This window comes from Panicum virgatum, chromosome 4K (assembly GCF_016808335.1).
Source record: "Panicum virgatum strain AP13 chromosome 4K, P.virgatum_v5, whole genome shotgun sequence".
Lineage (NCBI taxonomy): Eukaryota > Viridiplantae > Streptophyta > Magnoliopsida > Poales > Poaceae > Panicum > Panicum virgatum.
The window spans coordinates 29,600,912-29,671,538 of NC_053139.1; the positions used below are offsets into that span (position 1 = coordinate 29,600,912).

The following is a 70,627-nucleotide window of genomic DNA, read 5'->3' on the forward strand; positions in this document are numbered from 1 at the left end:
CTGGTATGACCACAGCTTCGATTCTTGATCATGACGTAGGCTTGACGCTCGCGGTCGTCTTGCAAGTCGAGGTACGGTGCATCATCTTCATCTATTTCCATGTCCTCGGCTTGTGGTTCTTCAGCTTGCTCCTCGAACTGTTCTTCTTGTTCGTCTTGCTCATAGTCCATCGTGGTCGGCGTTGGTGTAGGTTTGGGGGAATGACGGGAGCTCGACCCACCCCGTGAACGAGATGAGCTTGAGCCTGTCATCTTCTTGATAGCTTCGGAGCATTTCCAACCTACACCCCTCATGCTTGCAAAAAGAATGAACAAGAACGAACGAGAACAACTCGATTCGGGTTATGTTAGTGAAATGAAAATGAAACTCTTACCCGAAAGTTGTTCCTCCAAATATGTGATCAATCTTGCAGCAAAGAAATGAGAGAGAGTGTGTTCTTGCAATCAAACTTGAGTCAAAATCCAAAGGAAACCCGAGCAAAAATGTGAGAGAGGGAGTGAGAGTGGAGAGAGTGAGCATGAGAGCTCATCACCCCTCTCTCGGCCTCTATTTGAAGGAAACTGGGCGAGTGCACCCGAGGGATAGCCAGGCACAACGGTCAGGTAGCCGTTGGAGAAGTTGGAGCCTAGGAGCCATTGGCCCTGGGTCGGCCGACCTGTGGGGTCGGCCGGCCCCACGGTGGACCCCCTGGTGCCCCGCTTTGGCCAGGTGATTCCTCAACGGTCATAAACTTTGAAAATATGGTGCACGACCAAAAGTTTGCTCGAAAATATGTCCAAATTATTTTTCCCAAAGGATTTTTAAACTCAGAAAATATTTTTGGTCTTTTTGTAAAAAAAGGGAAAAATGCTAGAAAAATTCCAGCGTGCAGAAAACAATTTTGAAAATTTCAAACATGTAGTGGAGAAAAACAAATAAGGTGCAAAGAAAAGGTTGAAAAGCAGAATACAAATATGAGATAAATACAAATTTATCTTTAGCAAGGACGCGTCGTTTAAAGTCCGACGTGCACGACTCTTCTCCATCGTTCTTACCATTCGTCGGCTCGTCCTGGAGAACTGGACGAGGCCGAACTCTCGACCTTCCGCCACACCTTCTTTTCCTTCTTCTTTCTTTTAGGTGCGGAGGGTCGTTGTTCTGGCTGGGGTTCTGGTGCACCGCAGAATACTTGCCCTTCACTGTCTTGTTGGATCATGAAGCGCTGCTCTTCCCTGTTCTTAAACCTAAAAAACATGTCCTCCCGTCCGACACAGAAATGGATCTCTCCCTTTCCGACATCGATCCTTGCCTTGGCAGACCTTAGAAAAGGTCGCCCAAGTACGAGGTCGACTCCGAGGTCGCTCTCCATATCCATTACCACAAAGTCGGCAAGGACGAAGGAGTCTCGTACTTGTACGAAAATGTGTTCGGCTATCCCTTCGGGATACCGAATGGTTGAATCTGCAAGCTGTACGAGCATAGTTGTTGGGGAAAGAGTAGGATATTCAAGTGCTTCATATATTACCTTGGGCATTATATTTACGCTTGCCCCCAGATCGCATAGGCATCGCTCGAAGTGTTTGATGTAGATCGAGCAGCTGATCATGGGGGCCCCTGAATCCTCTTGCACCGCTGCCACCATGCCATCCCAAACGTCGTTCCTTGGGGGATAGTACCTACCTGCATGGTTATTGCGTGATGGCCTCCGGGACGTGTTACCCCGTCCGGTAGACACCATGCTGACATTTTCAACAGGAGACTCAGGTTGCCCCGGGATCTTCCCGCTCTCAACAGTAGGTAAAGCAGCAGCAATTTACGCAAGCTGGGTTTCGATCATTTTGTTGAAACTTAATTGGTTTTTAAGAGTTGAAGACAAAGTTTCAAGCTTGACATTTAAACTTTCCAGGGATTTGTCATTGTCCAAGAGCTTTTTATTTATATTTTCCTTGATTTTAACTTGGCCAAGAACAAGTTCTCTCAAGGGAGGTTGGTTCGAATTAACATTCGAATTGAAAGAAGAGTTGTAGTTATTACCTCCCTGAAAAGGTGGACGTGGCTGGTTCCACCCCTGGCCTCCTTGTTTTGGACGGTACCCGTTGTTGTTGTTGTTGAGGCAGGTACAGTCTTCACGGGTTTCGGGGCAATCGTTTCCCGAGTGTCCATCATTACCACAGACTTCGCACGTGAAGTGCGAACCCATGGCGTAAACGGGAGCATGGATCGGTTGTTTGCTCCCTTCCTCCATCTTCTTGATTAGGAGGTCCAGCTTCGCGGCAATCATAACCGTCTCTTTGACGGTATGCATGCCTTTGGTGCGGGGTTGGAGTCATTCATCGCTCCACCCCTGATTGGAGACCATCTTCTCGACCAATGCTTTGGATTTGGCTATGGTCAGGTCGAGGAAGGCTCCTCCAGCAGCGGCATCAATATTGGCTCGAGATGTTGTTGTGAGCCCGTTGTAGAAGCTTTGCAGGATGAGCCACTCATCCATGCCGTGATGTGGACAGGAAAGGATGTATTCTTACAGCCTCTCCCAAGCTTCTGGGATGGATTCCATCCCCGTCTGCTGGAAACTTGAAATTTTCCCGCGCAGGGCATTTGTTTTGCCCAGCGGGAAGAATTTTGCGAGGAACGCCTTGGAGCATTCGGCCCAGGTGTCGATGTCCTTTTCTTTATAAAACCACTATTTCACCTTCCCCAGGAGGGAAAAGGGAAACAAACGAATCTTGACAACGTCGGTGGCGACACCCCGTATGACAACGGTGTCGTAGAGCTCCAGAAAGTTCTGCAAATGTGCATTTGCGTCCTCGTTCGGCTTGCCACAGAATGGGCTAGCCTGCACCATGTTGATGAGGCTTGATTTGAGCTCGAAGTTCACGTCCCCGACATTGATGTTGGGGCCAGTGGCCACATTGTCGGTGGAGGGGACGGAGAACTCGCGGAGAGTCTTTTCAGCCATAGCCTCAAGAACGAGTGGTGCTTCCGGAATGGGTTCCTGTGACGGGAGGATAGCGAGAGGAGGAACGACGCGAGGTCGTGCCCTTCTCACTAGCCTCTCTGGATTGTCTGTGTAGTTTTCCGGCAGGGAGAAACCGGTCATACACTACCCTTGTCTTCTTTCAAATCAAAAATAAAAGAAGACATAAAGTGACATTACCCTGAAAGATTAAAGACTATATCCTGAGTACAAGGTCTAAGTTAATATCAGCACAATATCTTTGTTCACATGCCATCCCCGGCAATGGCGCCAGAAATGCTTGTTGACATTTCTTAGCGCAATCATTAGGAATGGTTAATTCCCAGCAACGACACCAGAAATGCCTGTTGGCGGTCCTTAGTGCAATCACTAGAAATGAGGGCGCCGAACCCATCCTAACAACTGCACCCAAGAGGTGCCACTCTCGTGGTATAATCAATACGATTACAGATGGATCCGCAAGTGCACGGATATACCGTTGTAGCATTTCACCCGGAGAGTAAGGGTATCGTCATTTATTTGTGTCCCAAAGGACGGCAGCGGCAAAGGTATTGTACTTAACATTAACCATGACATTGTGCCTCAAGTAATATGCAATGCTCTAACAGGTAAGCAAGGGTAATGTGACACAACACACATCCACACTCCAAGAGGAAGGAATAAAGAAGAGAAACTATAAAACAAAGAACTACTCTATCCTACGTCAAGTCAGCTGGAGCTTAGGTTAGGTTAGGTGTCCTAGTGCTTCTATCCAAAGCTGGGGTCATGTTAGATCATGGTTAGGACTGCAGGTGCTAGGAAAATGAGATAGTAGAGAGAAGGTCCCGCACTGGAGAACGTCCAGTTCCGTTACCTCTTTGCATGAACTCCTACACCGAACCCGAACGTCGGGGAGTATGCTAAACGCAACACCGCTGTTACGCCGGACGGACAGGGCTGTCACCACCTGCCGTCTACCCCAGTCACACCGTGGAGCACGGTCATATCCGAAGGATCCTGCATACCCGAGCACCACGCCCGTGTATGAAGTCACTACTCTAGTGCCCCCAGGTCTCCCACCCTTCGGATGGATGAGTAAAACACTAGAGCAAGCCCGAAAGCACAACGAACCTCTATCCGTACCCGGATCATCTGGCCTAACCAAGACCGTAGCATAACTTATGAACGATCTAAGCATGGATTGATAAACTATCAAGATAGTAAAACAATCATTGCAAAACTCTATATTATGAATAGAAGTCTGACGAGTCGGATACAAAGCCATACCAGGAGCCGAGAATTGCTCAACGACTCCGACGACGACTTGCTCGCTAAAGAAAACTAGCCTAGCTCCACTATCTAGCTAAGAGAGCAAGAGAGAGGAGAGCCTTCTTGGAGAGAATGGAATGAAGTGTGTGTGTCGAGAGGGGTGAGAGGGGGCCCTATTTATAGCTCTAGAGGTCGGTTTCCCGCCAACGCATATATGGAAGGTGATCAGGTGCCTTGGCAGCCACTCCTCCTCGAAGTGCACCTGGACGGGAACCAGGCCAGGTTCGGCCGACCCAGGGGGTCCGCCGACCCCACTTGGCAGCCTCTCGGCCTGATCTTCTGCTGGATGGTATATTCTTTGATCCTTATCCTTATCCTCTAGTGCATCTTGCGCAGCCTCTCGGCCTGATCTTCTGCTGGATGGTATATTCTTTGATCCTTATCCTTATCCTCTAGTGCATCTTGCGTGGAGGCCCCGTTTCCTCTGACATGTGGTCTCTCTTTGTAAGGGTGTGACGCCGGATGTGATATTCTGTGTAGTTGTATGGCGTCTGCTGCGTGTTTTCGTCTTATTCCGCTCCTGCTCATCTGAAATGTACAAAACTTGAAAACAGCTGTGGAGCGAGGTTAGTGATACAAATATATGAGTAAGGCATGTAGTTTTCCTTTATTATTGAGTATAGTTGACGGGTAAAAATGGCTCTTAAGCACCGTTAATAGATGGTAGTAAAATCTAGTGTTGGGTTTGCTTTTAGTGTAGTTTGCGGTGGGTGTGGTCAAATTCTCCTGGTTTGACGCGGGCCTAGAGTATTTAATACAATTTCAATGACTTGCATGTTTTTGAGCATTGGTTGACCAGTGAATAGGGCGCCATGAGCGTGTCATTTCTTTCCGAATTTGATGTAAATGAGTAGGTGGAGTATAAACTGGAATTTGCGAAAGTAAAATGCTAGGCTACAGTTACGTGGGTCGTGGCATAAAAAAATGTTGTTCCAGTTGTGTGTGTCTTATGGGCTGCTTTGTCCGCATACCGCTGAAGTACAAATTAAAATGTGAAACTAAAAAGTAGTGTTTCGAAGGGCTGGTCTATTTAGCTCGCTACGAGTTAAATAGTATTATATTCAGCGTGCACGGTGGGGTGGTGCCTCCGCTAGAACTCCGACGAGTCATCCCGGCCGTAAATATCAAATGTTTTCATTCCGGCCTGTAAAAATCATCTGCAGACATTATTGTAGATCCGTTTTTAATATTTGATGGTCTCTGCCATCAATTGCCGGATCTTTAATACGCTTAGCATGCGGAATGCACAGAAATTACTAACCAGTGGTGAAAAAACACCGATAGTAATGTTTTGACGTTTGGATGGAAAGGGAATCTTATAGATCTTCCATTAGCAACAGCCCCACACCAAAGTTCTATCTGAGTCAACGGGCTTAGATAGACATCTAGAATCTGCCATGGTGATGTGCCATCGTCTTTTGGGTCGTCGGCCCGTGTATCGTGTCGGAGCCCAATAGGACCAGGTCTAGGTTGTTCTAGGTTGACCATTGGAGTATATATTCCGTAGTCGTCACTATAATAGGGTTTGGGTTTTGTTTAGTTCTAGTTTTCCATTGAGAAACTGAGATTGATTCATTATAACTGTTACTATAAGTCCTTTTACGGTGATCCAAGGCCCCTATTCTTGTACTCCTCGACTGTGTCGATTAGTCCTTTCGAATTGAGAGCTCAAGCCTTTTACTCAGATCCATTTCATACACATATATAATTTCAGATTGTGTGTTTATTCTTTTTTGCTTGTGTTCTTCTATTTTCTTGCAGGAAAAGCCTTCTTCATGAGGTTAATTGAGTTGTGCTTGGTTGATAACCAATGGAGCAGCGGTGTAACGGTTGTAGGGGTCCAAATTGTGTTTGATTAGAAGTCCAGATCGCCAACGTCAAGTTCTCCACCAATCGAATCTTTCATACCTATCGGAAGATCGAGCCAGTGTTATATCACCTACATGCTACAACCTACAACCTCAGGGGTATCCCTCGGAGGACTTGGCAGCTAAACACCCGCATTCAGGCAGCTCCAACTCCACTTGAAGCATGCTCCAACTGTAGTTTAGAGTGGAGTTGAAAAGGAGTTGAAAAGGGGGAACAGGAGCCTTGCCAAATAGACTCTTAGTAGCACGGGCAAGACTGCGCATTAGAGCTCGGATTATGTATGAATGTCGACTACTTATGATTAAGCATCAAGGAGACTGTGGCTCGAGGGCCAGGGTCGCCAGCTATATCGGTGGAACTGGAACCCTAAAACTGCAACAACTAGTATGAAACATCCAGGGCCAGTTGGCCATAGTTGGAGTATCATGCATGATGCATGGTAGCAGGGGCGGAGCTCTCGGTATGGCAAGGTGTGGCCGTTGCCATATCTTGTTTTACCAGGAGTGTCTCTACTTCTTATACAGTGTCTCTACTTCTTATACATGCTTGTATTTTCTAGTAATTTTCTCTACATTGTCACCATAAATGGAGGCTTGGAGCTCTTTCTAGCTTAGCTGCGCCACACCTCAACTTCAATCTGTCCTCCGCCACTGCATGGTAGCTTAAGAATAGTCCCGAATGGGATGTAGAGAGTGGGATGAGCTAGCTTAAATAGATAACTCTAAAAAATGATGCAATATTGGGTTAACCCTTTTCCGTGAATATGTAGTGTAGGTGTAATCCACTCAGCGTCTAGAGTGGGCATTAGCCGTTTTTCTAGGTTGGGTTATATTACATAATATACATGGTTACATTACATGCTGCAAGCGCACATTTATTTTTCTCCAATCAGTCAAATGGGTGCAATGCAGCGTGTGTTTTTAGTTTTTGCTTTGACGTTTTGTTTAATTGTATGAATTGCTCACGCTGAATAACTCAGTCCACACCTAATGAAAATTTGTTTCTCCTTTAATAGGATGCCACATGAGCAAAATAGAGAATATGCAAGTCCTAGAAAATCAAAATAAAAACCATAAATTTAAAAATTATCTTTTAACACATGGCATGATGTTTGCTATCACCTTCAAATTTTGCAGGTAAAATTCCATGTGTTCATGGACAAACAAACATGATAATTTTTTATTAAGGTGTAAGCGGAATGATAGAGCTGAGTGGGTAAATTAAATTAAAAATATCTTATGGGTTATTGGGACTGTGGCCACAGTAGAGAGCAGTAATTTAGACTTTTCTAAATATTCTAGAATCCCTTTACTATAATAGACTCCTGCAAAATCGTTTGGCACAACTTACATCCTAATTTGAGAAAGAGCTGCATAAAGTTGTGCCAAACAACGCCGAACAGAGTCGCCCTCCAAAGCTATATTTCAGCTTTACCAATTCCTTATAATCAGAAATGGATGTTTGTTTCTAAAAAGAACACAGATAAACTTATCTCATGTTTAATCAAATGTCGGCCAAATTCAAATCAATGAGTTTTTCTTGGAACATTCAAATCAGTGAGCGGTTGTTGTTGATATGAAGGTAAAGAATCTTAAAATTTAAGATAGATAATTTAAAGTATCGTATTTCATTTTAAATGAATTTAAATTAAAAATATTTAAAAAATTAAGTTAGATTGTGAACTAAGCATTGGCGCTATTGAAGAGGGAGCTTGTACGTGGACTGCTGGGAGTCAGGGACAGCAGGGTAGTCGAGCAACCACCAACCATCCCCCCGCCGTCAGCGCGGCCGGACGATGCCGCCCTTCGTCCTCTCAAAATCAACAGCCTCGCCGTCTCTCGCCCGCCTCCTCCCCGCCTCTTCCTTCCACACGACCACCCCTCTCCACCTGGCACCCATTGGCGCACCCTCTCCACTTCCACCCCCAGCCCAAAGCCCCTCCTCCCTTTCCCCTTCCCCGTGTCCATCTCCTTCGCACAACCACTACGCCACCATCCTCCGATCCTGCGTCCTCTCAAGAGCCGTACGGCCCGGCCGGCAGCTCCACGCAAGGCTTCTGGTGTCCGGCCTCGGCCTCGACACCGCCCTCGCCATCAGGCTTGTCGACCTATACGCCTCCTGCGGCCATGTGTCCCACGCGCGGCGCCTGTTCGACGGAATGCCTCAGCAGCGGAACGTCTTCCTGTGGAACGTCCTCATCCGCGCCTACACGCGGGACGGGCCCCGCGAGGCGGCCATTGAGATGTACCGCGAAATGTTGGCCTACGGCGGGGTAGAGCCAGACAACTTCACGTACCCGCTGGTGCTCAAGGCATGCGCCGCGCTCCTGGACCTGGGCACCGGGCGGGAGGTGCACGAGCGCGTGGCACGCACGCGGTGGGCCGCAGATGTGTTCGTGCATGCAGGGCTCGTTGACATGTATGCTAAGTGTGGGTGCGTTGACGAGGCTCGCGCAGTGTTCGACAGGACCACGGTGAGGGACGCTGTGCTGTGGAACTCGATGATCGCAGCATGTGGGCAGAACGGTCGACCGGTGGAGGCACTTGCTCTTTGCCGTGATATGGCGGCAGAAGGCATGGGGCCAACGATTGCTACTCTGGTCAGCGCGATATCTGCTGCAGCTGATGTGGCAGCCCTGCCCAGAGGGAGGGAGCTGCATGGGTACGGTTGGAGGAGAGGGTTCGGGTCACAGGACAAGCTGAAGACTTCCCTTCTGGACATGTATGCTAAAGGTGGTTTGGTCAGGGTGGCACGTGTTGTTTTTGAGCAACTTGTGCACAGAGATCTTATTTCCTGGAATTCCATGATCTGTGGATATGGGATGCATGGTCATGCTGATGAAGCACTTGAACTATTTAGCAAGATGAGAAGTGAAGCTCAAGTGATGCCTGACAATATCACATTTGTTGGGGTTCTATCCGCTTGTAACCATGGAGGGATGGTAAAAGAAGCAAAAGAATTGTTCGATCTGATGGTGAATGTATATTCCATCAAGCCGACAGTGCAGCATTACACTTGCCTTGTAGATGGTCTTGGTCACTCTGGTAAATTCAAAGAAGCTTCTGATCTCATCAATGGGATGCTGGTGAAACCAGATTCAGGGATATGGGGTGCACTGCTAAATGGTTGTAAGATCCACAAAAATGTTGAGCTAGCTGAATTAGCCCTGCAGAAATTGATTGAACTGGAGCCTGAAGATGCTGGTAATTATGTACTTCTATCAAATATATATGCGCAGTCTGGGAAATGGGAAGAAGCTGCAAGGATGAGGAAGCTGATGGCTGGTAGAGGCTTGAAGAAGATAATTGCTTGTAGCTGGATCGAATTGAAAGGGAAATCTCACGGGTTTCTTGTTGGTGATGCTTCTCATCCTAGATCAGATGAAATATATGAAGAGTTGGAGAGATTGGAAGGTCTCATGAGTCAAGCTGGCTATGTTCCTGATACCGCACCAGTTTTCCATAATGTGGAAGATGATGAAAAGCGGAACATGGTAAGGGGACACAGCGAGAGGTTGGCTATTGCATTTGGACTCATTAGCACACCCCCTGGGACAATGCTGCTTGTGACAAAAAATCTTCGAGTTTGTGAGGACTGTCATGTTGTCATCAAGTTGATTTCACAAATTGTTCAGCGTGAAATTATCATAAGAGATGTTAACCGCTACCATCACTTTGTAAATGGTGAATGCTCCTGCAAAGACCATTGGTAACTTACACAAGTGAGAGGCTTGTTGAACACAAACAGGAATCGTATCTGACTATCTATCTTCCATGGCAGAAGGTAAAAATGTTAGAAAAGGATAATCCTATTTGAAACAAGACTGGTGAACCATGGTAACTTGAACTTTAATATTCTTGGAACAATGAGGTACAATTTTCATTATGCATGCAAGCAGAGTATTGTGTGGGATACATGGCGGGTTTGCAAACATTCTGCTGCAGTGCTGCTCATTAGATGGCTTGGAGAAAGCTTTAGGCATTTAACCAAGTTATATTCCTTTTCCCATGGAACTTTAAGTCTCAACTTACATACATATAATGAGAGCTGAAGCTCATACTGCCAGAGTAGCACACGCCTCTGCATGCACTGCCTGTTGGCCGAGCAGGTATAGCAGCACGTCATCTCTTGGGAACACTCTACCTCAGTCATGCATTCCAGTCTAGCACCTTTGAAATTTTAGCTGAGTGGTGGGAAGTGGTTCAGCCAGAAATCCCCAAAGAACAGTGCCGGACTTTTAATGTTGTGGCCATATATATATATATATATATATATATATATCATGTGGAAAATTTGGAAAGAATGCAGTAGGTGCATTTTCCAGAATGCTACCCTGACAGCTCTTCAGGTCACCACGCTAGCAAAGGAGGACATCGATCAGAGAAGAGAAGGGCTTTTGCATTGTGAGTTAATTGTGCCATTTGACTCCGTTAGGGCATACTCTCGCTGTATAATCTCACCGTTGTGGTTGCCGCGCGGTGTCCTGCCATTTATACTTTAAGCTGATACATCTTTCCTCTTAATTGTATGGCAGTGCTCCTACCTTTTTCATTCGGAAAAAATGCTGCCAGGCAATGTATTTTTTCATGGATGCACCCCACATTTTTACAAGGTTGAGCAAACCATTTCGTTGCTGGTATTTTTTGTACTTCTTGTAAATATCTTCTAATATAAGCATATATTAAACATAACATTGTTAAAGGTAACTAGGTAAGGTCACCAAAAGGGAGCCAGTAGTCTAGAGAGATGAGAGTATGAGATGCCACTTCCTGACCCCGCCTCCCGGAAGCAAAGGCTTCGTCGGCCACCGCTGCCTCACGACCCCAGAGCCTAGTGACGGACTGAAGAGCCACGACCCCAGAGCCTAGTGACGGACTGAAGAGCCACCACTAGACGTTGGGTACAGGACCGGTTGCATCATCACCACCAGCCGAGGGGGTTGGTACCCTCCTCTTCCTCTTCCGCTGGTGGTCAATCCTCTAACAGCGATCAACGAAGAACCATGGCTCGAGCTGAACGAAGTCGAGCTTTATTGTGTCATGGCTAAAGGTGCGGACTCCACAAAAACTTGGGTCCTGTTTAGTTCCCAAAAAAATTCCTAGAGTACCTGTCACATCGAATCTTTGGACACATACATAGAGCATTAAATGCAGTTGAAAAAATAATTAATTACACAGTATAACTGTTTTCATACAAGATGAATCTTTTAAGCCTAATTAGTCAATAATTAGACATTAATTATCAAATAACAACAAAATGTGTTATAGTACTAAAACTCAGACTTCCGCGAACTAAAGACAGCCTTGGTGGAGAGCCGAGAGCCTGAACCCCCCAATTTATAGCCGCGCCAAGTGGCTTACAGGAGAAGCCAGGACTGCATATCCGGGCATCGATGTCCACACCCCCTCTTTTGCCACACCTGAGGGGCAGGCTGGAGTGGGGCAGCGTGAACGCTACACAACGAATGGGTGTCAGACGGCCTTAGGGTTTAGGGTTTAAGGTTTAGGGGCCCCTAGGGGGGTGTCAGACGGCCCGAGGTAGAGAGGGTGTGGACATAGCACTTCCTAATCGAGATGAAATAGCCTGGCAATGCAAATAAACCCTCTACGTGAATCCCTGATCCTTCTAGAGACTCGGGAGCTACACCACGGGGTGCGCTCAGTGTTCGGACAGGCTCAACAACAGAATGGGCGGACCTCTTGTGGGATCCATCAAGAATCCCAACAAGGGCTCGGGTGCTACTGTCGGGTATTCAATATTAGGGATACCCCAAAGCCAAGAGATCTGCGGATAAGATTCTGCAATTAGGCCAGGAGACAACGATTGGGACCCTCTCACCCGAACCAAGGGAGGGGGTTTCGTCTCGCCCGACGGAAGCAGGAGGGCTCTGCCTCGCCCGGCCCAAGAGGAGGGCTCCGTCTCGCCCGACCTACGATGAGGGCCAGGGGTACATGCGGAAACCTAAGGATATGGGCGGCCGTGCACCGACCCTTAGGATGGGTCCGTGCCCCATGTCATCCGCTGACCAGCGGGGGCGGATGACCAGAAAACGGGTGTCCGCTGACACCACGCATAGTGGAGCGCATGTCCTACAAGGCCTAAGACATGATAGGTAACAAGACGAGGGGCGTGCGCACGCTGTACAAGGTCGCCGGGTCTCCTGGTCCGCGAACCACACCACGGGGACATACCAGATGTGGCAATAAATGACGATGACGGTAGGGCCAGTATTGGCATTTCTTATGCCCAGTAGAATATTATTCTGCAAGCGCACATAATCACCACTGTAGCACTTCACCTTAGAGTATTCCAAGGTGTCGAATTGCTTATCCGGTAAGTCTATCACGGTATACCCGACGGCATATTTCAGGTGAAGAATTCCAGAGCCAGAGGTCGATGGTTACTTGATGATGACGCAAGAGTTAGACACGTTCGGGATGCTAGAGTAGCATAATACCCTATGTCCTATGGGTTGATGTATTAAGGTTTATGGATGATGTTGCAAATTGCCTAGATGGGTTTGAGATGTCTTGCCTATGGACCCCCCCACGACACCTTTATATAGTCTAGAAGCCGTGGGTTACAAGTAAGAGAAAAGATCTACTTGGGTTGTTTACAAGGAAGCAGGTCGGTTAAGATCCCTAAATATCTGGGCGTCTATATATGTCAAGCCTCAATCCTGACCCGCTGAGGACCCTTCCGTCATCCAACCTCTGGCCGAGTGCCTGTCCGCCGGGTAGTCTGAAAAGGGTAGACCCCACTCGGCAGGGAGGAACCTAGATCTACCTCCACGAAGCCCCCGAACGCCGGAGGGTTGAGTCGATTCTTGATGTATCCATGCAAAGCTCTTCGGTGTTCATGTATTGCTCTTCTTATCACCTTACCTAAACAGGAAAGCGCCCCTGGACACTCCTGTTGGGTGTAGTCCCCGAGCCTTGGAAGGTTTCGGAGAAGTGTTTCGAGGGTCAATTGAACCGAGTTATCCCTCTTCCGGCTAAATGACGCATAATTTTGATCTTCAAGCCACCCTCAGAAGGCACTAAACTGAGTCACGGAGACCCAACAAGCAGGTGTCGGTGCCCAGCCCCCGAGCAGGGTCGCTGGCAAAGTCTCGGAGACACGCTGAGTAGTGGCACCCAACTGCCTGAGGTGTTGGCGGAGTCACGGAGACATGTTGAGTTGATTGTCGGCGCCCAGCCCCCGAGCAGGGTTGCTGGCGGAGTCGTGGAGACACGCCGAGTAGTGGCACCCAGCTCCCTGAGGTGCTAGAGGAATCACGGAGACGTGCCAAGTTGATTGTTTGCATCTAGCCCCCAAGCAGGGTCGCTGGCGGAGTCATGGAGATACGCCGAGGAGTGGCACTGTTGACGTAAAAATCAACACATTGGAATCTGAGGGCAAGTGTTCGCCAAGCTTCGGAAAGTCAACCAAGCGTGCCAGTCAATTTGACCTGTAATTGACAAGGGATAAAACAAAGTCAAATTCGAGAGCGTATCGGGTGGGATTCCGAATATCTCTCACACAAGCCGATACAAAAGACGACAAAAGAATATTAAATGCGGGTGTATGATAAACGAGCGCATCGGTAGGATCAGCCGATGCGGAAAACAACAAGATCAGCTTAGGGTAGCCGATTGTACGTGTACAACAAAATCTAAGTTACGAATGTGTAACTCAGATGATGCAAGCTTGAAACAGATCTAAACCGGCTTTTGGAATAACAAAGTGTTTCTGCAAAATCTAAAGCCGATCTAATATGTTTCTAGCAGATAGATGTGATAATGGCCAAAAAGTATAGAAAAACCTACAAATCTAGTCGATATCGATAAATTGTGAATAAATCTAGACGAGAAAATAGCGATGCGCCCGAGATCAAAGCCTAGATAAATTCGATAACTTTTGAATAGATCTGAACAAAGCCACAGCGATGCGCCCGGTTGCTAAAGCTCAAATATACTCGATAAAACAAAAACTCACCAGTAAATCAAGTCGCTCGAATATGAGACGTCCTTGATCAACTTGAAAGAACTCGCCGAAAAGAGAAAAGAAAAGGCGAAGTCGCCGAAAAAGTGCAAAGGAAATTGTAAAGTGTTTGTTGTATTGGATGTGTATCATGTTTTTCTGGTCCCTTACAACTGATATATATAGCCTAGTACTACCGAATCCTAGCCCATTACGACAAATATATTACTTGACTAAAAAGTAAATACTTTCTAAAACAAACTATTTAAATATTACAACCGAATCGTCAGAATCCTTGTAGAATTTGGGCTTCCTTCTTTCCGCCTGACTTCATCGGCAACTCCCCTCGGTTGAGCATCAGAGTGAGCGGATCAGCATCTTCAAAGCATATTCTTCTGGTCCATCGGACAGGCTCCATCGGCCGATTCCAACCTTGTACATCCTTTGGTTTCTTTCAAATCGGCCACCTTCCCTTCATTAAAATCACCTTCCTTGACACGTGTCAAAAAACGGTGTCAACACATGCCCCTAGTTTTGGAGTAATTTATCTGTTACTCCGAAATTAATTCTAATCATGATTACCAATGTTCGAATAGATCTTCGTCTTCCAAATAGACGGTGCGTCAAATCCCCAATTTACCCGCCAAGTAAAGGTTATAAATATCTCTGTCTTCCCCTTCGTTGGCATTTTTCCTGTAGCACCTCCCAGCTTCACCCCTCACCCAAGAACAAACAGTTCTGCTGCCATCTGCGCAACCGAAGCCCCTTCCTAGGGTTCAAAGATTCAAGCTCAAGAACCACCGTTCCAGCAATGGCGTCCATCTCCGAGATCCCAGAGGTACAGTCCCCCCTTTCATCTACGCTTTTACTTTTCACCTTTCTTCCGATTTTCTTGTTCGCATCCCTTATTTCCGCCTTTATTTTCAGAATCTTAAGGGCAACATAATCATCCCACTGGAAAACCAATCCAACATGGTCTGCTTAGGTCCCATGGGTAATCCAAATCCAACCAATTTAATCAATTTAGAAGACCAGTAGAATTCCGCTCAAATCCTCCAATATGAATCTAGATTGGTCCCAAGCCTTCAGATCTTGGCCAAGTGTTACTCCTAGATGGATGAATTGGTTCCGCAGGATAGCCAGTGCCCAGAGGACTAATTGGGAACAGTATGATATTAGTCAATGCTTGAACCTATCCTTATCGGAGATGATTAGGAACGAGCCGATGCTTATATCAGCTTCTTATTTTTGGTCTGATGCCATCAATGCATTCATGTTCAATCACGGGCCAATGACACCAACCCTGGTAGATGTCATGATGCTCACTGTCCTGAATATCCACGCTCCTGACAGATCCTTCCATCTCCTAGAAAAAGCTTCCATTAAGATTGAGACAAAGAATATCTGTCAGAAATGGAATTTCCACTAGACGAATTTTCTGAAGAAGAAGAAACAATTACTCGCCGATGCACATCATTCGGTGAAGCAGCCATCATGATTGCCAATGACCCCAAGACTCTTGGTATAACTGATTTTTTCAAATGTTTCTATAATGGCTTCCCTGAAGCCTCCACCATTTGGTTTGCATATCACGACGAGAAAGTCGTTTATGAAAACCCCTTCAAATTCCAGCTTAACTCTTGGAAGACAGATGAAGATGCCACAAAAATTATGAAAGAGATAATCTCTCCAAGAATTTTGCCAATCAACTTTACTATTGGCAAAGGTATCCCCAGTTTTGAATTCTATAATCCATTAGTGGCGGCCAGACAGTTAGGATTTGGCCAAGTGCCACCTCTCCCCTTTTTTGCTAGCAAAGTTCAATTCAGGGGAGCCCTCAATAGTGCCCTCTCTTATGATCGGCTGAAGAATTTGGAGCCTGATGTCGATATGACAGTTCTGGCCGATTGGCAAGTTATGCCTTTCACCACCACCCCTTCTAGCCAATGGTGATCAGAATAGCAAGAGCACATCTTCTGCAAAGCTGCCAATCTCTACTGCCTCGCTCTGAATGAGAATTATCAGGCAGCCAATAATGAGGTACAAAGCCAAATCCATTTCTTATACTTCATTTTAACGTTCTTCATTTGCATCTAACAATCCTCTGAATAGGACGATGGCACTGATCTTCCAATAATCAGCAAAAGCGGCCAGCCGATCAACTACACTCTGCCAGCCTATAGACCCAATATCGGCCATGACGCTCCAACTCTGACAGATGTGGCCACTGGGAAAAATGTAAGTTGTCCTATACCAAAGTGACAACTCGCAAGAAGAAGAAATCCCCAGGCCAATCTTCAGCAGTATCTCAGATAGATGATCCAACAAATCCTCCCTCTCCGCCTTCAGAAGGTAAGAGATCTTGAACCTCTTATGATTTTCTTTCATCTGAATAATAAATACATCTTCATTTGATGATCAATATATCCCTGAAGACCAATCTGGAGGAGAGGAAGATTCCCAGAGCACACCCCCTCGCACATCACTAACCATTCAGATATTTATTCAATAGATAGCCAAAATTCCTTCATAACCCTGAACCTTGTCATCATCTTCTCTATTTCTTCAGGTGCAACATTCACCTCCAACTCCCAAGAAATCCAGGGCAGACTATCCGCTGATACAGGTATAATTTCAGAGCTTACTTACAATCTCATTCTGCACATTTCTGACAATCATCCTTCAGCTTGCCAACCATGCATTATTTGGATTATCTGGCAGCCAAACACCACAATTCCAGCTTCCTCATCACGGCCCTTTGTCCCTGCTAGATCCAACTTCGATGAAATACACCTGAAGCAAGTGAGTATCTTTTCTTTCGGTCGATTTTACCATACCCTCTATCTCCGTCGGCCACTCTAACCCTTGCTCTTCTTTCAGGCACAAGAATCCCTAGACAACAGCTTGTTTTCCTTCTAGATCGGATCCATCTCCCAAGAGGAAGGAGAGGAAGCGGCATCGGCCGAATCAACTGCATTATCTGACGAGGTCAAGGCAATACTTCAGGAAACACTCCAGTTTCTGAATTAAGACATCGGCCAACTAGTCAAAAATGCCAAGCTGATTCGTGCCAGCCTAGAAGATCTGGAAGGCAAGCTCCCAGAAGCGATCGAAGAAGCACTAACTCCTGCGGCCTTCATCGAGAGCCATCGAGTTCAGGTTCTCAAGGCTCAGAAGCAACTTGCCGATCGTCTTCAGCAAGAGGAGATTACCGGTCAAAGGAACAAATCCAAAGCCCTTGTGAGTCAGTCTGGGATGAGATCAAGTCCCTGAATAATACTCAGGCTGCCATCCGCAGGAACAAAGCTGAATTGGAGGCCAAGCGCGATCGACTTCTGTAGGAGCTCACTAAAGTAAACTAGGCAATAGATACTGCAGATCATGATCTTGCTCAGATCCCATCGGCCATTACCAGACTTGAAGGTGAAAGGCAAAAGAACGCTCGCCAAGCGTACCAGTTTCACAAGAGTCTGCGGCCGATTCCTGGCTCGTCGGCAAATGACAATCAAGTAATTGAAAACGTTGATCAGATTCGCCTGCGTGCGATAAGAGTAATCCGGGAAGCTCTAGGATTACTGTAAGAACATTCCATATACTGCAATTTCCAGAAATCACAAATAGTCTGCTTTAATCCCAGAAACTTGTCCTTTTATGATTTATTGCTCTAAGGGCGACTCATATCGTGTCGGCCATGTTACAACTGATGCATTCAACTTACTATCAACTTTTATATATTTTTGCACTAAAGGCAATACTCCTTAGTATTGGCTATAACTTAAGAATCTGACTGATGCTATAATCGACCATATCTTCCATCGATCAAGACTCATCTGAAGAATCTCCTGCTTTTACTAATGTAATTTCATAATCAACCATCCGAAAGAAATCCTTCTCCCATGCTTGACCAGAAAGATAATTCATCCGATCATAACTCACTATATGAGCTTCAGCTGATGCCACACTGAATGACGAATCGGCAGACACTATCTCAACAACATCATCAACCCATTGAATCAAACATTGATGCATAGTAGATGGAATGCAACAATTAGCATGAATCCAATCCCGTCCCAATAACAAACTGTAGGAACCCCTGCCATTAATAACAAAGAAAGTGGTGGGAAGGGTCTTACTGCCAATTGTCAGATCAACGCATAATGCCCCCAAAGCAGGAGACACGACTCCTTCAAAGTCCTTCAGCATCATATCGGTCTTTGTCAAATCATCCTAGCTCTTCCCATGTTTGCGTAGCATAACATAAGGCATTATGTTCACAGCTGCACCTCCATCAACGAGCATCTTTGTGACTGGCTTTCCATCCACGAACCCTTTTAAGAATAATGCTTTGAGATGTTTATTCTTATCATCCTCCAGCTTTTCAAATGTAGCCGGTAATAGTTCCAAATTTAGCTGAGCCATCGCTTCCTCTAATTCTGGTTCGTGATTTTCATCACATGGTGCCATAAACTCCTTTGGCATTACGAAAACCTTGTTAATTGGTGCAGCCGATGGCTCAGAATCATGATCACCATCGGTTTTTGATTTAGCACGCCAAACTTGTGACTTGACTCCCTTTTTGTCTAGAGTCTGTTCTTGCTCTTCCTCTATGATCTCCAGTTGGCATAGCCTTTGAACACGTCACTTTTGAGACCTGGTCAAATCTCCTAGACACCACTGAGGTTGATCTGTACGATCAGGCTCTCGCTCTGGATCTCTCCGCATCGGTTGATTGTCTTGCACTCTACCATCAGCCATTTGTTCTAACCGATCGCGTGCGAGCACTCTTCTTCTAGCAGGATCATGTAGCATGGTCCTGCCCCCCAGTCGATCATGCACTGATACCTTTCTTCCTAGCCGATCATGCACAGGAGTACATTCATGTCGATAGGATTCATCAACATGACATGGCCTCTTATATGATCAGCTGCCTTGACCATTGCATTCGGGATAATCATATGCCGATGGCAATGTCAACCTTTCTTCCCAACAGTAGACGAAGAAAGGACATCTCCAATGGTCTTTCTCATGACGTGCTTCCTCTTTTTTGTGTTGCTGCCTCTCACGATCATGCTGAAATTTGTTCAACAACATTTGAGACGTGACACGTCTATGTGGTGCCGAAGAACGTTCAGCCTCTTCCATCGGACCCTTCTCTTTGACCTCATCGGCCGTTATTTGTGCTTTGGGATCAACAGTCCCAATTTCTTGGCCGATGATGATGTCAGAATTTTGGCTTGAGAAGGACCTTTATCTCTGGCCACGTCTACCATGTTCGTAGCAAACGAATGCTGGTCGATCTTCATAGTCTTCTTAGGAGTTTCAAACTTCAGCTTCCCTTGCTCGAAAGCTATTTGAATTTGCTACCGGAAGACTTTGCATTCATTTGTATCATGTGATGTGGCATTGTGCCACTTGCAATACTTCATATTCTTGATCTCATCCTCCGACGGGATCTTGTGGTATGGCTTTAACTTGATCAACCCTTCCAACAATAACAAGTCAAAGATCTGTATGACTCAGGCTCTTTCTTCCCAAACGGACACGTCACCGGCTTATTGTTGTTTTGTATCCACTCAGCCGATGCAACCGTTTCTTCCTCCTCTTCAGAATCATCATTAGTAGAATATTCCACATAATTTATCTTTTTCTGAAAAGGCTTCTTGGATTCATAGGATCGAGTCTCTCCTGTCATCCGACTCGCGATCTAGCTGATGCTCTCAAACTCTTGTGATGCATACTTGTCTTTAATGTGTGGCAAGAGTCTATTAAATGCTACATCGCCAACTGCTGATCGTACAGAACCAGACTGTAGCATCAGTTCTTGACATATCTGAACCTTTGGATAAAGAAAGCGACTGATTCATCATTTCTTTGTCTTAAACCAGTCAAATCGGTCAACTTTAACTCAGTAACTCCAGAAAAGAAGAACTAATGAAACTGTCTCTCTAAATCGGCCCAATATAATATAGAGTTTGCAAGTAAAGTAGTGAACCAAGCAAAGGCCAATCCAGACAAAGACAAGGAGAACAACCGGACTTTGAGCGCGTCATGGTTGCCCGCTTCTCCCAACTGCAAAAGGAACCTGTTGACATGTTCCATTGTAGAAACTTCTCCCTGCCCTGAGAACTTTGTGAAGTCAGGCATCTTGTACTTATGTGGGAGAGGAATCTGATTGTAAGCCAGAGGATAAGGGGTCTTGTATATGACAGACTGTTGTTTTGGCCTTAAGCCAAACTGCTCCCTCATTACTTTAGCTATCTTAGCGTTCCAATCAACCTGCTGATCAGCTGCTGGCATCTATTGAGGAGAAGTCATGTTTGCTGAGTTCATCATCATCGTAGGTTGTGGTGACGTAGGTACCATCAGCAGTCTAGCCGATGGCATCTGGTGTGCCTGTTAAGCCACCCGATTGGGTGTCTGCTAAGTCGCTAGCTGTTGAGTTGATTGATTAGCTTATTGCTGACCAGTAGACTCCATATATGGCACATTGACATATTGCAACTGTCCAGTTGCTTGATCATGGAGAACCCAATTGACTCCATTCTAGTGAGGAGATTGTGCAAGCAGAACTTCTGTAGGAGATTTGGGCTGGAGCATAATCGCCAGACGCTGCTGGGGCGTCATCGGCAGTGGTGCCGACGCGTTGGATTGTGCAGCCATCTGCAGACTCCACGTAGCTTGTGCGTTCGGCTGCGTTGCTGAAGCATCCTGCTGAGCACCCATCGGCTGAGTGGCCGATGGACTAGGGTGAGGAGTCATCGGCTGAGTAGCCGATGCATTAAACTGGGTTTTGAATGGCGTGGTAAAGAAATCTGGAGCCATACCATACCCAGTCATTGGATCCCATCCTTTAGGAAAACCAGATGCAGATCCACCCTGCACGACTGTAGGGACAGGCGAAGTAGTCATGTACACAAGAGCTGTCGTAGCCGTAGATGCTATAGTAGTAGTCTATGATGGTGCTTGACTGTTACTCATTTTTATCTGGCTATTTTGAGCCGACAGAGCTGCTACCATAGACACTTCCAAGGGAACATATTGCATCTGATCTGGCTGTATATAGCAAGAACCCATGCATCCTGGAAACATGCCTTCAGCAAAAGTCTTGACTACAGTGTTGTGCACCGTGTTGCCCATGACTGTTGCACTTTTGATAAATGCTTGCGCCACAGCTTGGCCAACTGCATCCATCATCTTGTTCTCACGCTGAGCCTCTGTCAACGGTTGGAAGGACGGAAGATTAAACTTCTTAATGACGTCACCAGATCTGGTGACGCTGTATGACTTTAGGCATTCACATTTAAACTTCTCCACAAGCTCTTCGTATTCTTTCTTTTGATCTTCTTTGAGCTTGTCTTCAGGAACGGGAACGTAGTTTTCATCATTGACTTCAAATTTATCAGTGAGTTCCACCATGTTGAAGCTTTCGGTCCCACCAGGCGTGCCAAAAGATGTGTTGACGTAAAAATCAACACACTGGAATCCGAGGGCAAGTGTTCGCCAAGCTCCGGAAAATCAACCAAGCGAGCCAGTCAATTTGACCTGTAATTGACAAGGGATAAAATAAAGTCAAAATCGAGAGCGTATCGGCTGGGATTCTGAATATCTCACACAGGCGTATCGGCAGGCTCTGCCGATACAGAAGACAACAAAAGAATATTAAATGCGGGTGTATGATAAACGAGCGCGTCGGCAGGATCAGCCGATGCGGAAAATGACAAGATCAGCTTAGGATAGCCGATTGTACATGTACAATAAAATCTAAACTACGAATGTGTAACTCAGATGATGCAAGCTTGAAACAGATCTAAACCAGCTTTTGGAATAACAAAGTGTTACTGCAAAACCTAAAGCCGATCTAATATGTTTCTAGCAGATAGATGTGATAATGGCAAAAAAGTATAGGGAAACCTACAAATCTAGCCGATATCGATAAATTGTGAATAAATATAGACGAGAAAACAACGATGCACCCGAGATCAAAGCCTAAATAAATTCGATAACTTTTTAATAGATCTGAACGAAGCCACAGCGATGCACCCGGTAGATAAAGCTCAAATATACTCGATAAAACGAAAACTCACCAGCAAATCAAGTCGATCGAATGTGAGACGTCCTTAATCAACTTGAAAGAACTCACCCAAAAGAGAAAAGAAAAGGCGAAGTCGCCGAAAAAATGCAAAGGAAATTGTAAAGTGTTTGTTGTATTGGATGTGTATCAAGTTTTTCCGGTCCCTTACAACTGATATATATAGCCTAGTTCTACCGAGTCCTAGCCGATTACGGTAAATATATTACTTGATTAAAAAGTAAAGACTTTTTAAAAACAAACTAACTAAATATTACAACTGAATCGTCAGAATCCTTGTAGAATTCGGGCTTCCTTCTTTCCGCCTAACTTCATCGGCAACTCCCATCTACTGAGCACCAGAGTGAGCGGATCAGCATCTTCAAAGTATATTCTTCTGGTCTATCGGACAGGCTCCATCGGGCGATTCCAACCTTGTATATCCTTCGGTTTCTTTCAAATCGGCCACCTTCCCTTCATTAAAATCACATTCCTTGACACGTATCAAAAAACGGTGTCAACAGGCACCCAGCTCCCTGAGGTGCTGGCGAAGTGACGGAGACGTGCCGAGTTGACTGTCGGCACCCAACCCCCGAACAAGATCGCTGGCGGAGTCGCGGAGACACGCCGAGCAATAGCACCCAGCTCCCTGAGGTGTTGGCGGAGTCACAGAGACGTGACAAGTTGATTGTCGGCGCCCAGCCCTAGGCAGGGTTGCTGGCTGATTCGCAGAGACAAGCCGAGCAGTGGCACCAAGCTCCCTGAGGTGCTGGCGGAGTCACGGAGATGCGCCAGGTAGCTAATTGTAGATCAATTCGAATTGACCTTTTAGAATATTTGGCGCATATTCCATTATTGATTTGAATGGGCATATGCTCCTTTGCTGGTCTGACACGGAGGGCCTGCCAACGGTTTGTTGGAAAATTTTTCATTGGCCTCGCTCCTTGCTGAGGAAGGTTCTAGGCGCCACTGTTTGGAAGGCGTTTTGAATTCCGCTGTGAATGCAGATCGAACCGATGGGAGCCTCACCTCTGTTCGCCTAAATGACTGTTTAATCTATTTAAACAACATTTAATCGAAAACAGAGTCACCCATGTCGTTTATGCCATAAACGGTAAATTAAACAGTTGGCCCGTTTAAACTCTTTAAACCGTTAAAAACCGTCTAAATAGAGTTGAGTTGAGCGCGATAAAATGAGCTAAATGACCATTTAATTCATAATTTAGTTAATTGGAGGATTACAACTACCACAATCAATACCGAACTAACTAGTATCGTAAGTATATAAAGTGTCGTGGGATTTAGATTTCTTCAAAAAAAAAATATTTTGTAGAATACTTACTTTCTAGCATATTTGACATTTACGTACATAAATATGTATATTTTGATATTAATATGCCAAACTATTTAGGCCGTTGAATTCTGTCTAAACACTATTTAAACGGACTAAACCCTGAATAAAGGGTGACCGACTATTTACCATTTAGCGTTTAGGATAACATGCCTCGGATTATAAGACATCACCAGGCCACCCGCATTGGCCATGTACACACGAGTCCTTTCCAGAGCTTTCTGCCTCTCTCTATGCTTTCTTCCCTCTCGTCTTTCTCCACCGCCGCTAGTCCAGATCCACAATTCGTGCTGCTACGAGCCATGGCTAGCAGCTCCCCCGAGCCGGCTTCATCCGTGTGGGAAGCTCCAGCGAGGTGTCGCCACCGATGGAGACCTGGGTGCCGAGCACCATGCATGAGGCAGACATCCAAGATCTGGTGGAGCGCTGGCTTCTGCCAAAGAAGGTCTTTGGGTGGAGATGCTGCTACGGGGAGGAGTTCCCGACAGAGGACCGGACTGAGATGGTGGTCTTCCAGTCCTTCTACGAGAAGGGCTTCGCAGTGCCTGCAGGCGCATTCTTTCACGGGCTTCTCCACTTCTACGGCCTTGAGGTAACACATCTCAAGCCGAACTCAATCGTGCAGATCGCGATTTTCATTCATGTGTGCGAGAGGTTCTTGGGATTGCTCCCCACTTCAAACCTTTGACGGGCTCTGTACTGCCTCATGGGGCACCCGTCCAATGACCACCACAATGTAGTGGGCGGGGCCGCCTTCTCTCTATGCCAAGGGAGGCCATATCCAAACTTCACCCTGAGTGACAGCAATAAGGGGTGGAACAAGGAGTAGTTCATGGGGTCGAACCCATCTCCCAGCCTCGTGGTGCGGACCGGCCGCGCGCCGAAGTATCGGGCGTGCTGGGAGGTGCCGACATCCGAAAAAGATATGGTCCAGGTGGACCACCTCCTCGAGGAGATCGCCAATTTGTCGGCTTTTAAGCTAACAAGGGCCGCGGTGGCCCTGTCCTACTGCAAGCAGTTGGTGCAGCAGATTCAGGATAGGGTCCACCCCGACTACGAGTACTGGGGTCGCACAGACCCGACTCAGTGGCAGAACCGCATGGTCTCCCAGGAAGAAGCTGAAACTGGGTCGCCCGCATGATGCAAGGGATGATCCGGGACAAGGGGTGCCCGAAGGCACACTGCCTGAAGTGGTTGACAAGCGCCGCGAGTGTCCTAAGCCTTTACGTGTTGTTCTTCTACTTTTTTAAGCCGTTTTCCACTATTTTGTCGCTTTTACTTTCATGATACACCCATTGGGTTTTAGACAACTCAAAACTTGCAAGCTAAGGTGCTGGAATACTATTTCCCCGCTCCACTATCGGAGGGGGACCCAGGGAAGAACATTGCACCGCCCGTCGAGCTCAGGGAGCCCGTAGGTGAGGAACTGGAGTTTTCCTCCTACTCCTTCATGGGGACTGAGTCGGAAGTGGGGATCACTGGGGCATCAGGTCCGCCGCTTGCTGGCGGACCCATGAAGAAGAGGTGGCGTGCCATGCGCAAGATCTCGTCCTCAAGGTTGGGCTGAGCATGACGCCGGCGAGGATGACCCGCAGCACAATGCCGCGGTTGGGGAGTGAGGATCGAGGGGTGGTGGCAGTTGAGAAGGCCGCCGCCGCCCCTTCTGGAGAGAGCTAGGCGGCCCTGGGACTGTCTCATGCCCAAACATCAACTAGTGGTAACTACGAGGCCGATCTTGCTAAGCACGTTGCTTAAAACCCAACTTGCACAACTTGGTTTGAACCGTAGTAGGAATCTTTTGTATCAACGATCATATTCTCTCATGCTTTTGATTTGGTTCTTTTATCCTGCTGGTTGGCGTGTTCCCAATTTTGTTAAATTTAGTGGTGATGATAATAAATCAACTTGGAAACACATTAGTCAATATGTTGCTCAACTTGGTGAAGCTATTTTCAATAATGTTTTGCGCGTTTGTTTGTTTTCTTTGTCGTTGACTGGAACTGTTTTTTCGTGGTTTTCTTCGTTGCCCCCAAATTCGGTCCATTCATGGAACAAATTAGAACAAAAATTTCATGATCACTTTTATAGTAGGGATAATGAAGCTAAGTTGACAGGTTTGACATTAGTTAAATAAGGGAGAGATGAATATATTTCTAATTATTTTAAAAGATTCAAAGAAATAAAAAACTGATGATTTAATTTATCAATTTCTGATAAAGATTTGACAGATGTTGCTCTTAATGGTTTGCGCTTGCATTTTAAGGAAAAGCTTGAAAACTTTGAGTATTTTTCAATTAACCAATTGCAACTTACAGTGTTAAACCAAGGGTATAGATTTTAGAACTGCTAAAGATACCTATAAAACACATCGTTCTAATACTCATGTTGTTGAATATAATTCTGATTCATCAGACGATGAGGATAAAGACGTATACATTGCCGAGTTTGTTTGGCCATCCACGGCCAAACCTTATTCTTGTGCATCACTTAAGCCGACTCAAAAGAGTCAGAAGGAAGAAGTGAAATGTACTTTTGATGTTTCCAAATATGATCGTATATTTGATAAGTTACTGCCGCTCGAGGAATTGAAGTGGCGAGCATATTATAAATTTCATGCGAATAATGACAGTAATGTTTTACATCAACAGATACAATCAACCATGAATGAAGGACGATTGATACTTCCTGAGATGAAAGTTGATAAGACTTCATCCCTTGTGCATACCCTAAATTTGAACAATGCCGAGATGCTTATTGGGCGTGAACAAGCCGAAGGAGCAAAAAGGAAGAATTTGATCATCAGCGAAAGAAGACCAAAAGATGCCGGTGACAAAATTCTGGACTTGGAAGTGGTGCTAGAAAAGCTGCTGATAGCAAGGAGTCATTAAAGATTATTGTCAAAACTCTTGTGTCCGGGGGACAAGAGGGTTCTTCTTATTCTACGAGTCGGCCTGCTGTTCAAGACCGATCGATAGACCAGTTTCACCGACCGATCGGCCCCAATGCCGACCAAGGACCTTCGAAGCTAAGCGCCCGGAAGTAGGTACTTTGAAGAAAAATGACCCAAAGGTGCAAGAGAGATTTACAATTTATAATGGCTCTAACAATTCTTATTTTACATTTAAGATATTATTACTATTTTTCTATAAACTGATCAATCTTAGAATAATATAACTTAAGATACATTAAAATATCTCTAAAGAGATTATGAAACCTTTATTATCAAGCATAAAGATCTAATAAGAAACCTCATGTCTAGTAACTTATAGCAGGCAAATATGGGCGAAAAGAATTTTCCATCAAGTCACCTTCCCCGATGAGCGCAAGCGGCTTTTGGTCCAAGAAAAGCCTGACCGGCTGACCCCCTCCGGCCTCCCATCCCATCGACCCGACGCCGCGCCGCACCCCTCTTCTGCGCCCTTTCCTCTCCATTGGCGGCGAAGAGGTTTTCTCCAAACCGGCGAGGGGAGAGGAACTAGCCAGTGAATTCGGTCCCTCCAACCCAACGAGAAGATGCCGCGGATCCCTCTGATCAAGTTCCCCAAGCGGAATCTCAAAGCCCCATCCCCATCCGCACCAGGTGCTCCCAATTCTCTCCCCCCCCCCCCCCCCCCCCCCCCCAATCATCCTTCTCTTTCCTCGCAGGATTTCTCACGAGCTTTCTAAATTTCCTCGCTTTCTGCTTGTTGCAGCAGCATCGCAGCCCGCGGATCAGCACGCGACCCTCATGTCCCGCTTGGGTAAGCACGAGATCCCTTTGAGTTCCCTGCAACGAGCATTGTTTATGTGAATTTGTCTAGCTTCTTGATTTGAGTATTCATTTGTAGGTGGTCACACGGGTAGCTACATTTCTATTTCTGCACGAGCTCATTGATCCGTGTGATTGATTGCATCGACTTTGTGGCAAATTTGACTGGATTTATAGAGAAAAATAATAACATTTACAATCTCAATTTTTTTATTGAATCCACTATGAAATACAGGTTGATGGTGCATATGCTGGGTAGTATAGTTGTTGCTATATTTTTCTATAGATCTCGTCAAAATTGGCTAACTTTGACTTAGGAAAAACTTAATACGACATGTAAATAAAAACGGGGGGAGTATGTTGTTATGGAGGAATGTGGGATTGTGGTTTTGGGGGTGGATGTTTTGCTTTAGATTATAAACCAAGTGGGAAGATATACTTTTTTTAGTTTCTCGTTCACTGTTAGGATTCTTTTTTGAGGGCTCATTTTGGGTAGGTAGAATTGGGACAAGAGGGGTGGCCTTGAGACAAACAATACCATTGTTTTGGGTGTTAGAACCTTGAAGCTACAATGTGTTTTAGAGAAAGTTATTAGTTGTGTGCTTGATTAAGAATTGGGCTATGTTTTTCAGATGTAGGATTACTTTTGGTTTGTTGCTCTTTTTAAATATTTGCTTTATGACTCCAAACAGATATGTTTTGACCATTTGGGTACAATGGTTTTAAGTTACCAAATGCTGAGATATGATATGATTGTTCTGTAAGCATGCCACTTGTTATCTTCACATTGTACTGAGCTTAATAGTTATGCGTGGATCTACTGAATTTTTTATGGCCTTGCTGTACCATTTTGTTCTTGCTTGCATTGCCCTTGCTATAATCATGTTACAGGCCACTACTGAGTTATTGGATGCTTTCTTAAATTTTTCTCGGAAAACGCAGGAGAGTTGTGCATCATTATATTAAGGGATGCTTTCTTAAAAACCTAAGCACTTTGGAATCTATTTTAGACTCGCCATTATTTTAAGATATTAATAGGGTTCCATTGGCGGAGATTATCTTAGAGGTCATCCTTGCAGAGATTATTGTAGAGGACATCCTTTGTCACGGAATGCTGGTGCTACTTTTAACTTCCAGTTGCCAACTACCCTTGAAATTTCAAATTGTTAAAACCAAATCTGAACTAATTCTGAAAAAAATTTAGAGCAATCTTCCCCATCTAACACCCCCTTAGACTTGAGATTTTCCCTAGGCCTCCAGCCAAGTTTGCTGCGTTTCTTACACAGCCACTTGTTGGCTGACTTACCTGTGTTTCCTTACTGTGTACACTTTCATCTATCCTCAACATGCACCGTAGGACCTGTTTTGTTTTGCACCTAGAATTGCCACTTAGTTTCGAAGCTATGTAGTTTGGCATGCGAAAATTGTGGCCACCAAGTTGGTGGCTCCCCTGATTTTGGCTACCCCAATGAACTAGAAACCTTGAAGGGCTTGCAAACTCAAAATTTGTTACCAAACAAAAGGTGGCCAGAATTTGGCGGAAGTAGCGAAATTTTGGCTTGGCAAACCATAGGCACACTTGAGTAACATACTGAATATGATTAACACCTCCCCCCCCCCCTCAATTGTTTCTCATGATAAAATTAATACTGTGTTATAATGGATATTGTGTACAGCTTCTGAATGTCTTTTGAAAAACATGCACCTGTCCAATATATGACCGTTAGAACAAATGGCTTTACTTCCACTGGCGGTTTTGATATTCTCCCTGCTTACATCTCGAACTACTGTGAGTAGTTATTTCGCTAGGGATTGCCAACATTTGGTTTACTGAATGCTTACCTCATCATCTTTTAATTCTGAATTCTTACCAATTTAAGTTTCTCTTTCAGGGGCTAAAGTAGAGGCACCATCTTCTGGAGAGATTAAAAATTACCGTTTTAGATCTGATGTGCCATCCCCACCTTCTCATACTGCTGTTGGAGGTCCAGCTTCACTCCTTCCTAAGCGCAAACCATTGACTGAAGAAGAGATTGAGGCCATCATGGTATTTCCTTTGTTCACTGAACCTGAAATACACATGGAAATGATGTAACTGTTCTTAGTCGTTTGTTCATTATATTTGGTGCAATTTGTTGGAATTTCGATCCAAATAAATTACATAAATGACGTATTTTGAGGCTATCATGGTATGCCTTTGGTTCACTGAAGCTGAAATATAAGTGGTCACTTGGCCAGTTGCTCACAGATACTGAAATAGCCAGTGGAGTTATTGCCTGTTTCAGTTTCATTCCTTTGAGATACTAGTAAAATGTACATGCGGCACGCACGTGTTGTAGAAAACCTTCGAGACTTGTGGATCCATCATATCAGACATTCTTGCATTAAATAACACTATACTGATTTCTAAAAATTTTAGAAATGATCTTCTAACAAAAATTCACTTATTTGCAGCCTACAAATACATTTTATCTTATCTGAAGGTAATTGTTGGAACAATAACTGTCCAAAATTATTAAACATACAATTTGATAGGACTTTTTATTGGAAGTGCTCTTGATGACTGAATCCCACCATCATATGATGCAATTTGCTTTTCAGCTTCCCCAATGGATTGATTGGGACCCAATTTTTTATCCTTCAGATCATGGAGCCATGACCACTGTTAAAAGATTTCTAGATGTCAGTAAGAATGTAGCAGTCATAAAATTACTCTTCTTTGCTCCCAACTACATCAGGCTCCATCTCTGATTTGATAGTAGAGAAGACAGCTCCAACACCCTTCCAGTTACCACTACCAAGATGATTCTATAGCAGGTTACTAAGATTGAAAACTAACAATACCAGAAGATATGTAGTTGGCTAACTGCTTTGCATATTATACCTAAGAGCCAGATAAGTCGTTAACTCTGTCAAAAAAGGAGAAGCTGTAACTCTGTCAAAATAAATCTCTGCTATTGAAGTGCATTTGTCCCCATGCTACCATGAAATTTAACATTTTCTCCGCATCTGTAAAACCATTGAATGAGCTTAATTAGCATTATCTATTTACGTGCAGCATTTGGTGCAGTTTGCCTGCCAATGAGGCAATGAATACATAATCCACTAGATATAATTGCATGAATATTGAACGAATGCTATCACTGCCACTTCAAGGGTTTTCACTTCTTAAATCAGGTTTTGTCTCGATTTCCAGTTATGGACATGGTTTTTTTACCTAGGTAGATTCCCAAAGTACTCTTGAATATATTCTGGTCTGTGCATATAGAAGTGGGATACATTCTTATCTGCTACGCAGTTTTTCAAAATCCACTATGGCCGGACCACCTGGCAAAGTGGGTTTGGCCTCTGGACCCACATGTCAATGAGAAAATGGATGGCATATAAAGGATTAACAACACTGATCATTGCAAAATCATTGATAGATAGCTAGGAAGTATTTTAACCTAGAGAAAAGAGGCAACCTTTGACATTCAAATGCTGCACGAACCTGATTTAGGAGTTGTAGCATACCCAATACCAAATTTGTTAATGGTGAAAATAGTTTTTTATTTTACATTTGAAGAAAAGTATTTTTATCTGTTGAACACAATACAGATTTCGATATAATCCAACACGATTGCATATTGAATGTTACCAGCTATACTAAATACAATGAAATTGAATGGCTACCCAATTCGATTGGATATGTGTATCCTAGTAGCTTCGTAATGTCAAATTAGTGAAATATCAATGACACTATATTTCATTCATGGCAAGCTTAGTCACTCTAATTTATTTATTTCACTGCAAAGAACATGAATGCATGTCAATTTCAAAACTCATCCACTGGTTAGGTAAACAGTGTACTTTATGAACTCTTTTATACTCTCTAACATGGAAACTATTCATCTCTGTGCAGCTTGGTGGCTCCATCTGATATGGCCTCGCATGGATCGGAAACGTAGGAGGTATCAATAAGATCATATACCCAAACTTGCCTTGACTGGAAGGGGTGTTATTCCAGCCATGTTGATATGGAATTTGTTTTTTTCTCTCTGTCTGGGAGTCAGCTGTTGTGCCATTCTGAAACGTCCCCTCATGAGATAAAGACTTAAATGTGATACAAACATCAGTCCCAGGAGGCTGATGACACATTTATTACATCAGATGGTTCATCACCGTACAACTCTACGCGGTAGTGAGCAGAGAAGTGACACTATTGCGAGGATTACAACCCACACCCACGCAACGATATTAAATATAAAAAGGGGGTCATCAGAGTCTTGCGCCATGCGGTATCTCCTGCGGGTGACCCTACTCCACAGGCAAGGTTGGGTGTAGAACGGTACCCTATTCAACGTCCTCTGGAATGAAGTCGGGGTCTTCCTCTGTAAAAATTAAGAATGGGGTGAGTACAAACGTACTCAGCAAGTCCAATCACGCTCACGGAGGTGAAATAAACAGAGCATAATGCAAATGGTAATTCAAGGATAAGGTTAAGGTTTACTTTTGTGGAAAACAATATTTTATGCAATGGTTCATTTGAAAGCAAGTATTTTCAAAACCAGTTTTCTTATACCGAGTAACACGAAGTGTTGATCCACACAAGATCCAAGTTTTAGACTGCTACCGGACTCCTCATCCGCCGTAGCACACGGCACAACTGCCGGACACATTTCCAAAACAACTCACGCCAACCCATCCCACAATAAACACTAGTTATGTGACTACACCGTAACTCGCCCAGTACCGTGGGCACGGCTATTCGAATATGTTTTAAATCTGCAAGGTGTGCAACTTTACCCACAAACGGGGTACCGCAACTCGATCACCTTAGTGTCGGTACAGATCCCAGCAAAGGCATTACCCACCTTAGCTATACTTGACTAGCCATCACAGGATGCACCAAGGGGTCATTGACCTATCACAGAGGTTCTAACCGGGGCATAAGTCACACAGAGCTAATCCCTTCTCCTTGGTCACCCGTTGCTCTCAGCTCTTTTGATGGCTATCAGATTAACTAGTGGGGTTTATGTTAAGCCGTTGCCCATACAACGGTCGAGTGGTTTGCACGATAGTGGAGTTAGGTGAGATGACACACCAACTCGGTCCTTAGTGGTGACAAGATGGATACCTCCCTTCCTTACTCTGCCACACAGGCACAAGCATACCAAACGGCAAATCACAAAGAAATGCCTTCCATCCCGACTATACTCATCTTTCGAAAATTTCCACTTTTATCCCTCCCCCCACACACATTTTCTTTATAAAACAAGTTGTATTGAGTATGAGGTCCTAAGCGCAGCGTTCTAGAAGTGATTAACGTCCAAACAACACATTCAGACATTAATCTAGGTGGTCAAGGAATGATCATAACAAATCAAGGGGTGGCTATCCAACCGTGTTTTCAGCAAGCAAAACATATGCAATTTTGTAAAATAGGCCAATAGGTTGTGTTTATAAAAACTAGGACAAAAGCATGCATCAAAGGATGTGATTGAACTTGCCGTCTTCGAAGCCTTCAGGGAGGTCCTGGTCGAAGCACTGTCCTTCGGGCTCAGGGTCGCGGAACTGGTCCTCGTTCGCTGGCTCGCAGTACTATTCGTCAACGGGTTCTCCTTCGTTCACACCGTGGTCTACGATGCATACAAACAAACACACAATTAAGAAAAAGAAATAAAAATTTTATCGTTGAGCTCGAATCGGAAATACTTAAGATATGGAGTTCGGAGTAATATTGTTGAGCGATTTCCTAGTGGCATGGCCAAAACTATGACATGAGAGGCGTGGTAAAGTTTCAGGTCGATTTGAGATTATTTGGCGCATGAAATGATAGGTTAACGGGGTGATTAGGGTCTACACAAAGGTCCAGGGACTTGTTTATAATTAACAAAAGGACTTGATTAGAATTTCGGGGAAAGTTTGGGTTATTCGGGAAAAGGGTAGGGTTCTATTTTTTAAATAAGTTTATATAGTGGTGGATTTGTTTGGAAATATAATAAAGGATAGGGATTTATTTGCAAAAGGGCCAAAGGTGGAAGGTCTCTTTAATGAATAAGAGAGAGGGGAGGGGGTTTTGGGTTAATATGCCTCCCTCTCTTCTTCCTCCCGACTGCAGAACAGGGGAGGGGGCCGTGCGGCGCCGGCAGCGGCCAATCCGGCCGTCCAGGGCCATGGCGGCGCTCGGGCCTAGGGGGAAAATGGAGAGGGAGCTGTGGGGGATTGATTCCCTGCCTCACCTCGGGCGGAGGTGGCGTGTGGCGGCCTGGCCACGGCGGCCAGCGGCGGCGGGTGGAGGCGCTAGCGGCGGCGGCACTGCAGCTGAGGAGAGGGGGCTAGGGGTGGCGGTGTGGCTCGTGGTGGTGGGTGTGGTGCTCCGGGGGCTCTTTATAGCCGAGGAAAGGCGGGGGGGGTGGGGCGCATCGGTGGCGGCCGGCGAGCGGCGCGGAGCGCCTTTAATGGCGTTCGGCCGGTCGAGTGCGTCGTGAAGCGGCGTGCGGGCGGCGAGGACGAGGCGCAGGACGATTGGACACCTCGGGCAGGCGGCGAGCGGCGCGGGCGAGCAGCGCACCCGCGTGTGTGGCCGGCGGCGAGAGCGGGCACAGGGCGGTGCTGTTCCGGGCGGCACACGGCGTGCACACGTGGGTGGGGTCGGGAGCAGTGGCGAGCGGGACCGGGACGGCCGGCGAGCGACGTGCGTCGCGTGGCGCTCGCACGCGTCGAGGTAGCGAGGAGGCTCGGCGTGCTCTGCGGCGTCGGCGAGCGGCTGAGCAGCGGCGTCGCGGCGGGTGGCCCGTGCGCATGGAGCACGCGCGTGCGCACGCAGTAGCGCTCGCGCAGCGTGGGCAGGGCAGGGGAGGCGGGCCGGGCGTGAGTGGGCCGACGGCCGCGGCGTGGCGCGGGTGCCGCGGCTCGGTGCACCGCGAGCGCGTATGCGCGTGCTTTGGCAGGCCGAGGGTGCGCGGGAGCAGTGTGTGGGCAGGCCGGGGTGCACGGCCGAGGGAGGAGGAGCGCGCGAGGGCTGGGCCGGGAGCGGCCGGGGCGAGCGCGGCGCGAGCGACTGCTCTGCAGCGCGCGGGAGAGAAGGGGAGAGAGGAAGGAGAGAGAGGGAGAGGAGAGAAAGAGAGAAAAAGAGAAGAGAAAAAGGGGGAAAGGAAAAAGGAGAAATAGAAAAGAAAAAGGGAAAAGAAAATGGAGAAAAGAAAAGAAAAAAATGGAGGAGAAGAAAAGTGAAAAAGGAGAGGGAGCGTGAGCGTGCGCCGGCGGCGATTGCGGCGGTCGGTCGCGCGTGGCGACAAGCCGCCGAGCGGCGCGGGACGGGACGGCGACGAGGAAAAAGGGAAGGGGTTCGATCGGCGGAAAATGGAATGGCGATGGAAATTGGATGTCAGGACAGTGGAAAATTCAGGGATAGGTCTTGAGCTCAACGATGAAATTTTTTTAAAATAAATTAGCGAGTGATTTAATTAGTAAATTTTTCCGAGACGTCATAAACCTACCCCACTTAAAATGAATCTCGTCCTCGAGATTCGGCTGGCTCCTAAACAGATGGGGAAACTCCTTCAGAGCGTCTTCGCGTTCCCACGTAGCTTTCTCTACTCCGTGTCTGCTCCACTGAACTCTGCAAATCCGTACTTCAGAATTTCTTGTACTCCTTGTGACAGTGTACAGAATCTTGACAGGTACTTCTTGGTATCGTAAATCTGGCTGCAAATCTATTGCTGCTGCTGGCACGTGCTTAGTCTCGGGTATCCGTAAGCACATTCTTAGTTGTGAGATATGAAACACTGGGTGTATATCCGACATTTCTTCTGGTAGCTCCAGATGGTACGCTACTGCTCCGACTTTCTTCAGAACTCGGTACGGTCCAATGTACCGGGGGGCCAACTTTCCTTGTATCTGAAATTTTCGAGTTCCTCGGATGGGTGAAACCTTGAGATACACGAAATCTCCTGGGTTGAAACTTATTTCCCGTCTTTTTTTGTCCGCATAGCTCTTCTGTCTAGACAGAGCTGCTTTTAACTTTTCTCTAATCTCGGCAACTCTTTCTTCTGCTTCCTTTATGAGTGCGGGTCCGACTAGGGCACGTTCTCAGACCTCTGACCACATCAGGGGAGTTCTGCATTTTCTCCCGTAGAGAGCTTCGAACAGTGACATGCCCAAGCTTGCTTGGTAGCTGTTGTTGTATGAAAACTCGGCATAGGGTAAACTCTGTTCTCAATCCTTGCCATAGGTAAGGATACATGCTCTTAACATATCCTCCATGATCTGATTCACTCTTTCTGTCTGACCATCCGTCTGTGGGTGATAAGCGGAGCTAAAGTCTAATTTGGTGCCCATGGCTTTATGCAAGTTTTTTCAAAATCTAGAGGTGAATTGGGTCCCTCTATCTGAAACAATTCTTCTAGGCACACCATGTAACTTTACTATATTTTCCACATAGAGCTTGGCTAGCTTTTCTCCGCCGTAGTTGGTTCGTACGGGTATGAAATGAGCCGCTTTAGTAAGTCGGTCCACTATTACCCATATGGAGTCATGTCCTTTTTGTGTTATGGACAAACCCACTACAAAGTCTATTCCTATTTCATCCCATTTCCAAACCGGGATGGGCAGGGGTTGCAACAGCCCTGCTGGCTTCTAGTGTTCGGCCTTGATCCTTTGACAAGTGTCACAACGGGCGACAAACCGTGCAATATCCGCCTTCATTCCATTCCACCAATATTGTTGTCTTAAGTCTATATACATTTTGGTGGATCCTGGGTGAATGGAGTAGGCCGAGTTATGGGCTTCATCCATGATTATTTGCCTGAAATCTCCTTTCTGGGGCACACAAATCCTATCTTTATACCATAAAGTTCCCTTATTATCCACTCTAAAGTCTGGTGCCTTATTTTCTCCAGTCTGCCTCTGGATTTCCATCAGCCCCTTGTCCGAAATTTGTGCCTTTCTGATTCTGTCCTCTAGTATGGATTGGACGTTCAGCACTTGGCTGGAGCCTTGGGGGACAATGTGTACATTTAATCATGCCATTTTCTCTCGCAAATGATCATCCTTGGGTCCAATAGGATTTCCGGCTTAGGGCATCGGCTACCACGTTTGCTTTTCCGGGGTGGTAATGGATTTCTAAATTATAATCTTTAACCAATTCCAACCATCTTCTTTGTCTCAAGTTCAAATCTGGCTGGGTGAAGATATACTTCAAACTCTTGTGGTCGGTGTAAACCTCACACTTATTCCAAATCAAATAGTGTCTCCAAATCTTAATGGCATGCACCACGGCTGCCAATTCCAAATCATGGGTTGGATAATTCTGCTCATGAGGTCTGAGTTGGCGGGAAGCATATGCAACGACCTTCCCGTCTTGCATGAGTACACAACCCAATCCTTGTCGGGTTGCATCACAATAGATGACAAAATCCCGATGAATGTCCGGTAGGGTCAGCACTGGGGCGGTCGTCAACCTATTCTTCAATTCTTGAAAACTTCTTTCGCATGATTCTGTCCAGGTGAATTTCTTTTCCTTCTTGAGCAGCTCTGTCATGGGCTGGAAACTCAGACCTCTGATAATACCCAGCTAATCCGAGAAAACTTCTGATCTCACTGACATTGGTCGGTTACTGTCAGTTGGAGACTGCTTCGACCTTCTCGGGGTCCACTGCTCCTCCTTTCGCGGTCAGAATATGACCAAGGAAAGCTACTTTCTCCAGCCAGAATTCACATTTGCTGAATTTGGCATATAGTCTGTGTACTCTTAATGTTTCCAAAACTACTCTCAGATGTTGTTCGTGCTCCTGGACACTCTTCGAGTAAATAAGTATGTCGTCGATGAAGACTACGACAAACTTATCTAACTCATCCATAAATATTTTGTTCATGAGATTCATGAAATAAGCAGGGGCATTTGTGAGTCCAAAGGACATTACAGTGAACTCAAACTGCCCGTATCAGGTGACAAAGGCTGTCTTTGGGATGTCGCTCTCTCTAATCTTGAGCTGAAAATATCCTGATCTTAGATCGATCTTGGAGAAGTACTTGGCCCCTTTTAACTGATCAAAAAGGTCGTCGATCCTGGGGAGGGGGTACTTATTCTTGATGGTTACTTCGTTCAGTGCCCGATAATCTACACACAACCTCATACTCCCATCTTTCTTCTTGACAAACAGGACTGGGGCTCCCCAAGGCGATGAGGTTGGTCTGATGAACCCAATTCGTTGCAATTCTTCCAGTTGCTTCTTTAATTCTGCCAATTCGGAGGCTGCCATCCTATAGGGTCTCTTGGCTATAGGGGCGGTTCCAGGGACAAGGTCGATGACAAACTCTATATCCCTATCTGGTGGCATTCAAGGAGTTCCTACGGGAAAACATTTGGGTACTCATTTACTACTGGAACTTCTTCTAAGGACTTGGCTTCCATGCTAAACACCATTGGGTCTGATCCACTTACCCGGGTATGGCATGTCACTCGTACTCCTTCCAGGTTTGTTAAGTGTACCACCTTATCAGTACAACCTATGAGACCATTGTGTCGGCTTAGCCAGTCCATTCCAAGGATCACGTCTATCCCCTTAGACTTAAGTACTACTAAGTCTGCTAGAAATTCTACCCCACTTAAATTGATCCTTACCCGTAGACAACCTAGTTGACACTTAATGTCACCTCCAGGCATCCGGGTTATTAGGGGTGTTTTTAGTAGTACTGTAGGTATGTTGTGCTTTTCCACAAAACTCGAGGATATGAATGAGTGTGATGCTCCAGAATCAAATAATACTGTTGCAAGAGCCGAGCTGACTAGGTACTCACCGAGCACTACGCCCTGAGCTCGCTGAGCCTCCTGTGCGTTGATGTGGTTGACGCGGGCTCGTCCAAATGACTGCTGGGGCTGCCTCATCTGCTGACTGTTGTTGTTGGTGTTGTTGTTGGTGTTGTTACGGATGGGCACTCGGTTGGCACCTGACAAAACTGGCCTTGGTCCATTCACTGTATTGGAGAAGGCTGATGTAGCAGGCTTGTTCTTGGCATAGGGGCAGTTGGCAATGAAATGCCCTGTCTCTCGGCAGTTGAAACAGACCCTTGCATTGCTGTTGTTGGTGGTGACCTGGCTTGCATTGCTCTGCGGGGCCTTCATGGTGTTCTGGCTCCGGAACTGCGTGTTAGAGGCCTGTGGGCCTGTCACTTGAGATTGAGTCCTATACTGCATTGGAGCCTGATACCTTGGTGCAGTATAGCTGAAGCTTCTTGGTTTCTGGAAGCGATCCTGCTGGCGGGACTTGCTTTCCAGAAACTTGCGCTTGTTATCTTTCCTTTCATCAATTTTGGCCCTTTCGGTAAGAATCGCCTTGTTCATCAGTGTATTGAAATCAGGGTAGATCTGAGGGGTAAGCAAGGTCCGGAGTTTCGGGTTCAGTCCCTTTTGGAACATGTCCTGCTTCTTCTCATCATCATTCACTTCTTCTGGTGCATATCGGGCCAACTCCATAAACTGATGGGTGTACTCTTCCACCGACATGCTTCCTTGCTGTAGTGCGCGGAACTCATCCGCCTTGCGCTTCATGGTGGTCGAGGGGATATGATATCGGCGGAATTCCTTTACAAACTCCTTCCATGTGATGGTGGAGGCATCTTCGGCGGCGGCACAGTAATTCTCCCACCAGGCTAAGGCAGTCCTGGTGAGTTGGTGTGCTGCCAGAAGGACTTTGTCTCGGTCCTGACACTCGAACGGCTCGAGCTTCCTCTGAATCACACGCAGCCAATCGTCTGCATCCAAGGGGTTGCTAGATCCGGCAAAGGTGGGCGGTTTGGTCCTCAGAAAGGCTGTCAGCTTGTCATTCATGGTTTGCTCTCGAGGCCGCTTGTTTACGAGGGCATTGGCCAGTGTTTCTAGAATAAGGGTCTGATTGTGGATTATCTGTGCCAGGTCCCCGAGGGGTGGTGGTGGTGGCAGTGACACTTCTTGATTTTCTCCTCGGTTCTGGCTCACTTCTTGTTCATCCTGGGAGGGTTCTGTCCATTAGGCTGCACTCCCGTACCAGCGACTGCAGGGTTCCGAATGCGGGAGGCCCTCGTAACGCTTCGGGAAACCATCTGTAAATTGGGTAGAGTTTTTGTGAGATTGGGATTAAGTGATGTTTAAGTTGTTTAATTCGTATTTTTGAAAACGCAGAATCTACCTTCTGCCGATAAGCACACAACTAACAAGCACTCAAACATAGCAAACAACAAGCACACACAACTTTATTACTGCAAGGGAGGGTACAACACGGGCAAGGCTAAAACGCGTACTACACGTCCGGATACAGATTCATACTTCAGGGTACAACTTAAGCCAGAGGAGCTGGAAGGGTACAACACTAGGATGGCGTCGGGCATTCTACTCGTGGGGCGAGTCTTCTACTGGGCGGAGTGTGCGAGTAGACCTTGCTCGCCGTCCTCTAGGTTTCCGTTCTCCAGGGGTTGCGTAGCAGCTTCTCTTTCACCGACGGCAGTAGACCCTTCGAGGTTCTCGGGTGGGGCTTGTGGGGTTATCACGAGTGGCCCCCATCCTATGATGGGTGTCCCGAGTAGAACATGGTCTTCCCCAATTGCCGGGACTGGGGTTCCACTCCTGGTCCATTCTTGCATACGCCGGTCTCGGGTTTGCCTGAGGCTCTCCTGAGCAACTGCTTCACTGCTAACCGCAGCTGCGGCTCTCGCCTCGGCTTGGGCTGCTCGTATCTGTTGCAGTCTCACCGCGAGCTCGGCTTGCTCGGCTCGATGGGTCTGCTCCCTCAGAATGTTGGCTTGCTCATCAAAGAGCTGATCCAAAGAGGCTAGGTATGTAGCCATTTGGTACAGAGGGTCTTCTTCATGGCGGCGCCATTCCAGACTTCTCATGCGCGGTTCCCAAACTGGGGTTCCGATGGCCGGCGGAAAGAACCTCATTGATGTGGAGGCGAGGTGTCTTTCAAAAATCCAACACAAGTAACGGAGTGCCTTTCTGATGGCCAAGGGATAGGTGTCTCGGTGCCTAAATCCCGTAGCGGTCACTCGCTATGGCTAGATGTCGGGGTAGCGATCACTCCTGGCGATGACCAGGATCACCCTGCAGCGGAGTGTACCATGGTGCTCGTACTCTCTGCTGTAGTACCTTGGGCGTTCCGTAATGCCAAGGCTTTCCAGGGCGTTGATCAACAGACTAGGGAAGCCAGGTGCAGCTTGGCAATTGCCCTGGGTCCATCCTTCCTCAGCCATCTGAAAACAAAGATAGGGTGAATAAACTTGCACAATTATTTGGGGTACACAAAGAGAGTAGATGATATTTATTATTGCAACATGGTTGGATACAGACTTCATGGATACACGATTATTAGGGCAAAAGTTCTAGCGTAGGGTGCTACTCCTATCATGGGGACTCTTCCTCGATCCGGATAGGGCGCTTCTTCAGTGGAAGACACTGATCCATCACGTCATCTTCGGTCTGAGTACCTCTATCCCAATGGGTTTCTTCGGGTTCTTCTTCGGTCTGAGTGCCTATATCCCAATGGGTTTCTACGGGTTCTTCTTCTTCTTCCTCTATCCACCGACCTCTTCCTCTGCGAGCCTCGTATTCTTGCATTCGGGCTTGGAGAGCGGCTAGGGAATTCTCGGTGCGTGCGGTCCTTGTCCGTTGTTCTTCCAGTTCTGCTTCACATTCTTGCATTTGGACTTGGAGAGCGGCTAGGGAATACTCGGCGCGTGCGGCTCTTGTCTGTTGTTCATCCAACTCTTGGGTTGCCTTTTTTGCTCTGTGGACTTGTTGCTTCAGTTGTGCCGCTTGTTCGCGGTAGAGCTCATCCAGGCCGGTGAGATAGATGGATAGGTGGGAGACCGTATCTTCTAGGTCTTCTTCTTCTCTTCCAAGTCTTCTCATCCGGGCAATCCATGTGCATCCTCTTCCTTCAGTAGGCGGGAAAAATCCCATAGGAGTCTGCTGAAGATGGTGCTTGTAGATCACACGCAGACGTCGGAGGGCTTTACGGGTGGCTTTCCGGTAGGTGTTGGGGAATCGAAATCCAGTGGTGGAGATGAACCAGGGATCCACATCAGGGTAGCGGGTGCTCTTTCCCACGAAAATCATTACGTCGCACCAAAGAGTGCCCCCGGAGTCGTACTCCCGGTAGACGTACTCTGGTGGGTCCACCACTCCAATGCGTTCCAGGCTGAGTATCAGTAACTTGGGAAGGCCGGGCTCTGCGTGGCAGATTCCGCCAATCCATCCGTTGTCAGCCATCTGGAACAGGGCAAGAACCAGTGGTGAGTATTTGTGTGAAAGAAAGATTACGAAAAGAAAAGTCCTAGTGTGAAAGGGCCAGAAAAAGGGTTTCGCTCCTAGGGTTACGTCCTACGGCCAACCTACGGCTCTGATACCACCTGAAGCGTCCTCTCATGAGAGAAGACTTAAATGTGATACAAACATCAGTCCCAGGAGGCTGATGACACATTTATTACATCAGATGATTCATCACCGTACAACTCTACGCGGTAGTGAGCAGAGTAATGCCACTATCGCGAGGATTACAACCCACACCCACACAATGATATTAAATATAAAAAGGGGTCATCAGAGTCTTGCGCCATGCGGTATCTCCTGCGGGTGACCCTAATCCACAGGCAAGGCTGGGTGTAGGACGGTACTCTACTCAACGTCCTCTAGAATGAAGTCGGGGTCTTCCTCTATAAAAATTAAGAATGGGGTGAGTACAAATGTACTCAGCAAGTCCAATCACACCCACGGAGGGGAAATAAATAGAGTATAATGCACAGGGTAATTCAAGGATAAGGTTAAGGTTTACTTTTGCGGAAAACAATATTTTATGCAAGGGTTCATTTGAAAGCAAGCATTTTCAAAACCAGTTTTCTTGTACCGAGTAACACGAAGGGTTGATCCACACAGGATCCAAGTTTTAGACTGCTACCGGACTCCTCATCCGCCGTAGCACACGGCACAACTGCCGGACACATTTCCAAAACAACTCACGCCAACCCATCCCACAATAAACACTAGTTATGTGACCACACCGTAACTCGCCCAGTACCGTGGGCACGGCTATTCGAATAGGTTTTAACTCTGCAGAGGTGTGCAACTTTACCCACAAGCGGGGTACCGCAACTCGGTCACCTTAGTGTCGGTGCAGATCCCAGCAAAGCCATTACCCACCTTAGCTAGACCTGACTAGCCATCACGGGATGCACCAAGGGGTCATTGACCTATCACAGAGGTTCTAACCGGGGCATAAGTCACACAGAGCTAATCCCTTCTCCTTGGTCACCCGTTGCTCTCAGCTTTCCTGATGGCTATCAGACTAACTAGTGGGGTTTATGCTAAGCCGTTGCCCATACAACGGTCGAGTGGTTTGCACGATAGTGGAGTTAGGTGAGATGACACACCAACTCGGTCCTCAGTGGTGACAAGATGGATATCTCCCTTTCTTGCTCTGCCACACAAGCACAAGCACACCAAACGGCAAATCACACAGAAATGCCTTCCATCCCGTCTAGACTCATCTTTCGAAAATTTCCACTTTTATCCCTTCCCTAACACACACACACATATTTTCTTTATAAAACAAGTTGTATTGAGTATGAGGTCCTAAGCGCAGCGTTCTAGCAGTGATTAACGTCCAAACAACACATTCAGACATTAATCTAGGTGGTCAAGGAATAATCATAACAAATCAAGGGGTGGCTATCCAACCGTGTTTTCAGCAAGCAAAATATATGCAATTTTGTAAAATAGGCCAATAGGTTGTGTTTATAAAAACTAGGACAAAAGCATGCATCAAAGGATGGGATTGAACTTGCCGTCTTCGAAGCCTTCGGGGAGGTCCTGGTCGAAGCACTGTCCTTCGGGCTTGGGGTTCCGGAACTGGTCCTCGTTCGCTGGCTCGCAGTACTATCCGTCAACGGGTTCTCCTTTGTTCACACCATGGTCTACGACGCATACAAACAAACACACAATCAAGAAAAAGAAATAAAAGTTTTATCGTTGAGCTCGAATCGGAAATATTTAAGATATGGAGTTCGGAGTAATATTGTTGAGTGATTTACTAATGGCATGGCCAAAACTATGACATGAGGCGTGGTAAAGTTTCAGGTTGATCTGAGATTTTTTGGCGCATGAAATGATAGGTTAACGAGATGATTAGGGTCTACACAGGGGTCCAGGGACTTGTTTATAATTAACGAAAGGACTTGATTAGAATTTCGGGGAAGGTTTGGGTTATTCGGGAAAAGGGTAGGGTTCTATTTGTAAATAAGTTTATATAGTGGTGGATTTGTTTGGAAATATAATAAAGGATAGGGCTTTATTTGCAAAAAGGCCAAAGGTGGAAGGTCTCTTTAATGAATAAGAGAGAGGGGAGGGGGTTTTGGGCTAATATGCCCCCCTCTCTTCTTCCTCCCGACCGCAGAACAGGGGAGAGGGCCGTGCGGCGCCGGCGGCGGCCAATCCGGCCGTCCAGGGCCATGGCGGCGCTCGGGCCTAGGGGGAAAGGGAGAGGGAGCTGCGGGGGATTGATTCCCTGCCTCACCTCGGGCGGAGGTGGCGCGTGGTGGCCTGGAGGGTGGATGCGCTAGCGGTGGCGGCGCTGCAGCTGAGGAGAGGGGGCTAGGGGTGGCGGTGTGGCTCGTGGTGGTGGGTGTGGTGCTCGGGGGGCTCTTTATAGCCGAAGAAAGGCGGTGGGGGGCGGGGCGCGTCGGTGGCGGCCGGCGAGCGGCGCGGAGCGCCTTTAATGGCGTTCGGCCGGTCGCGTGCGTCGTGAAGTGGCGTGCGGGCGGCGAGGATGAGGCGCAGGACGATTGGACACCTCGGGCAGGCGGCGAGCGGCGCGGGCGAGCAGCGCACGCGCGTGCGTGGCCGGCGGCGATAGCGTGCACAGGGCGGTGCTGTTGCGGGCGGCACGCGGCGTGCGCACGAGGGTGGGGTCGGGAGCAGTGGCGAGCGGGACCGGGGCGGCCGGCGAGCGGCGCGCGTCGCGTGGCGCTCGCGCGCGTCGAGGCGGCGAGGAGGCTCGGCGTGCTCGGCGGCGTCGGCGAGCGGCTGAGCAGCGGCGTCGCGGCGGGTGGCCATGCGCGTGGAGCACGCGCGTGTGCGCGCAGTAGCGCTCGCGCTGCGTGGGCAGGGCAGGGGAGGCAGGCCGGGCGTGCGTGGGCCGACGGCCGCGGCGTGGCGCGGGCGCCGCAGCTCGGTGCACGCGCGTGCGCACGCGCGTGGGCAGGCCGAGGGTGCGCGGGAGCGGTGCGTGGGCAGGCCGGGGAGCACGACCGAGGGAGGAGGCGCGCGCGAGGGCTGGGCCGGGAGCGGCCGAGGCGAGCGCGGCGCGAGCGACTGCTCGGCAGCGCGCGGGAGAGAAGGGGAGAGAGAGGAAGGGGAGAGAGAGGAAGGAGAGAGAGGGAGAGGAGAGAAAGAGAGAAAAAGGGGGAAAGGAAAAAGGAGAAAAAGAAAAGGAAATGGGAAAAGAAAATGGAGAAAAGAAAAGAAAAAAATGGAGGAGAAGAAAAGTGAAAAAGGAGAGGGAGAGTGAGCGCGCCGGCGGCGATTGCGGCGGGCGGTCGCGCGTGGCGACAAGCCGCCGAGCGGCGCGGGACGGGACGGCAACGAGGAAAAAGGGAAGGGGTTCGGTCGGCAGAAAATGGAACAGCGATGGAAATTGGATGTCAGGACTGCGGAAAATTTAGGGATAGGTCTTGAGCTCAACGATGAAAAATTTTAAAAATAAATTAGCAAGTGATTTAATTAATAAATTTTTCCGGGACGTCACACATTGGTTTCTAATATTCTCCGGTCTTCACATGTGACTTGACCAAATCGTGAGCAGGCATGTTGATATGGAGTCCGGTTTTTGTTTCTCTGCCTGGAAGCCAGCTGTTGCGATATCAGGCCCTAATATTCTTCACATGTGACTGACCGAATCCGTGGGCGTATTGAACTTGGTTGCCGAAGAAGTGTTGACCCTGAATGATTTTGCGCATCTCTATTCATTTCTCGGCATTATGTTCTGAATTCTGGCCCCACCATAAGATCTGATGAGCGTTCGTACTGAACCATACTTTTCTAGTGCACGTTGTGAGTAACCTGCCCACGAGGCCTTTCGGCTAAGTCGTGCGGTCGGTTCGATTACCTACAGGTCTAAATAGTAGTAGTTCTCATTTACTAGTAGTGATTTTTTAATCGCGGTCAGGAGTGTTAACAACTCATGATGTGCCATCTGAGCAGTTTAGACTCTCCTCTCTACGTTGTGTATGAGCGTTCTATTTCTGTCAGTTTGCACGGAGTTGACATGCCATGACTTCAATTTCCACTTCGGCTTACAAGTTCACTGAACATACGGGACAGAGATTTACACGCGTTTCACACAAACGAGCTGCTTGATGTCCTAAAATCATGCATCAGCAGATGAGTCCAGTGTCCCGTCCTGAGCACGTTGAAAACTCCGGAACCATTTTCCTTGGCACCCTCTTTTTTTAGTCTTCCACTCTTCTGGTTGCTGCAAGGAACGGCGCGGTGTGGATCAGATTTGAGAGCAGAATTGAATTAATTATCCCAAGTGGACTGCGTGCCATCTCGTCTTCTGTTTTCCTTCACGTGTTCGTCAGTTCTGCCCGGTCTACTAAAGCATCATTGACACTGCGATCTCATAAATCCCCAAGGCAAGGCTGTCTCTGCACCAACCGTATTTTTTTTCTCCCCAAAGATGCACCAACTGCATCCCATTCCGCTCCCTATAGTCTATTGATTACATATACTGTGATGAAGTTGTCGCTCGCAGTATGCTTGGCCTGCTGCTCTTAGATCCGTTCGGCTTCGGAACCTAAGCTGCCTGTAGTAGTAGACCCGTAACAAGAGAGCAGGGCAGGGACAGGACAAGAAGAAAAAGGAGGGCCATTTCCGGAGCAGAGGAGGCAGGCAACTGGGTCAGCCCTCGACGGCCATGGCCCAGCCCTTCTCCTCCTCATCCTGCGTGCCTCGCCGCCCGCTTCCATCGGCCTTCTCCCCGCCCCCAAGAACGAGCGCCTCTCATGTTGCGGTGCACGGGCAGCGCCGCCGGGCCGTCGCGGCCGCGGCGTCCCTCCACCTCGGCCCGGGGGAGATCGCCGAGCTCGCGCGCAACAAGGTTCGTTGGTTGGCGCGCGCCTCTCATGCCGGCTGGTGCCCGGCCAATCGGATAATAGTCGCCTCTTTTTTTTTTTACCTTATGTCCTGAGTCTTGGCTGGCTCGTTGGAAGGTTTTGATTGCGGGGATGATGGCGGGCGCGATCGGGCAGCTCGCCAAGCCCTTCACCTCGGGCACGAAATGGGGCGCCGGCGGCGCCGGTTTTGACGCCCAGACCGCCTTCCGCTCCGGAGGGATGCCCTCCACCCACTCCGCGGTGAGAACATCGGATTACCCCCAGTGCCTTACCAATACCTTCTCTTTCTCTGTTTCTGCGCTACTAGGCAACTATATCCCTTCTGCACTGCATGTTTGGGGCTCTCGTGCTATGTTGTGACCATGTTCTCATTAATTTGCTCAATGGAACGATTGACGACGGATGGGTATGTTTCTAGAAATTAATAATTTTATCATTCAGTAGTTCTGAAATGCAACTTGTCCCAAATGGCTGCAAAGCTGAAATGAAACATATACTGTGGTTTGTTGAAGAAGAACTGATGCAAGGTCTTATCCCAAATAGCTGATCTTCATTTTAGTGTAAATTAACTCTGTCCGAGCTTTAACTGTTTGATTTAAAGATGTCAACTCCCTTCGACATTGGCCCTTCTCTTGGTTCTGAGTTCTAACTGCTTACTCTTTTCGCATCTTGTAGAGTGTTGTGGCTGTGGCTACTTCGCTTGGCCTAGAAAGGTTAGTTCTCAAAGATTGGTGCTACCGAACATAGTTTCGACATAGGCTCCGTGTTTTTGTTTTTATTGATTGTTGATTTAGTGTGCAGGGGCTTGGCAGACTCTGTGTTTGGGATGTCATTGGTGTTTGCCGCAATTGTAATGTATGATGCTCAGGTATACTGAATTGTTCAGAGCTCGTTTACTTTACCTTCACATCTTTCTGAACCGTCCAATCTTTTGAAACAACTGAATCAGAACAATTAGGATTTTAAGTATGTGAAAACAATTATGTGAATGTGATTGTAGGTTAGTTTTTCTTCTTAGTTGCCATATTTGCCCATGTGTTCTGCATTTTTAGCAGCCACCATGTTGACTTGTTTGTTACCTCAACCTTGGTCATCAGGCCTTCTTGTAGCTAACGTAGTTTTCCCTCCTTTGGATATTGATTTGAATATTTGTTCGTACTTATTGAAGCAAGTTTGAGATACAATTGAATCTATTATAATTGCACCTTTTGTAATATCTGATGTGTGTTGAAAACTTTAATCTGGAGTTTATCATTATCAGTCAGCTTGTGGGTTGAAGTGTCCCAATTATGTGCATCATATTTTTTTCACAGTTTCCTCTCAAGATAATCATTGACATCTTATTTATAACAGTCTAATGAGGATTTTTTTGTACTCCACAAATTATTTTGTAGTGTCAATTTGCTAGAAAATAATTCAATGCTTTGATGGCCTAGGCACTTTTGTTTCTTATGTCACAAAAGAACTAGCTTATGTCATGAAGCTGAAAATTATCTAATGTCACAAAGCTGAAAAGTATCTGTTTCTCATTATGATCGCTATGTTCAGTAACAGATTGGTTGGTGTCTTTCATAATGGAAGCCAGGGGACTTCCTTTTGCTAAAAATAAGATGAAACATACAAACCTAGCATCACTATATTCTCATGCACGATTGCACACATATATCTTCAGCCTGTGTATGGTGTTGGAGATGTATGCTTCATAAATCAATATCTTTTTATTGAGAAACTTAACTTGGCTACACTCTCTACCGGCAAGCTTAGTCTTAAATTTGGTCATATTGTTGAAGGATTTTACAAGGTTGTCCCTGTGACTTTTGACTTGCCAAACAGAATGATGTGGTAAAGCCGTGAAACTATTGCAAAAATGATTCTCAAAACTAAAATATGATTATCAGTTAATCTTGCATTCTGGAGGATGAACTCCCATAATTTGCAGCAGGAATATGAGACTTCTGTACTTTTATCTATACTATTATGAAGAGACTGGGCGGTCTCCTGATTACTATAAAAAACATAAGAGTGTGATGTTTTTTGGGGGGGTTTAATCGTGATATATATCATTCATACATTAGCAGATTACAGGTTTATGATCACTTTTCTCTTGTAGTCATATATGCAACCCACTTACATGTCATTTATAAAGAACTCGAAGTCAATGGAATTTTCAAATCGAATCGATATCCATGTGAGATTTTTCGGTTTTTTCTGCCCTCTGGTACATATGTTACATGCTCTGTTTTCCTTCTCAATTTTCTGTAGAATCTATGCAATCCCAACACTTCGAGAAAGGGCTGGGTACTTTCATGCCTTTGGTTCACTACTAACTATCAGTTTTGACATTTACTATTCAATCTTTATCTGACTACGTTTTTGAAATATTTTAGTTAAAAAGTATTTTTGGGTTTGCCATCGGAAGTATTATAGAAACACAATATGTCTATATGCTTATATTTGCACACACACACTTGTGAAAAAAAAATATTCAGTATGAATAGTAAAACTAAAGTTAATTGTGATTTGTGAGTGGGATTATAAAACTATGTTGCAGTGGAATAGACAATGCACATATGCAGTAAGCAGCATAATGCCCCAAGCATTACCAAATAATATGTCAGCTTGCACTGGAGCGCCTACTGCAGAGCACTATGCCCCTTACCTCAAGTATGAATTTTAGGGATACATGTCTGGGCTGTGGCTTTTTCCTTGTTGCATTCTTTGTTCATATGTCCGACATCTGAGACCAGTGCTTGTTAGTACCTTGCCTTATATTTTGGTAAATATATTTTATTTATCTGGTGTCAGTCCTGGGCAAGTTAGTTTTATGAGATCACTATAGGTGGGTCTAAAGTGCTGTTTCGTATCTTGAATTGGTACTTTTGAAAATAGTCAATCCATCTCTAATTGATGAGGTGGAGGCTAAATATCTATACGAATAACCACATATTGCAAGTAGCTGTTCTCACCATTATCTATAGGATCAATCCTCACATAATATTCGTTGGTTGTTTCTGATAGGGAGTTAGAAGAGAGGTGGGCAAGCATGCAAGGGTTTTGAACAAGTTTTGGGTTCCTAGAGAGAAGGTACCTCAAGATTCAGAGGTGGACATGGCACCCGAGTTTGTTTCGGTAACTGAGGAGGCGATTTCCTTGCCCCGTTCAAATGCGAGCCCCTCCCCGAGGCGCAGTTCTTGGACGGAATCACCAAGGTTGAATGGACTCGGGAGTTCAGAACCTAAGATAACTGAAGTGAGAGAACTGAATTCGTCTGACATCAAGAAGGGTTACCTGTTGAGTGAATCTGTTGGCCACACAGAGCTCCAGGTCACTGCCGGTGCCTTGTTAGGTTTTATTGTGAGCTTAGCCGTATATGCGACACTGTAACAGCGATCTTTATTACATTCTTAGTTAGTTACACATACAGATATTGTTACCCAAAGTAACACAAGTGATTGATTATTCCCACGGTTAATCAGTAATACCTTTGCCAGTTTCAAACTATGACCAAATTGTATGATACGAGCTTTGTGCCTTCTTCTCTGACATTGATGTGTACATCGAACATTGCAGCAGGGTGCAGCTAGCCCTGCTTACTTTACGCGTTCCCTGTCCACGAAATTGCAAACAAAATCCGGCTGGTGGTAGACAGGTTGGCATATGTTTTATCCTCTCCATGTAGGCAAGAACTTCCATGCGCGTGGCTGGAACGATTAAGAATTAAACTAGCCATGGCTGCACTGCTGCTGCAAGCTTTGGGATTGGGGTGTCATGGCATGGGGGAAGAACCGTAACGCATCCGGCGTCGCCTTCTTTCTCTGGAATAAACGGTTCATTGGTCCCGGTAAACAAATAGTCCTGATGAAGCCTCCCAAGGAGGAAGACGGCCATGGGGTAACATCTAAAACTGAAGTTATGTTATTAATGTAAATACTAATATATGAAACATTAATCCAAATTTCAAGTGCTCCAAGAAAATGGAAGATGTTTTTTTTTTATTTCCCCAAAAGTGGAGTTGCCAAATGCTATGTTTATCTTCTGTACCACCAAAGGATCAGATAATAATTAAGCAGCCATCCTGGCTTTGGTATTACCTGATTTCGGTGCTTGGAAAACAAATGAGAGGTGAAACAGCATTTTTGTTTAGAACTTTATTAACAAAGTTTTTTTTTTGCGACAAAAGGATGCAGCATATATTAAAGGGAAAATATGAGCACAGTACATCCAAATCTTACAGCAAGGACCCTGAAGATTAGAGAAATTACAACCCAGTCCAAACTGATGCTACTGTTCGTCTTCCTCCTCAAGCGTGAACGCCGGCGCTTCTCCACTCGCTGCACACAACGAAACGGCGACGAACCACCAACTAATCCCCAGATCGAAAACCAGACACCACATAGGTAAGCTGCAACACATCCTCCGTAACCACGCATCAGCCGTCATGATTCTCGAACTGGACCTTCCGCTCGCCTCCTCTTGCCCAGCCGAAACAAAGCACAACAGCAAGCAAAAGAAAGCACCAAGTAAAGCACCCAACGAGGAAGAAGAAGCCTCCTGGATCTTCGCCGCAGACCAGCAAAAGACCCCAAAACAGGAGGCAACCAGAAGAGGAAAACGAATTCCAAATCCAGTGCTCCCCCCCACCTCACAGACCCATCGACGGTCCCGGAGCAAGAGACGACGAAGTGGAGAAAGGGTCGGAGGAAATTATTCCATTGAAGCAGCGCCCCCTCCACCTTGCAGCCGCTGCCGGGAAGGAGCCTGATGCCGCCGCCGCCCGTCGAAACAGGGAATCCGCCGTAGATGTCGGAGAAGGCTGTGCCGAATCTCGAACTAGCTTCACCGTATCCACGCCGTCGTCGCACGCCGAAGCCGCAGCAGCACTGAAGAGAGAACCACGCCGCATCGCCGGCATGGCCCAACCCTAACCCTAACCTACCAACTACAAGCCTAGTAGAGAAGGGTATATACACCGGACGTTACCCTCCGGCGCCGACGAGGTCGCCGGAGGCCGGGAGGACCCGACGGATTCGACGCCGGAAAGAGGATCGCCCTCGGTTGTCGGTTCGCCCTCTTGGAACTGTAGAAGGGGAAAAGCAGAGGAGATAGATGGCTGACTTTTATTAACAAAGTTAACTAACTAAAAACATGGCAACTAATTGTTTTTTGGTGATCTCTCCCTCAGGTTATGTATATGACAACCAATATCTCCGGCCATGTTTTTCTCTCCAGCACCTGTATGTGTTTTTTGGGGTACATTATTTAAGATGCACGCACATTCAAACACACCACATTTAGCTTACACCACTCCAAACGCAAACACATGAATGTGCTAAGCCGGCTTTTTTTTTTTTCACACACTGCCCGTCAAGCGTCAACCTTCTATATCTCAAAGCAGCATGAGAACAAGACAAAATTGTAGGTCTTTGTTGTTGCATTTCTTATAAATGGCTTCAAAACCACTCCAGTTCTCCAACTGAAGTAGACTATATCAGCACCTACAACAAAGCGGTATTTTACCAGTTGTCGCCTACCAGCTACTGCCCCTTCAGTCCTCATCTCAGAAAATTATGGATTGCTGTCTACCACATTGCATCTGCCAATGCTAGAATGGGGCGTGTTAACATTGAGGTTGTCCATCACTCGCTGCAAACCACTGGAGAAATTTAGGTCTAGTTATCCATCATCAACCATTTCTAGCCAGGGTACTGGAAGAATCGGTATACGCCCCCATAGTGCAATAATTTGGACTTTTGGCCACTTAAACCACTTTTTCACCGCAAACAATTATAGGTACTGGTTGATGATGGAGTCTATCTAGCGAAAAGAATACCTTAAGTGCAATAATTTGGAGTCTATCTAGTGAAAGAATACCTAATACCTCACTTATGGTCCACCGTCGTCCAGGTTGTTTGTATTTGGCATTTGCTATGCACTTTATTATCAGATAAGAAAAAACCTCAACCTAGACTATTCTAGAATCATGATCGACATAAGCTAGAACTAATATGGTAGATCAAAGTGAGATGGAGCAGACAGACATCAAATCATACATGAGCTGATAAGAAAAAGGGCGACAAAAGGAATTCAGATGGTACATGTGTTGTTATGGCAAGTGGGCCGGCCATGGGCCTAGGCCCACGAATACTGTAGCGAGTGAACAGTGCCGCGAATAGGGTTAGTTGGTTTGTTAGGAAAGAGATAAGTTAGATGGATTTAGATAGGATATTTGCTTAAGAGTCAAGTCAGTTGTCTCTATAAAAAAAACCCTATTGTATTAATGAAAGGCAAGCAAGAAGAACCCTAAAAGTAGTCAGAGCCTCCAGAGGGAGGGCGACGAACAGGTTCTTCGTGCTATCCCTAGTTACTCCATAACATTTGGTATTCAGAGCCTTAGATCCTGCGACCCCTGCCATCACCAATTTTTTCCCCCTGCGCATTAGATTGATTTCACTCCAAAAAAAAATCTCACCCAATCCCACCCCAGATTGCATCTGTTCGCCCATCTCTTGCCGATCATGGGTGAACCCATCACCAGAGCTGACCTTCAAGCCGGGGTTGACAAGATCCTCGCTGCGATCGAGTCCGTCATCGCATCCATCTCGACGTCACCCACGACGACGGCACCAACGACAGCTGCACCAGCATCAACGCAATCTCAAGCGCCTACACCACTTCCTCCATCGGCACGTTCACCGGCGACGGAGACAGCGTTGGCTACATCTGCATTTGCAGCAGCAACATCCTCTACCTCGACTTCGGCCCCAACGATTGCGGCAGCAACATCATCCATCACCTCGACGGCCGCAGCACCTTCACCGCCGACCACCTCGTCAGCAGCACCAACGCCACCGCCGGCCCAGCCACCGACGACACCAGCTGCGCCGCCCGCCGTCGTCGATCTGCTCGTGGGAGGGGAACAACAGACCCTGCCCGTCATGGATCCATCGCCGCCAGCCTGTCGCCACCTGTCGATGCCTTCCTTGTCGGCGCGGATCCTCGATGGCGGCGTCTCCGCCCGTCGCGGATCCAGTTACCCCATCCATTGCGGCGTCCGTCATCCGTCACGGCGGATCCATCACCGTCCTCGCACATCCGTCCGCGGCCGCCCGCCTGTCGTCCGCGCGCGCCTCCGCCCGTCCGCGGCCGCCCGTGCGTCCGCACACGGCTCCGCCCGTGCGTCCGCACACGGCTCTGCCCGTCCACGGCCGTCCGTCCACCTGCTGCCGCCCATCGGCGGCTCTTCATCGCCCATCGCGGCCTGTTGTCGCGGCTCTCCGCTGCCTCGTCCGCTCGTCCTGCTCCTGCGACTAGGATTGGAGCACCTGCTGCCCCACTGCCGTCTTCGCCGCCCCCGCAGCCACCAGTGGCGCCACGCTTCACCGGCGTCTCCTCCCACGCCGCAGCCTACGTCGACACCAGCTGCGCCGCCGGCGCCTTCTCCGCCTGCACCGATGGCGCCCACGCCGTCAGCACCGGCCCCATCTTCACCGGGGGCCCCGCCGGTGATGCCACCGCCGTTGCCCACGCCACCGTCGCCTCCACAGATGGCGCAATTTTCGGCAAGAACTGCGGCGGCCAGCTTATCTGTTCTGACAACCAAGGAAGGCCTGTGCTGGGCTGCCTTTGTTCAGTTGGCTGCCGTGGGCAGGTCCGGTGGGTGGCTGGTGGGCTGCTCCATCCATCATTTTTCAGCCCATTTGAAGCCAATAGCCGAGCTGTTATTTTCCGAGGGATTTCAGAAGGACCAATGTGTTCCCTGTTGCGCTCAGGTTCAGTCGAGATGTCAAAGTCAAAGGCATAATCGGGTGCCCAGGTCTGCTGCTCTGAGCATTGCCACAGCTCGAGGACCAGCTGTCTTTGAGGGGTGGTGAAGTGTTATGGCAAGTGGGCCGGCCATGGGCCTTGGCCCATGAATACTGTAGCGCGTGAACAGTGCCACGAATAGGGTTAGTCGGTTTGTTAGGAAAGAGACAAGTTAGATGGATTTAGTTAGGATATTTGCTTAAGGGTCAAGTCAGTCGTCTCTATAAAAAAGACCCTATTGTATCAATGAAAGGCAAGCAAGAAGAACCCTAAAAGTAGTCAGAGCCTCCAGAGGGAGGGCGACGAACAGGTTCTTCGTGCTATCCCTAGTTACTCCATAACATGTGTAGAGCTTTAATTTGGTGACCATGGGTAGGTATGTTCCTTATTAATTAGTTTAACAACACAAGGACCAATTCATGGGAAACTTGAAAGAGGAATAACATTCCAAAGAAGAAATTGAAGTTCCAGATTGACTGTGCCATCGTTTCACATTCTTGTCAAAAGCACTTAACGAGCAACCCTAAGCCAAAATGAGAACATAAAAAAGATCCTCTTGACCAACCAGCTATAGATGGCATTCGATGTGCGCATGGCCCAAACAGTTGCACCGTATGTACATTTGAAAGCACTAAATTTAAACTCCACAGCGAAAATGAACCGAATTAAAGCAGTCTAATCAACCAAAAACCTGATCTGCTCACTGCTTGCTGCAAAGGCATGCAGCTCAACTTGAACTCGATCCATCTACTTGGGGAACCTGAGGAGATCGGCTGCCTCGCCGCCAAGGTACTGCAGTGGAAGCCTCTGCAGGGACGACGAGCCACCGAGCTCCATGAGCTGCTCATGATATGGTGCCATTTGGGCGGCAGAGGCTGTGGAGACCCTGCCCTGGAAGAGCTGATCTAGGTTCTGGTGCGAGGCGAGTAGCTTGTCCAGGATCGACCAATCTGTCGTGCCAGTAAAGCGGTCGACACCACCGCCAGCACTGTGGGGCATCCCGTCGCTGCCGTTCGATGTCAGCTTCATCAGGTTCTGCGAGCACTCTACATCGAGCGAGCTCATGGCAATGGGGACGCCATGTTGGCTAGGGAGGAGGGTTTGCACGGGCTGGTCGGCGCTCATCAGCTGCGGGAGTTGCATGGTGGGGTCGAAGGAAGGGAACTGATCGTATTGCATGAGGTGAGGGTTGTGCTTGTGGTCTGTCGGCAGGGCACCGGGGACCGGAACCGGGAAGGGCTGGAGCTCATCATCGTCCAGTGCTGCCATCTCAGCAGGGTTGACGCCCCTCTGATAGTTCTTCTTCTTGAAAACCCTACACACGACCCATCCATCTTCCTGCAAATCAGATCGGGATTTGTGTCAGTTCACTACCTCACTAGTTATAGCTAGGACGCCATGTTTCAGTGGAGCAGTACAGAGACCAATTTGTGTTAATTAAATCTTCCATGTAACAACTTTTACACACATGCATATATGGAACTTGAATTGAATGAATGCTATTATTCCACGCATGGGTTAACCTTGAGAATAAAATCTAAACATGATCGAGTGAAGCTGATGATGGGCAAAGAAATCAAATAAACCTAGCTTGCTAGGTCTGCATAGCAGATGATGCTCCTCTCTTACCTGAATCTCAACGTTCTCTTCATCCAAGCGGTACTCGTGCATAATCCAGTCAGTCTTCTTACCATGGGGAGCCCTTCCGATGTAGAACACCAGGGTCTTCCTCAAGCCGATCCTCCTGGCGTTGCCAAGGAAGATGGCCTTATCCCGCCCTGTCGCCTTCCAGAACCCTGCCGTGGTGGCACGGTTCGTCCTCGTCCCCGTTGGGTACTTCTTGTCCTTGTGGCTGAAGAAGTACCAGTCGTTTTGAGGACCGGTGCCTATTCTGCACCTATCTGCCATGCCCCACATGTATTTAAGATTCTTGTGAGTTACCAATCTCTTTGGAAAATTTGCGTCTACGAAGATCAGATCAGGATTGCTGCAGGTAAGTATGTTTGCACACAAATGGCATATGTATTTACCTTTGAGATCCCAGGGCTCAAGCTTGTTAAGATCAATCTCCCTTATGACATCAAGATCTATGGGCTCATAAGCAACCTTCTTCCTCAGGTAGTAGTATAGTAGCTCCTCATCGGTCGGATGGAAGCGGAAGCCTGGTGGCACTGACAGTGGTCCACCGCTTGGATGCATTCTTCTTTGCAAAACCTAAGATCTGAGAAGCAAGCCATGTATGGAGCACATGAGAAACCATATTAGAGGCTTCATATTGCAACATCCTTATATACTTTCCTGCTGATGTATAGATCTATTAGAACAAAAGGAAGAGAACAAACCTTGGAAATATCCTTTGCCTGATTGCAGCTCAGATCCTTGAAGCAACTGAGTATGGAGACAAGCAAGAAAAACAAGAGGAAGGTGATGCTACAAGCTGGAAGAAGGATGTATGGCTGGCTTATATGGAGTCGTGTGAGGTATATACAGTAGGGGGATAGCAAGTCCAAGATGCTCACCAAAGACAAACCCTAGGTCTATAAAATGTATATAGCCTTGGCAGATGGGTTTGAGCTGTATATTAGTTTTGGATTGATTGATGGGAGCATTGACTATATCCTGATAGGTTCACAGTAAGGAGTGTCCGTGCATGTATATGGCTATATGCATGTATGTCTAGGCTGGTTCTGGAAGGACCAAATGAAAAGATGGGTGTGCTGTCCTTTGAACAGGGGACCTGCCCCAAAACTGGCCTCAGAAGAAGCATGCAATCAGGTGTCTCCATCTACAACACCGTCACTATTGTGTCATTTTGCAAATTTGTCCTTGCGAAACATGATGAGGTTATTACTTTATCTGCAGCAGGTGTTGCCCAGTCCTTTAGTCTAGTACCTTGGTAATATGTAATAATACGTATGGGACATAGCAGGGTGAATCTGTAAATATGCAGTGACTTAGTTGTCCTGGATTATAGTAGGCTTGCACGAGGGAGTCAAGGGGAACAAGGGAATTAAACCTCCTATTCCATCTTTCCAAATCCCAATGTCTCTATTCCTCTTCTATTCCCTGCAAATCGCCATACATTATTCCATGATTCTTCAGACTAATTGAACAATCTTGTACGCTGTTTGACATACACTTGATAACTGGCACTGATGATGGATTACTTTACCGGTCCCAATTAGGGATCTAAAGCTCTATCTCTAACCCTATAGGTAAATATGAAATTACTGACATTGCGTGTCATCTGATCTCAAACCTTAACTATAGGAGTAGATTATTATTGTCTACTAGATTCAGCACATCGGTACGTAACCCAACAGTTAGCGTTACTGGTAACTTTTCCTGATGCCTTACAGAGAGTAAATCGCAAATCTAACACTTCAAATTAAAATGAAAAATGTTTAATAATTACTGGTCATATAATTATGTTACGTACATAAAGTATACAATAAATTGTAATTATAAAAGTAGTCGATCAGTTTTTGGACAGCGATGAATTTTATTTAAGCTACACGTACTACTACTAGAGCAAGGAACTGGCCTGAAAACACATTGTTTGAAATGCTTCACGCACTTTGCTCAAGGTCACACCTCGGGAGGGAAGCAACGTAAAGACACGGTCATAGCGATCCAGGGATCGAAGACATGAAAACTTTCACGCACGCATGCGCCAAGATCGAGATCTGCCTTGTGTTCACGCGCAAAAAACTTTCACGTATGATCGCAAACCGGAGTGAGTGGTGTATAACCGTGCAAATGAAGGACTTGCCGCCCTGTTGAAGCAAACTTAAGTAACCATGCAAATAATTTTACTCGCTGGTATGAAAACTTAATTAGATGAAAGATCTACTAGCTAGCTAGTTTCAATCAGTTATCGTCTGACCAAACATGTTCGTGCTAATACCTCAATTAATTAATTGTGTCTCCTATTGCAGGCTGAAGGGATCCTTACGCTATCTAGTGAGCTCTCCCCGATGCACCAAATGGCTCTAGCTATGCATCTGGTCAACCGAGGACGTCGGCTAGCTAGCTGCTTAGTTCGCATGGAAACAAGAATATATAGAACTCATATATGCATACCTTCTTAATTATGTGTCCAGAGCGGGGGATACAACAATCTTTCCTATTTTTTCTTTTCTTTTTTTTTTTGCCTAGGAAGATATTCCTGGGAAATTTTGGCTGAGTATCTTGGGATTTTAAAATTGTTCTTGTTGACATTCGAATCCCAAAAAATTATAACAGAAAGCATAAAATATATATGATGATGTACATGTTGAAGTATATGAAAAACATAGTTGAGATGTAGGGTGAAAAGAAAACAAACACTATTATGAGAAGCTTGTAGGGGCGGGTAAAAACGCATTTTTAGGAGTAGATAGCGCGCCCGTAGTTAGTTGTTGCTGCTAAAAATACTTATTTTTAGTGGCGGGTAACAAAACCGCCCCTAAAAACCCATTTCTAGGGGTGGCGCCCTTGGAAATGTACCCGCCCCTACAAATGAATTTTCAGAGGCGGGTGGGGAGGTGTCCCGGCCCTGAAAATGCATTTCTAGGAGCGGGTGAGGGGGTGGCTCACCCCTAGAAATGAATTTCCAGTCCGCCAAAAAAATTAGCAATTTGAATTTAATTTGTTTCTCGGTGTCTTTTAAAATTTGAATTCCCGTTATATATATTGTTCTACCAAGCTAGGTCTGAATTGACCCATTCGGATCCAACACTCAAATAAGAATGCAATCAAATTTCATAAGATAAAGGTAGGGCATCCATGCATATTACAAATACTTAAGTTTGTACAAGCTGTTCAAATCCATAAGATAATAGTAGCATACATCCATGCATATTACAAATTTTAAGTTACTGTAGCCTGCTTCTGTAAATATTTAAGATAGTTAAGGTCGCCAATCGTCCAGCCTAGAATTTCATCAAAATATACTAGAGCACAAATAAGTGCACTCGTATAGAACTACAAATATCGAACAATGGAGTGTTAAGCTGACTTGTTTTTCAAAAGGAGAGCTTTGCTTGGAACCTTAAATCTCTAGTAAAGAATGGATCTCCACCCATGTAAGTCAAACCTAAGTATTCCAAGACTTGATTTAGAATAGCCGGAAAGCTAACTGCCGCAATGGTAGATTCACCATCGATGAGATCCTAAAAGGTGATAATAACATTATGAAAGTTGAAAGAATAATGCAACATTACTAAAATTAACAATGACTAAAAAGAAAATCTCATACTCTGTCTTGTCGAGTAAGCCGACAAAGCCACTCTGCAATCAGAATAACATTGCTTTCTCCCGCCTGTAGCTGCTTAATTCGAAAATATGAAAAGTCGGACACAAAGTACCCATAATTCTTATGCTGCTACAGGCAGGCCTCCACTGCTAGCCTCTCATAAGTTGTCCAAATTTGTGCCACTCCACCCATTGCGGCAATAGAAACCATCGGTATCCTCAAGGAGATTGGTTCTCCTGGTTCCATCGAGGCGAAATCTATATGTCGAACATGTACTTGAAAAAAATATGTACTCTTTTGAAATTCGGTTAGCGAACAAGCTCAAGTTGCACCACAGGAGTAGTACCATCAAAACAAACGACAACATCTTTAAGCCATCTAATAAGATTGATATGCTGCATTGTATGTGAGCAAATTTAGAAATTATTGAAGTGTAGATAAAACTATATAAAAATAACAAATGAATCTTACAACATTTGGAATTGATCCGCTCGTTCGATTGCCTAATGGCAAGGTAATGGCTTCATGGAAGTGTACGGCTGGACGTTGAGATTCACTATCGTGCATATGGCCACGACCACCACCACGAAACATCTAGTAGATATAAATCGATTCCATCTATGAATATAAATGCACTTACAAAGTTCATGTGTTCATATTCTCAACTTCACTAGCTGTGTGTGCGCCTTGCATTTTCAGAATTCATGTGTTCATTTTCAAAATCTCACAAGCACATGCATTTATTTTATCCAAAATATCTGGAGTTAAAAACTAGTCTTTACAAACAGGTTCCTGAGTTTTTGCGCTAAAGACCCTGCCAAGATTTAACAAAAGCAATCAGGTCATTGGATCCTCACCTCGAGAGGAGTCGCCGGCGGGGAGCCTCGGCGTGGGGAGGAGGTGGCGGCCGGATCCGGTGAGGGTGCGCCCAGGAGGCTGGAGGGGGTGCTAGTGGAGGAGGCATCGCGCATGGGTACGCGCGTGGATCCGATGTGGCCGCGCCCAGGAGGAGGCGCCGGAGGTCGGGGAGGCTGAGGTGGTAGAGCCGGAGGTCGGCGAGGCCGGCGTGGGGAGGGGCGACCGCAGGGTGGCGGCGGCGGCAAGCGGGCCCGGAGCGGACGGGCATGCCAAAAGAAATGATTAGCATGCTCCATAGCAACCTATCCATATATGTGACACTCAAAAAACAAATAATGGTGGATTGTCTGTTCCTTGCTGCAGAAACAACATTTGGTGCATCCCTTCCATTCTCTTTTCACTGGGTTATCCTTAGTTAGAATTGCTCTTTTTTAAGTACCATAAAAATACTTTTAACTTTTGAAGGTGGTTACCAGGAGATACAAGAGCCAGGGAGGGAATTATTTTTCATCAGATCTCTGTACATTGAGTTAACTGAAAAGACACCTTTATTATGTCCATAGATAAAATGAATTCATCTTTTCTATCCCTTATCTGAACCAGCAGCACTTTATCAACTTGGTCCAGCCATTGGTTCAATTTGTCTCCTACTGCGGCTCATTTAAAAACTACTACAGAAAGTGCCTTTAGTCCTCTTTTTCCAACCGGAACAAGAAGTCCGGGACTAAAGGCCTGCAAGGCCAAAAAAAGAAAAACAGCGAGCACTACCAACGCCCTGCAGTCCACAAGATTTAAATCTAAGACCTCTTGTCTCACGCCTAGCTTAGTTACCACCATACATACACATCACATAGTTTAGATGGGATGATTTCCTTTTAAACTAACCTGTGAAGAACCCTTTTAGTTCCAGTTGATAACCCCAACCGGGACTAAAAGTTTTTTTGACGCCTATAAAATTTAGAGTTGGGACTAATTCTCTCATTATTAGTCCCGGGTCTACAATCTACCAAGACAAATAAGAGGGATGCATGTGTGTTTCTCTACTAGTGAAATGATATGTTCAGAGTAGTGCTTAGAACTTCTGCCATTGAAACATACACTACTACAGAATAGACCTTTGTTCCAGGCCATTTATCCCGGTTATCTTTGGGCCCGGGACAAAAGGTGGCTTTTGTCCCGGGTCCAACGGCTAGCCGGGCCAACGTGGGGGACAGGAGCTTTTTGTCCCGGGTGGAGCCACCAACCCGGACAAAATGCCCCCCTTTTGTCCCGGTTGGTGGCTCCACCCAGGACAAAAGGCTCAACCCTTTTATCCCGGGTGGTAACACCAACCCGGACTAAAGGGTGACCCTTTTGTCCCGGTTGGTGTTACCAACCCGGACAAAAGGTCCCTCCACGTGATAGTTCAAAAGAAAGTTATTCTATACTGAGTTACGTGTACTACTTAGGTGAGTTAGCAAGGAAACCATGCGTTAGGCAAGAGGTCTTGGGATCGAATCCCGTGGTGTGCAAAAAATTTTTTAACGTCAGGCACCTTTTGTCCCGGTTCTGCCACCCGGGACAACGAGGCTTTTGTCCCGAAAGCCTTGTCCCGGTTCCAAAACCGGGACAAAAGCCAGTTTGGAACCGGGACAAAAGGCTGAATCTGTAGTAGTGATATCTCTTTCTGAAAATATTCTATAAAAGAAATACTTCCTCCATTCCAAATTGTGGGTCATTTTAGCAACACTAGATGTAAAGATTTTGCTATGCACCTAGATATACAATTAGGCCTAGATACATAGAAAAATCTATATATTTAGTTTTGCCAAAATAATTTATAATTTAGAACGGAGGAAGCAGCGAACACTTTTGCTGGATTCTGTTCGTCGTCTTTGGGTCATTCCAAGAATTCCTCTTCCCAAATTATCTCCACCTAGCCCATTCGTTTGGGCGATCAATCGCATCTTTATTTTCCCCAGTTGCACACATACACGTGCATGCCCAACCCACGCGACACATGCCTTACTGTAACATTTTTATATGAGTTCATGAATGCAAGCGATGATTTTGCTTTACTCATTATTATTAGCAACTACTCCCTCCTTCCCTATTTATAAGGCATGGTGGAACATGACACGGTCTTCTAAACAACACTTTGACCATTTATTTATCATATATTATATCACTTTTGATTATAAACTTATAATTATTGTAAACTATATTTGATTATGAATTCAATCATATGAAATTTGCATTATAAAAATAAAAATTTAATAGTCAAATTATTGGTCAAAGATGAGAAGGTTTGAATCTTGATATACGTGTATGCCTTATAAACGGGGAAGGAGGGAGTAGTAGCCTCTTAGTTTGACCGTGGAATCTCAGCAATCTGTAAGGCGATTATATTGTTCAGTAGTCAAGAATCATATTGCAAGTCAGTTTTGTGGGCCATCATTGTCACATGCACGATTTTCTTAGAACTTGATTATCCTTACGACCCTGCTGTCTCTGCATGCCTCCCCATTTGTCATGGATACCGGCCGGACACTCCATATCCCCTATATTTGGCAGTGAGCAACCATATGACGCAAGGAAAAACCCTGTTGAATCTTCTTTCCTCTTGTCATTGATGACCCTTTTTGCTTCTCTACTTGAACGACTTTGCTGCTCATTGCCCTAGTTCTGTCAAGGCCTTTGGCTAGCTAGATGCACTACTGCGTGTTCCACACCATTAGTAAAAGAGTGCCAAAATCCGAAGGTCGATCTAATCTGGTCGAACTACATATGACGTCCAAAGCTATTGTATTGTGACAGCAAGCATTGTCTGTTGATAGTCTGTCAACATATATCTTGTCTAATAGGCACCATCTATCCAATAATATTGTTAAACTTCTACTTCAACAAGAAGGAAAATAGAGTAATGTAAAAAAAATATCTGCTATCATTCTTGTTATGTTATTTACTCATATATTGTAAATGGATTGAGATACATTTATCAAATCTTGATCATAGGATTTAAAAAAAATAAAAACCTTCATGAAGGGATCCCTTATTGCTGCATATATAAATGATTATTCTATTTTTTTTACATTCAACAAAGAAAGTCAAGATATATGCCAGGAGATGGATACGGGGAGCAATAGTTCTCTCACCAAATTACTGCTGCCAACATGTCTGTTCCCCAAACTGAAGTCTGTTCCCCAGACTGAAGTCTGTTGTCAAGAACATCTCCAGTGTTTTTTCACAAATTTTAGGAGATTTTCAGTGTTTTACATTTCGCATATTATTGTAGTTTCTAAATTAATTAGTTCAAGAAAAATAGAGGTGGCCAGAAAGTGCTATTGCCAAAACTGAGATTATGATAGAAAGAAACTTAATGATTGACTTTCTCTGCAATATGAAACCAGCTATTGATTCTTTTGATTGAGAAGATAAAAAATCAAATGGTCACATATAATAGTTAGACATGCAAAGAAGTTGAGGAAGACATCAATAGCTACGTGCTCCAAATTTTGCTACTCATGTCGTTGTAGCTACCTGTATGTAATCCTGTTACAATGTAATAAGGAACACTACCGGAATCCGGCTTTTTGCCGTGTGCCCAGTAGTTTGCCATGTGCTTTCTATTAGGCATATAGAAAACTACCTTTTTGTCGTGTGCACACACGGCAAAACCATCTTGCCGTGTGCTTTATTTTGGCACATGGCAAAGTTATGCTTTGTCGTGTGCTTTTTTTAGCACACGACAAAGTAATAAATTTGCTGTGTGTTTTTTTAGCACACGGCAAAGTAATAAATTTGTCGTGTGTTTTTTTGCACACGGCAAAATAATAGAATTTTTCTTGTCTCATCTTGAAATTTTTTCTACTCTCCACATAGAACATGTGGCACTCTATGTTAAAATGTACCTTGCTATATTTAACAAATTAATTGCATTTCAAGCAATTTTTTGAATCAAGTCAAATTTGAACTGCAAGTGTTTCAAATAATAGAATAAACAAAGTGGAAAAATAATATTCATGTCCAGGAAACTAAAAGAAATTTTGAACATCTTGTCCAGGAAACACGACCACGAACGTGTGTCCGAATGATTTTGAAATCGTAAAAAAAGCACATGAAGTTCAAAAATTATGAGATTTGTCGATATATCATGATATCATACGTGGAGGCTGTGGTAAAAATTTGATTGGGTTTTTCGCAATTTTGTTATGTACGATGCTTACAAATGAAAACATCTGCGAAGAAAAATCATAGAGTTGAGAAGGATGCGGTTAGATTTTGAGTGAAAGTCGAATTTGGGTTTGACTTCAAAATTTGTTCTATAACTAATAGACAATATAAATTATTTCATGTAAAATTTTGGTAATTTTTTGGAACCATTTGATAATTTTAATGTATCAAGTGCAAATATAGAATTTTTATTGACATAAAAAAGTTTGCCGTTTGATAATTTTACTGATATAAAAAAGCACACGGCAAATAACCAAGCTTTATCGTGTGCCTTAGATCTAGAACACGGCAAAGTAAAATTCAAATTTTGTAAACGACCTCGGATGGGGGAAACAATCATCATGAAAGTTGTAGATCTCGAAAAGTTATGAAACTTTGTAGCTGACAACTATTTTATTTGAATTCGTTTAGGGCTTCAAACAAGCAATTTACACTCAGTTTAATATAATATGTGGGGAAAGAAAACGAAGTATAGACATAAGTGAGACTATGGTGCAGTGATAGAGAAGGTTACGCGCGAGGGGGAGCTCGCGGGTTTGAAACCCGCCAGCTGTGTAGCGCGCGAATATTGCACGAAAAATGCTGCGACTTGCATCGGGGACGAGCGGATGATGACTAGCGGGGGCCTCCCCCTATTTAAAAATGTTTTTGCTATTTTTTGAAGGGTTTTTGTCATTTAAATTTTGCCGAGTGTTTATTTTTGCCGTGGGCCAAAGCAGCACATGGTACAAGGTTGCCTTGTACCCGAAAAAGGACCACGGCAAACCTGGCTTTGCCGGTCCAAGTATGTCGTGTGTTGTTCGCCGTGTGTTGCACATGGCAAAAGACTTTGACGTGTGCTTTATAGTCTTTGCCATGGGTCTCTGGCACATGGCAAATGACTGGAATCCCGTAGTGGAAGCTCAAGTTTTACTTGAAGAAGAAGATGACACTTTCAAAACAAGAAAATAAATGTAGCACAGTGCATTGCTATAATTTTGTTTGGTATGAAAATGTGATGAGAGGTTAGAGCAAGAAGGTTAATGACTGCTATCTACCTTAACATTCATGTATATCCATGGACATCGAGTAAACTCTCTCTCTCCCTTTAAAAAATATCTTTCAGCCCCAATGTTTCGTTTAGTTGTGCCACCATGAGTTTGGAACCGTGAACAGACCGTCCGTGTTTAGGCTACCTTCCAGCTAGCTCTGCCAACTTAGAAAAATTCTGAGGGACCGAAGCCGGCGACCAGAGATGGGGTGAATGGGAGCCGATCAAAATTTCTTCGAAATTCGAATAGTCGGTCTATGTCCCGAAAATCACCCAAGCCCTCAAGCGTTCTGACCAAAGTTTGGAATAGCTATTGAACAGCTAAACCAACACAAAAGGCCTCGAACGAGCGAGCGAAACCACGAAGCAAATCGGAAGCGAATCGGAAAAATTGCATAACTGATCTGCCTGGACCGGTCTGACCGGTGCGGTGGACCGGTCTGACCGGTCGCGGCTGTTCAAAAACTAACAGACCGGTCTGACCGGTCTTGACTACCGGTCTGACCAGTGGCACCCAGAAAACCCCCGAAAACTTGGATTCAAACGATGTATCTCAATCAAACGACCATGAAAATCGATGAAACTTGGGGGATTGCTTCGCCCCTACCCCGTGAACATATCCCCAAGAGATCTCGTCCTAAAGATCAAAGAATCTCGAGAATTCGATGGGAGATCAAGAAGGATTGGGGTTTTCTCAACAACTCAAGAAATCCAATTCAAAAGAGCTCGTGATTCCAGAGGGTTTGGGACAGGATCAGAAGCACGAGAATCACAACAAAGAGCTCGTAGAATCCTAGCAATTATGTGCACCAAAAATGAAATAGAAATCCATAACACAAGGGCACAAAAACTAGGAAATTGGATCGATTCAAAAGCCCAGAGGGCACAAGGAGGATGGGGCCTCCTTTCCCAATCAAATCCAATACAAAGTCTCACAAATCCATAATCAAAACCTACTCTAAAGAGAGGAACAGAGGGAGGGAGACACAGGGGCGGCGGCCTGGAAAACAGAGGAGTCCAAGAATAGATTACAAAAGCCACCCTTAACCTAACACAAGTGAAGGGGCATTTATACCCGCGGGACTGGTCAGACCGGTACGCTGGACCGGTCAGACCGGTTGGCCTGCAGCACCCCTGTACACGATCTCATTCGACGGCCGAGCTTCTTTCTTCGAAATGAAGTCTTCTCCACGATGCCGCCGTCTTGATGAAGATCCAGTCCGCGGTTTTGGAGGGTCTGCGAAACCCGGGTAGGTGGCCGGTTTTGAGAAAACCGCCAAAACCTCATGCGCGGGAAGATTCCCGCCTCGGTGCCGTGGCCCTAGACGCCGTTCCCGCCTCGGCCTTCTGACGGCCCTAGACGCCGCCCGACGCCCGTCACCTCCCCGCCCGCAGCGAGGCCCTAGACGCCGTCGACGCCCGTCGCCTCCGTCAGTCCCGAGACCGACGCCCATCACCTCCACGACTTGGCGTCTTCGACTGTCGTCCGCCTCCTTGGTTTTGTGGCGCAAACCAAGAAACCCGCCTTCCGTCGCCGCTTGCGCCCTCGATCCAGGAGTGGACGCCACAGCTGCCGCCTGGTCCTGGCTCCGATCCCGGCTGCCTTTCACCGCCGTCTACCGCATGGTCCATCGGCCACAACACCTCCACGGCAGCTCCCCGTCGACACTCGACGCCCGTGTACCTGCAATCCAAAGACCAAGCGCACGATCACACCGCACGGTTGACAATTCACTCATCACAAGCAGGATAGAGTACTCATCATTCCTCAATCTCCCCCTTGATGAGTGCATTGTCAACACACCACAAACGAACAAAGAGAAGTGAAACCAGAGAAGAACAAAAAAGCACGAAAGAGAAGAACTCAAGCAAGTGACACAAAGCTTAGAAAAGCAGAAACAGTCACTTACTAAAGCAGAGATCGATCCCCTAAGACAAGGGCAACGGCTCGACGCAATCGATCAAAAGCCAAAACATGACTCCTCAAAGATAGAGGTAACGCTCGACGCAGTCATGCTGGAAGCAGAGGGAAAACGAGGAAACCAGGAGCAAAAACCAAAGCAGAAACTCCCCAAGCAAAGGTTTTCCCTCTCACAAGTGCAACTCTCCCAAAATGATGCACTCTCAAAGCCCTGTGCACAACAAGTTTTCCAAAAAAAAAATCAAACAGGTCTCCCCCTTGTTCGATCACTTCTCCCAAAATTCTCCCCCTTGTTGGCACATGCACACATCAATGCTCAAAAGACCTAAAGCTCCCCCTGAAGCTGAGACTCCCCCTGAACAGATGCTATGCAATGAATACAATGCAGGAGGTGTAAGTGAAAACATTCAGGGATACAAAGATATGAGCAACATCTAGTCTCAAGCATGTGTGCATCCATAAACAAGACCTGCATCTAGCTCAACAGGGTATATCAAATCAGTCTAGAGCTAGGCAAGTTCAGTTTAGGAGAAATAAAAGCATCACCCATGATCTAGCACTAACAAGTAGGAAATGGAAAGCAGTGCTACTCAAACTCATACAGGTGAGCCAAACCAGCCAAAACAAGTTGCCAACATTCATTTTTCAATCAAATTTATAGCAATCAATGCTTAATGCCAGGGGTTGAAAGCTTGTCATGCTTTACTTAGCAACGAGGCCAAGCCTATGCCAAAAGACAATCAGAAGATTAAGGCACTCGTTTCAGTCATGCACAGCCTTGCCCGGGTTCTCACAAGTGCAAAGTGAGCCGTCCCAAAAGCTCGATCAGTGCGACAAGCAATCCCACCTGGATCTTTTCAATCCATTTCAAGAACAGTTCAAGCAATTTTATCAGATTTAGATCATTTCAAGTATGAATTGCTGAACGAAAGGCTACACTAGCATGAATAAGATAGCAAAGCACATCAACACGCCCTACCATGCTAGTAGCCAAGACAGGGTGATCATGTTTTCAGATTTTCAAATCAAAATAGGTTAACTCAGATGATGTCATATACACAGTGGAGCAAGCTATACATGATCAAATTTATCAACTCACACTAGCAGGCACTAGAAGATCATAGCAATGTATACAAAAATGCTAGTGCAAGTGAGGCAATGCAAAATATAAACATGTACAATGCATATGCACAATGCAGCTACCAAACCTAGAAAGCCAAGAGAAGCAAAACAAAAACCTACCAAGCTAACCAAAACAAAAGTCAGCGATCAAAAGGGGTAACAAACCCCAAGCTCCCCTCGCAAGCGAGCAAAGGTGTCCTGCTCTAGCGGTTTGGTGAGGATATCTGCGGTTTGCCTCTCTCAAGTGACATGGATCAGGTCAATGTGTTCTCTCTCATGATTGTCTCGCAGGAAATGGAATCGGATGTCTATGTGATTGGTTCTGGAGTGTAGGACAGGGTTCTTTGCAATGCTTATGGCTGACATGTTGTCTACAAAGATGGGAACCCTACCGAAACTCAATCCATAATCCTGCAAGGTTTATTTCATCCAAAGGATCTGGGAGCTGCAGCTAGCAGCGGCAACGTACTCAGCTTCTGTGGAAGAAAGCGCTACGCTAGCCTGCTTGCGAGAGGACCAAGACACCAAAGATGTACCGAGAAATTGACAAGTGCTGGATGTTGACTTGCGATCCAACTGACACCCACCGAAATCGACATCAGAAAAGCCCACCAAAACCAGAGAAGAATCCGCAGAATACCAAAGACCAAATTCAGGGGTGAATTTCATATACCTGAAGATGCGTTTCACCACCTGCCTGTGGGAGGTGCGCGGAGAAGCCTGGTAGCGCGCACAAAGGCAGACGCCGAACTGGATGTTCGGTCGCGTCGCCGTCAGGTACAGGAGAGAGCCGATCATGCTCCTGTACTCCTTCTGGTCCACCGCCTTGCCGTCCAAGTCCTCATCAAGCGCCGTAGATGTGCTGATTGGAGTCGGCTGAGGAGACAAGTCACTCATGTCGAACTTCCGCAGCAAGTCTCTAGTGTACTTGGCTTGATGGACAAAAGTGCCCTGAGGAGTTTGCTTGATCTGCAGCCCGAGGAAGAACTGCAACTCACCCATCATGCTCATCTCGACCTCCCTGGACATCTGCTCAGAAAACTTGGAGACAAGAGCGTGAGAAGAGCCACCAAAGATAATATCATCCACGTATATCTGAACTAAAAGAAAATCAGTGCCAGATCGCATGAGGAACAAAGTTTTATCAACACATCCCATTTTAAAGCCCTGAGCCAGCAAAAACGTTTTCAATCTATCATACCAAGCTCTAGGTGCCTGTTTCAAACCGTAAAGAGCTTTCTGAAGTTTATAAACACAGTTTGGAAACTTGGGATTTTCGAAACCAGGGGTTGCTTCACATAAACCTCTTCTTCGATAAAACCATTCAAGAAGGCAGATTTAACATCCATTTGGAAAACCTTAAAACCCTTGGAAGCAGCAAATGCAAGAAAGATTCGAATAGCTTCCAAACGAGCAACAGGAGCAAAAGTTTCCTTAAAATCAATACCCTCTTTGTGGCAAAACCCCTGGGCAACAAGACGAGCCTTGTTTCGAACAACCAACCCATTCTCACCCTGCTTGTTTTTGAAAACCCACTTCGTTCCGATGGGATTACAAGCAGGTGGAGGCTCGACTAAAACCCAAACTTGGTTTCTTTCAAAATTTTCAAGTTTCTCATGTATGGCATTGACCCAATTAGAATCAGAAAGAGCGTGTCCAATATCTTTGGGCTCAAAAGAGGCAACAAACGCTGAATGAGCAAAGACAGCGATACTTGTTACCTTGGACCTGGTGACTCGCTCGTTGAGATCACCTAGCATCTATTTAGGTGGATGACGACGCTGAATGTGTCGCGGTGCTTCCCGTGTCGAAGTCGCCTCCTCCTCAACCAAAACTGGTGTCTCCTCAGGTGCAGCTGGTGAAGCCTGAGTCACCTCCTCGAACAGCCCCCGGGAAGTAGACGTAGTCGGGTCGGGGCCGTCGTCAACGTCCGAGCTCGTGGCAGAGATAGCTGGGTCCACAGCACGCGTGGTAGCCTCAGCGTCGCCATCTGCAGCTTCTTCCTCCTCATCTTCAAAGATGGAGGTGCCGAGCTCATCATCTCCTGCAACTTCAAAG

At 46.2% G+C, this 70,627-nt stretch overlaps 4 protein-coding genes, 1 long non-coding RNA gene and 1 other non-coding gene across 10 annotated transcripts; 4 read left to right on the top strand and 2 right to left on the bottom strand.

The window, feature by feature from the left end:
• The first annotated feature begins 2,468 nt into the window (after positions 1–2,468).
• LOC120705370 lies at positions 2,469–2,572 on the top strand. Its single transcript, XR_005687951.1, has one exon. It is a non-coding gene; the product is annotated as a small nucleolar RNA R71 (small nucleolar RNA).
• Positions 2,573–7,878: 5,306 nt separating this feature from the next.
• Positions 7,879–10,772, top strand: LOC120704736 (pentatricopeptide repeat-containing protein At4g21065-like). Its single transcript, XM_039989230.1, has one exon. The coding sequence runs from the start codon at positions 7,929–7,931 to the stop codon at positions 9,843–9,845; it is 1,917 nt and encodes a 638-aa protein (XP_039845164.1). The 5' UTR covers positions 7,879–7,928; the 3' UTR covers positions 9,846–10,772.
• Positions 10,773–26,827: 16,055 nt separating this feature from the next.
• LOC120704763 lies at positions 26,828–31,750 on the top strand. Of its 5 annotated transcripts, none has more exons than XR_005687663.1 (5): positions 26,828–27,094; positions 27,210–27,254; positions 29,155–29,309; positions 30,321–30,439; positions 31,164–31,750. XR_005687663.1 is itself a non-coding variant. In XM_039989302.1 (5 exons), exons 1-4 carry the CDS (start codon positions 27,028–27,030, stop codon positions 31,179–31,181), a joined length of 288 nt encoding a protein of 95 aa, XP_039845236.1. In that variant the 5' UTR covers positions 26,853–27,027; the 3' UTR covers positions 31,182–31,212; positions 31,315–31,405. The 5 variants fall into 5 exon arrangements, 3 of the variants coding, with proteins under 3 accessions (XP_039845238.1, XP_039845236.1, XP_039845235.1); XR_005687662.1 differs by having other exon boundaries at positions 26,851–27,094; positions 27,207–27,254; positions 31,164–31,430; XM_039989302.1 differs by lacking the exon at positions 30,321–30,439 and having other exon boundaries at positions 26,853–27,094; positions 27,207–27,254; positions 31,164–31,212; positions 31,315–31,405.
• A 14,168-nt stretch (positions 31,751–45,918) lies between these two features.
• LOC120704757 lies at positions 45,919–49,888 on the top strand. Its single transcript, XM_039989292.1, has 5 exons — positions 45,919–46,371; positions 46,484–46,627; positions 47,063–47,100; positions 47,189–47,255; positions 49,406–49,888. Exons 1-5 carry the CDS (start codon positions 46,189–46,191, stop codon positions 49,769–49,771), a joined length of 798 nt encoding a protein of 265 aa, XP_039845226.1. The 5' UTR covers positions 45,919–46,188; the 3' UTR covers positions 49,772–49,888.
• A 4,761-nt stretch (positions 49,889–54,649) lies between these two features.
• LOC120704754 (NAC domain-containing protein 76-like) lies at positions 54,650–56,625 on the bottom strand. Its single transcript, XM_039989268.1, has 4 exons — positions 56,533–56,625; positions 56,221–56,411; positions 55,820–56,091; positions 54,650–55,528 (listed from the first exon to the last, which is right to left on the bottom strand). The coding sequence occupies exons 2-4, from the start codon at positions 56,387–56,389 to the stop codon at positions 54,938–54,940; spliced, it is 1,032 nt and encodes a 343-aa protein (XP_039845202.1). The 5' UTR covers positions 56,390–56,411; positions 56,533–56,625; the 3' UTR covers positions 54,650–54,937.
• A 2,306-nt stretch (positions 56,626–58,931) lies between these two features.
• Positions 58,932–60,467, bottom strand: LOC120704768. The gene is made up of 3 exons (XR_005687667.1): positions 60,284–60,467; positions 59,430–60,020; positions 58,932–59,343 (listed from the first exon to the last, which is right to left on the bottom strand). It is a non-coding gene; the product is annotated as an uncharacterized LOC120704768 (long non-coding RNA).
• Between the last annotated feature and the right edge of the window lie 10,160 nt (positions 60,468–70,627).

Coding starts and splice junctions, on each gene's coding strand:
- LOC120704736 (XM_039989230.1), top strand. CDS start 7,929: ATGCCGCCCTTCGTCCTCTCAAAATCAACAGCCTCGCCGTCTCTCGCC.
- LOC120704763 (XM_039989302.1), top strand. CDS start 27,028: ATGCCGCGGATCCCTCTGATCAAGTTCCCCAAGCGGAATCTCAAAGCC. Junction 27,095..27,206: donor CCCATCCCCATCCGCACCAG/GTGCTCCCAATT, acceptor TGCTTGTTGCAG/CAGCATCGCAGCCCGCGGAT. Junction 27,255..29,154: donor GACCCTCATGTCCCGCTTGG/GTAAGCACGAGA, acceptor TTTCTCTTTCAG/GGGCTAAAGTAGAGGCACCA.
- LOC120704757 (XM_039989292.1), top strand. CDS start 46,189: ATGGCCCAGCCCTTCTCCTCCTCATCCTGCGTGCCTCGCCGCCCGCTT. Junction 47,101..47,188: donor ACTTCGCTTGGCCTAGAAAG/GTTAGTTCTCAA, acceptor TTTAGTGTGCAG/GGGCTTGGCAGACTCTGTGT. Junction 47,256..49,405: donor TTGTAATGTATGATGCTCAG/GTATACTGAATT, acceptor TGTTTCTGATAG/GGAGTTAGAAGAGAGGTGGG.
- LOC120704754 (XM_039989268.1), bottom strand. CDS start 56,389: ATGCATCCAAGCGGTGGACCACTGTCAGTGCCACCAGGCTTCCGCTTC. Junction 56,092..56,220: donor TGAGCCCTGGGATCTCAAAG/GTAAATACATAT, acceptor GGGGCATGGCAG/ATAGGTGCAGAATAGGCACC. Junction 55,529..55,819: donor AAGAGAACGTTGAGATTCAG/GTAAGAGAGGAG, acceptor TCTGATTTGCAG/GAAGATGGATGGGTCGTGTG.